General features: G+C 37.1%; 2 protein-coding genes across 2 annotated transcripts; both read right to left on the reverse strand.

Moving 5' to 3' along the window:
• Positions 1–6,494: 6,494 nt before the first annotated feature.
• LOC306653965 (tripartite motif-containing protein 44-like) lies at positions 6,495–42,219 on the reverse strand (the record flags this gene model as incomplete). Its single annotated transcript, XM_079127143.1, is given in 4 exon segments — positions 6,495–7,004; positions 7,007–7,294; positions 7,297–7,702; positions 42,058–42,219. Coding segments are annotated over 4 exon segments (1,320 nt in total). The 3' UTR covers positions 6,495–6,540.
• A 4,816-nt stretch (positions 42,220–47,035) lies between these two features.
• On the reverse strand, positions 47,036–48,068 carry LOC306663261 (tripartite motif-containing protein 44-like; the record flags this gene model as incomplete). The annotated part of the gene is made up of 1 exon (XM_079143696.1): positions 47,036–48,068. The coding sequence occupies one exon, from the start codon at positions 48,066–48,068 to the stop codon at positions 47,082–47,084; it is 987 nt and encodes a 328-aa protein (XP_078999822.1). The 3' UTR covers positions 47,036–47,081.
• Between the last annotated feature and the right edge of the window lie 24,021 nt (positions 48,069–72,089).

A 72,089-nucleotide genomic window follows, 5' to 3' on the forward strand; every position in this document is an offset into this window, starting at 1 on the left:
ATGGTAGGGCTTTCTGTTCTTCAAGCAGCTTCATTAAAAAAGAAATAAAAACTTTATATTTCCCTCTTTCTAGAAGAACAGATTATTATGTACTAAGAATATGAGGCATCATATAAATGCCTAATGTAAATTATTTTAATCATACCTCAGTCCTACAGAATCAGAATAATCTTCTATTTTACAGGGTAGAAAATTTTGACTAAAGAAAAGAAGAAAATAATGAACATAGATCCAGAATTTAATGGAGGCATTTATGACTTCATAGCTTATCCCCTTTCACTATAATATACTGCAGTTTTGAAATCTACCCACATTAGTCTGCTTTGTTTAATGATACAAAATAGCCAAGTATCCACTATTTGATTTACATTCCTCCTTTATATTGTTCACAGACCAACAGACAGATGGATACATACATCTATACACATGTTAAGAAAATAAATTTTAATAATATACTTGGGAAAATGCAAAATTATCTATTCATATAAAAAGTGTTTTTGGCAATGGTGTACACCTATGAAACTGTTTAGTTATTATTCAAATTTTTATAGAACTCCAATAAAATGAAAACCCCTTGCTTGAGGCATTGAAAGTCACATATTCAATCCTGTGTTTTTCAGTGCTGTAACCAAAATGCCCAAGAAAGACAACTAAGAAGAGGAAAAGTTTATTTTGGCTCACAGTTTCAGAGGTTTAGTTCATGGTCAGGCAGATCCTTTGCTCTGGGCCTGAATCGAGGCTGAACATCATGGCAAAAATGTGTGGTGGAAGAAAGTTTCTCAGCTCTTGGCTGCCAGGAAGCAGAAAGAATGTGGGGGAAGGGGCTGCAGGGCAGATGAACCCTTTCAGGGCATGCTCCCAGTGACCTGCCTCCTCTACATACATGCCTACAGTTTCTACCTAATCATTTTGCCTCTGAATACTCATGCATTAACACAGATTTGGTAGAACATTTTATATTCAAACCATAACATTCTGCTCCTGGTACCCCAAAGTTAATGCCTATTTCATAATGCAAAATGCATTTAATTCATCTCCAAGAATCCCACAGTCTTAATGGTTCTGGTCTTGACAAAAGTCCAAGTCTGAAGTCTTATCTAAGACTCAAGGTAAACTTTTGGCTGTGAGCACTGTAAAATCAAAATCAAATTACATAAATACAATGGCACAGAGTAAACAGTTCTGTTCCAAAAGGGAAGAATAAGGCAGAGAAAGAAGGGATGGAACCATAACGAGACCAAAACACAGCTTGGCAAACAAATGCTATAGCCCCACATCCAGCATCTGGGGCACATGGCAGTGGTATGTGCTCTCCAAAGGACTTGGGCAGTCCTGCATCTTTGGCCTTGTCTGTTGTAGCACACAGGGACTCTCAGTCTAGTTTTCTGCAGCCAGCAGCTTTGTTTGGCAGAGTTCACATTACTGGCATATCTTTGGTCCTGGGGTCTCATTCTGGTTTTGGCTTCACCTTCACAGCTTCATACATTACCCTCTCAGAGAGAGCCTACAAGGATTCTTACCGTGCTATACTTTTCCTGACCTCTCAGGCCTTCCTTTGAAATCTCATTAGAAGCCTCCATGACCCATAATTCCAGCATCCCGCATTCCAGCAGAACCAGCATCATATGGATGACACCAAGGTCTGAGCCAGCTCCAGCAGTAGCTGAGCCCTTTTGGACCATGACTTAGTGACCTCTGAGCACCTGGGCAGCTAAGCATAGTGAAACAAATCCTGGGGAAACAATTTTCTAGGCATGTGGGCAGGGTGCCCCTGAGGTCCCTTAAATGAGTTTTACTTCTACACCTTTAAGTCCTCAATAAGTGGGGTCTTGATGATTCATGAGATACCCTCATGGTATCTTTCAATTATGTCTGTGCAAAGTACTTACATTCTTTTTAGTAGTGGTAATCTCTTCAATAACCACAACCTACTCAGGTACAACATTATGTGTGCTCCTTCTATGGTCAAAGTTAGAGCTTTGGGGGCTCTTCAAAGCTCTTGAGCTTTTCCAATCTTTCCTGTCTGCCCTTTGCTTCCAATTCTCATAATCTGGCTAAAAGCTGCTGGCAACACCCATGCCACCATCTGAATGTTGTGTTGCCTTCAAATTTTCTCCACCAGATTAATTAATCCACCATCTTTAAATTCAGTCTCACACAAAATCTCAGGACCTGGACAAAAAGTAGACATGTTCTTTGCCACAATGTGATACGAATTTCCAGTATAGTCCCTATTCTTCTCTGAAACACTGTGAGCACTGTCTTTACTGTCTATATTCTTATAAGCATTCTGGTCTCAGCTCCCACCAGAATCACCCATTCAACTCTGTGTATAATATTAAAGGCTTCTCCATCCAGTATATCCAAAATTTTCCACACTTTTCCTGCAAACCAGTTCCGAAAACTTCTGTTTAGCATTTTCTAGAAGAAATATTTGAACTAATAAGCTGAAAAAGTTCCCTGCGTGTGGAGCAAGATTAAAAAATATTCACTAAGGAATATTATACTGTAAAGGGAGAACACTAATAATAATGAGAAAGATTTTAAAAAAGAAGATGGTAAATTCTGTTATGTGTATTTTACCATAATAAAAATTTTGAAAGAATTATCAGAAAAGAAAGATAGAAGAGAACTTGTGAATTTAATCTTCTGGTGATTCTATGGGACTTGAGAAAAGATCAGAAACAAGAGCAAAGGGCACCTGCTTTCAAGTGTGGGTAGTTTCTCCATATTGACTGCAACTTCTTGGTTGGATGCTGGTTGCAAGGTGGAAGGGAAGCTCTTGTCTAGTGGAGGAAAGCAAACATGGTGCTAGTAAATTAGAGGAAGGCCAGGTAGGGGTGTGTGTGTGTGTGTGTGTGTGTGTACGCGTGCGCGTGCGCGCACATGTGTGTGTACACTAAAGGGCTCTTCTTTTCCTATTTAGCTGTTTTTTTCTTTCCTGAGTATACTGCTTCTCATTTAGGCATCAATGTTATTGTTTTATTTTTTTGTGAATACTTTAAGGAGGCATATAAATTATGATCTATGAACTGAATATACTTGAATATCAGTGTAAAACTTTAATACTGAGGCATTACCAGGTTTACTTTCAGTGTGCAAAATAAATTAAGCTAAAGTAACTATAGAGGAAGTCAAACATTTACTCTCCTCAGTAACATATTGGGACCAAAAAGATGAATGAAAATGACGTTTATAAGACTTTTAAGATCTTAACAAAAATTGCTGATTATATTTTTATTTTTCATCCTTATTAAAATTGGGTCTTAAGGCTTATTTTGCTATCTCTATTTCAGTGGAAAGTTTACCTCAAGTTCAATAATTGGCTAAATACTTAATACTTTAACTGGGTACAGAGGTGCATGCCTGTAATCTCAGGCTTGGGAAGTTGAGGCAGGAGGATTGGGAGTTCAATGCCAGCCTCAGCAACAGCGAGGTGCTAAACAATTCAGTAAGACCCTGTCTCTAAATAAAATAGAAAACTATTAAACTAATAAAATAAAATAGGACTGGGGATGTGGCTCAGTGGTTGAGTGACCCTGAGTTCAATCCCTGGTATTCCCCCAAAGAAAAAAAACTTAATACTTTAAGACATCAAAGTAAAGATGTCAAAGTAAAGTTTATTGAGGAGGAATAGATTTCTTCTCTAATGATCTTTTTTTTTAATCTGAGTGGGAAGTATATTTCCAAGTTTGTTTCACTGAACTCTCTGCTCAGAGAGGTATGTGTAGGTATTTTCTTCTTAATGCAAAATCTTATCTCCTGATTATGGCCAAGGTCTAGTTTAAGATATGTAGTCAGCAGTCAACCAGTCATATGGAGATCAATAGGACTAAGGACGGTGTCTGTAATTAATGATGGGGGAGCATTAATAATATTACATTTATAAAACAGTGGTAGTAGAAGAATGAAGATACTAAAAATAAGAGCTTAGTTAAGTATGGCATTTTTTTTTTTTCCTCTATGGGGGACTGTAAAGGAATGTTAGCATTGGAACAGTGGGAAGAACAGAGGGGTTGGAATTAGAATATGTGATACTTTATTGCTGGGCACAGAGATGTTAGAGGATGGTGTTTACTCTCTTTTTACATCATTTTCTTAACTGTGCTATATTAAAACAATATAACTGCATGAGAAGTGCCTTTGTAAATGCCAGGTATCATTATTTATACTCCCAGAGAGAATCAGGTGACCAACTTCTGCCCTAAGAAAGGTGGGTTAGAAGCCCTGAATCACTAAACCCCCATCACTCAGCCATAGATGAACAACTGGGTTACTCAGGGAAAAAGACTCACCAAAACTTCCAAAGTGGAGACATTTTTCACTAAGGAAATGACCCATAGATAGTAAGCCATATTTCTTTGGGAGGCTGTCTTAGATAATGACTGAACAGATATTGATCACATGACTACTTCTTGTTCATTCACAGAAAAAAAAATAATAGGTGGTTTTGGACAATGGGCTCAGAAGGTTGGGAAATTGAAATTTGCAGAAACCCACACAGATTGATGTAGGCCAGAAATTGAGAAATATTGCAAAATGCCTACACAGTGGAGGAAGCACTCTATTCTCCCCCTCCCCTCTGGGCCTGGATCTCACCCCCCTGTCATACACTGATTTGATGCATAAAACTGTTAGGATTCTCAGCCTTCCTGATTTTGCCAACTCTATACTGATGTGCTGATTTAAAATGTCATCTAATCTAGGTATCTATATTTAATGATACCAGGAAAGTTTCTAATTTTAGATGCCTGAAGTTATCTTCTTTGTCCATATCGTCTCTTTTTCCCCTCTAAATTATAAACACCAAGAAGCTACAGAACATTTATACCATGTTAATTAGGATATTACCATTGCCTAAAACAGTGCCTGACATATTGTAGGTTTTAAAAAACCGAAGTGTTTCATGAGCAGATAAATGAAGAAGGAAGAAAAGGATTTAGTTACTGAATTTGAAATCTGGCTCCACCACTCCTTAAGAGACATTGGGCAAAGATTATTTTTAAAATAAAATCTCCCTAAGGCTCATATTATCTGAAATATGGGTAAAATAATTACTTTCTTTAGGATTGCTGGTAGAATTAGATGAATTTCTTCTTTTGCAAAGCACTTTAGCACAGGCCCAAACTTGATCCTTTCATTCCTTCCCCCCACCCCATGTCAAATTCTTTAAATGGTATAAAACGACTGCCATATTCAGCCTCACATTCTATTTCAAAAATCATCTGTTGTGGACACATGAAGCCATCTACATCCAGCCCACTGTCTACATTAAGGTGATTTTATTTTCAACCTCGGTGTTAACCTAACTTTAGTATCACAGAAATCCTTCCCAGGAAGATGAAGTTGCAAGTAACTATCGGTTATTTCAGAACCTCCTGAATTTATCTTAAAAACTGATTTGTTCTCATTAAGTAAATAGCCTCCATTCAGAATAATAGATCTTGTAGCTGTTGATGGTTTATTCTTCAAAGACTTTTCCAAATCCTGCCTTTACCATGTCCATTCATCTATATTATTATACTATAAACTTGGTTCAGCAGATCAAGTCACTGAAAGTAGTGGCATGCCTTAAACTAGATCCTACAGTCTTAAAGACAATGCTTTTCAAATCCCCTTTCTCCTGCAAGATACAACTAAGATTCTGTTGAGATACTAAGTGGCCTCCCTGGATGCAGTAAGCAATAAATTTGTCTTTGCTTGATTTAACAGGATATTTTTCTGGTTTCTTAAGATAACTTGCAGTTGATGATCTCTGCTGACAAATTATTATCCAGGTAAGTATAATGAATTGTTAGTTATTTCCTGAAGATGTCATGTTTCTTAAAAAAAAAATTTCAACTTTTAATCAGATTCCTTTGATCCTCATTTCTGCACCCAACCCCCATACTCAGATCATTTCCTTTCCACATCTTCATTTTTTTTCATTTCCACAGCACTGAATTCTGAATCTGAAGTCCTGGATAACCTCATATGCTAAAAATATCTGTCTCTTTCTAGCTTTTAATTCTTTCTCCAACTTCATTTTCAGGTCATCCATCCTAATTCATGGCACCACATTTTCACCAAGGTAGAACTGGACTATTAGTGACTGTGGACATGGGTCAATAGAGTCCTACTCTGTCCTCATTTCTTTAATGCTTCAGTGTGAACGAAGTAGGTTTTTGTTTGCAGACAGGCAAAAAATTCTAATTTCCTTTCGTGATCATTCTAGATCACTAATCAGGTGATACTGTTGACTTACACAGTATTACAGAGCTGGCTTTCCTGAGTAAGTTCAAAGCAGCCATTGAGGGGAAGGAGCCTTCTTAATTGCTCCTGGTTGATCAAAAGAGCCCTTTCCTTGACCTATTGCAACAACAGAATGAGAAATACATAGTAAGCATAAAACTGATCATTCCTTGGAGAGATATGTGCCTGCTGTGGATCTGGGGATATATCCAGTGGAAGTACATTTATTGTTGGGCAGTCTTCACAGAAATCAGAAGCCATTGTATATACACAAGGGAAGGGGTGGTTTTCCACTCTGATGGCAAGCCGTCATGTGTTCTCCTCACTGGCACCACTGGGTCCTTCCAAGGCACTCTCTGCCTTTGGCTCAGCTGACTCATTCGCGGTATTAAGTTCTTCCTTGGCCTGGGCCGTCTGAGTCGTCTGCCTGTCCACACGGGACTGAATGTCTGCCAGTATCTCAGGTAGATGAGCTGTGTCCATTACATTCACGATATCCACTAGATGAACAGCCTTCTGCTCCTCATCAGCAACCACTTTCTGAACTTTCTTAAATTCTTCTTGTAAAAACACCTTCATCTGGTCCCGAGTTACTTTAGGATCTGAACTCTTGACCTTTAACTTTTCCACCAACTCTATAAGGGCTTCCTTCGTTCTGCTGGAGTCTTTGCTTATTAGTTCTGCCAAGGCTTCGTCTGGAGTGTAGAGCTGGTAGTCCTGGTGAGCCCCAAGGACACAGATGAGCGGCCCATCTTTCTGGCAGTGGGTGCTCAATCAAGCCAGTGGTCCGCGCACGTCTTCCTCTCGGACACGCTCTCTGCTTTCATTTCTGCTTCTCGGTCAAATTCGCCTTCTGCCGCGGTTTCTCCTTCCGCCACGGACTCTCCTTCGTGGTCGTCTTCCTCCGTCTCGCTCTCTGGCTCTTCCTCAGTGTCCTCTTCACTCTCCTCCTCGCTCTCGTCCTCACTCTCTCGCTCCGTCTCGCTCTCCTCCTCCGACTCACTGTCCTCCGTCTGGCTTTCTGCCTCCCGCTGCGGCTCCACCGAGGCCCCGACCTCCTCCTTCCGGGCCCCTCCCCGCCGGCTCGCGAGGTCCGGGCCCGGGCGCCAGGGAGGCACTGGGCCAGGTGGTGACCGGGGAACTTGCGCCTGTGCGCCTCGGCGTGGCGGCCGCAGTAGCGGGAGCCGCATTCTCGGCACACTTCCGCGGCCCGCGCAGCCTCCTCGGGTGCGCACTCCTCACACTTGCGGTCGTGAGGCAGCACCCTGGAGGCCGCGCCCCACTCCGGGAGCCATGTGGGTTGCGGTGACGCGGCCGAGGGCCTCCGGGCCTGCTCACTCGCCGCCTCCCCTCGCCCCGGCGCCAGCGTCCGCGCCGCGGGAGTCGCCGCCCGGCTGGGCCGCTCGGCTTCCGGGAGCGGGGGCCCCAGCCGGGCCGCGAGCACAGGGCCTCCCCGCAGGCTCGGCCTACTCTAGCGGAGCTGTTCGCGTCTGACGTCGTGCTTTTTAACATTCTGAATTCTAAGCCTTTCCACAATAAATTCCCCCCCCCCCCCGGAGTATTATCTTTAACTTTTAAGACCCAGACTAAAATGTTGCTTCTTTCATGAAATCGTTATTGAAACACGTTAGCAACATAGATCACACATGCCTGTGTGTTTTGAGAACCTTTAGAAGAAACTTGCTGTAGAATCCTATTATTTTCTCATTTCTTAGTATGCATTTTCTTTCCAAAGAGTATACTCCCTGAGAGTAGGGACTGTGTCTTATCTATCTCTACCTTTAATATCTCAAACAGTGGAACAAAAAAAACAAATTAAAAACCTATTTTAGTTGATTAGTAATTATTTGCTGAATGATGAATGAAAACATTTGACTTAGCTATTTAGATGAAGATAAGGGATTTAAAAAATATGAAATTAAGAAACTTATATAGGAAGCCGGACGGGGTGGCGCACACCTTTAATCCCAGTGGCTTGGGAGGCTGAGGCAGGAGGATCTCCAGTTCGAAGTCAGCCTCAGCAACAGTGAGACATTAAGCAACTCAGTGAGACCCTGTCTCTAAATAAAATACAAAATAGGGCTGGGGATGTGGTTCAGTGGTTGAGTGCCACTGAGTTCTAGCCCTGGTACAAAAAAAAAAAAAAAAAAAAAAAGAAAAGAAAAGAAAAGAAAAGAAACTTCTATAGGAAAGCATAGGGAAATACATGAGGACATTGGAATGATCTAAGATATTTTTGGACAGTACCCTAAAAGCACAGGAAAGGAATGCAAAAATTGGTAAATGAGATTACATTAAAAGCTTCTGCACAGCAATGAAAACAATCAACAGAGTGAAGAAACAACCTACAGAATGGGAGAAAATATTTGGAAAGTATGCATCTGATAAGGGGTTGAGATACAGAATGTACTTGGAACTCCAAAAACTCAATAGTATGCATGTGCGCATGCACACACACAAACACACACAAACACACCTGATTTGAAAATGGGCAATAGGCTTAAGAAGGTGTTTATCACAGGAAAACATACAAATGGCTAAGAGGTCTATAAAAAATTGCTCAAAGACAAGAATCATTAGATTAATGCAAATCAGAGAACCACAATGAGATATTACCTCACCCCAGTAGGAATGGCTATTATCAAAAAGATAAAAGATAAAAAGTGCTGGTAAGAATGTGCACAGTGTTGCTGGGCATGTTAATTGGGGTAGCCATTATGTAAAACGGTATGGAGGTTCCTCAGAAAATTAAAAATAGAACTAATACATGATCCAAAAATCCTACTCTTGGAGATATATTCAAAGGAAATTGTCAGTATCTTGAAGAGACATGGACACTTCCATGTTCACTGTAGTGCTATTTTTAATAGCCAAGAGATAAAAACGATGGAAATGTTCATTATGGATGAATGGATAAAGGAAATATTGTACAGATACACAATGGAATACTATTCTGCCATAAAAAGATAAAGTCCTGTCATTTGTGAAAACATGGATGGAACTGGAAATAATCATGTTAAGTGAAATAAGCCAGATACAGAAAAGCAAGTACCACATGCTCTCAATTATATGTGGAGTCTAAAAATGTTGATCTCATACAGGTTGAAAGCAGAATGGGGGTGACCAGAGGCAGTGGAGGTGAGGGAAGAGGCATGGGCAAAGGTTGTCAACGGGTGCAAAGCTAGAGTTAGTTAGCAGCAAGAAGTTTGGGTGTGCTTTCGCCTAGCAGGTGACCATAGATAACAATGATGTACTGTACATTTCAAAAACATGAAGAAAGGATTTTAAAAATTTTCACCAAAAAGAAATGATAAATTTTTGAGACGGTAGATTTAATCTGATTTAAGCATTACATAATGTGTATATGTGTAGAAACATGAGATCATCACATAGTACCAGCTTAATATCTACAAGTTTTATGTTTTTATGTATTAATTAAAATGAATTTAATTGAAATGCTTTTTATTGTAGTACACACAATTGAACTCAGGGCTTTGTAGATGCTAGGCAAATACTGCACTACTAAGCCACATTCCCAGCCCTTATTTAAGGCATTTAAAAAACTTACTGCATTTTTAAAAAATAAAAGATTAAATAAACATTTGTCAAGAACACTTGGACTTGTTCTCATAATAACTTCCCTCTGCATCTTCTAATGTATTTCTCTTAGTTTCAGGGACTGCTGAGAAATGTTAATCTCTGAAGTACTAGCTCTCTAAGCCAGCAAAACAAGACCCTATTTGTGTGTCCAATCTCTTTTAAAAAGGTATTTTATTTCCTTTCCATTTAACAATTACTGATGATGATTATGAATGTGCAGCTGGTCTAGCCATTCTATCAGTGTTGCACACAGCTTTTTTTTTTTTTTTTAACCCCTTAAGGAAAATGTTACCTCCTCTGGCATCAGTCTGGATATAAATGTCACTTTCATGATGTGAAATAAAGGTGGGCATTTTAAACAGCCTAATCAGGGCTGGGATAAAGACTAAGTTTTACAGTGTTGTGAAATTTATAACACTGTGTTGGCTGATAAAATGATGCCTTACATAGTCATGTTTCTATTTAAGTATTATTTATCCCCTATGCACAGTATGTACTTTTTAAAAATAGCCACAATCAAACCAATACTTGAGCTATTGCAGGTAGATTTATATACTACAACAGTATAATTTCATTTTGTTCCATCTAAACTGAAATCTAAAAGTTCCATAAAAGTTTCAGAGCTTGTAACTAACAGCTTTTGATAGGGGCTAAGGTTAAGTTTTGCAGCAGTGAAGCATTTCCTAGGTGGTAGTGTGCTGAGACATCGGAGAAAGCATTGAGAAGAAAATTTAAGTACAATCTGGAGAGTACTAATGATAGACAGTAAGCCTGCATCAGTGTTCTACAAAGGAAAGTAAGCTGCTGTTGAAGAATGCAAAATGTATGTATTGTTAGTTTTGGATCATTTTGGATCACTTGCAGGTATAATTATTTAATAAACATGTTTAATATTCAGCAGTGGGTCTCAACTGTTTTCACCACTTTTTCTTAAATGAAAGAATAATTTTTATTATATTTATACTATAAGCCAGTTAGCCCTCTGAGTACTCTGTGTAACATTTTGCACATATCATCATCATCATAACAAGCATTATACCTTACTTACGTCAGGTTCCAGTGATCTTTATTTATGTGCAGCTCGTGTTAATCATATTTTTCAGGGATATTGGTAGTAATTACAATCGTTCATTATAAGAGTATTTTACTTTTTGACTTTAACATGCATGACCTGTGTGATTCTTAAACAACCCTATGAGTTAGTCATGTACCCATTTTATACAGACGATGGAGTCTCAACCAGAAGTAACTTTCCATAGGTCACACAGTAAGTGAATGGTAGAGCAGGAGCCAGAACCCAGAAGACCTGTCTCCCAGAAATAGTCTATAATACACAGATCCCTCTTAATACGTTTAAAAATAATTACAGAAGAGATGTTACAGATCCTTCAGACTGAATCTGATCAATGTTTGTTTTGAGGAAAATGAACAAATACAGCATTAATTTAAGTTGCATTGTCCATTTGAGGATGGTAATCATGAAAAGAAATTAAAAGAGAGAGTCTAAGATTGATTTTTCCTGTCTTTGCTGCAACCACTGAATCATCAAGAAGTTTGTAGAAAGATTTTTTCCAGAGACTATTTTAGCTTTCCTATGTTACAGTAATAAATACAACCTCAGTACTCAGGGCATTATTGATCATGTTGGGTTTGAACTCAGACCTTTTTCTCCATATGTTTCTATACTTTGCAAACAGAACACAGGGCAAATACATGACTGTGTGTGCCGTCTCACCAATTTATAACATGAATTGCTTATTTATTGGCATGTGCCAGACACTAGTTTTATATATAATTTTAAAATTCATGTTCATATCAATTACACAACCATTTTAGGGGTATGAAAACAGGCTCAGTGGAGTTAAGGAACTTGTACAAATTCACGCAGGTGTCAAGTGACTGAATCAGGATTAGAACCCGGTTCTGTTGGATTTCAAAGCTCCTTCTGCCTTTTGGTACTGCTGTTCTTTCAATCACATCTTGGAACCTTAGGAGTACAAAGGGTGTTATGGGGGCCTTCTAATGGAGAGCAAAGAGATGAAAGAGTGAGAGAACAGAGTTTGGTAGCAAAAGGGAGTATGGCATGTGGGAAATACATGAAGACAGCGATCGAGAAGATATGGTTTCTGGTCCTGGTCTGGTACTAAGTAGCAGGATTTAGAGATGTCGCATGACTATTCTATCATTTAATTTTCTTGTCAGTGAAATGTGGGAGATGGGTTTGAATGATAGTTTTTTACACAGGTTCGTAAGTTCCAGAGGTTCAAAGAGTGACCTAGTTTCTAGGAAGACACAAAATAAAGTGGAGCTCATCTCTATATAAAAGTCATGCATATATTAAAAAGGATTTTTACCCGAAGCTAAAACAGTTTTGTTGGAATGTGCTATGAATTTACTGAGTGCATTGTGAATTGTGTACGTAGCTATAGGGGAGAAAACACAGTCCTCATCTTTCACTGATGAATAACAGTGATGAGATGACTGTCTTAAGGGGCAAAAAGACTTCAAAATTAAAGAGTAATAAATACGTAACTCTAAATTGTGTTAAGTGGTAGTAGTAAAAGTTCAAGATGATCTGAGAAACCATAACTGATGATCTAATTCAGATTATTATGGAGATGGAAGGTTTCTCTAGGGAGTGACATTTAAATCAAACCCTGAGAAAGGACCCAGGAAATTAGCCAAGAATAGTGAGAGAATCCCAGGCAGGCAGGCAAATGTATGAAAAGCCTGGAGTTAGAGCCAGACCTATCAGAGAAAGGTCACGCACCAGACTCAGACTCAATGAATGTGCCCACCAAATTCATGGGGTCCCATCAGCCTCTGTCCTCACTTGGAGGTTCCTAAACTGGGCTGACTTACTCTCTCCTAGGGCCTCATCACAACACAGCAAATTTTATGAGGAAGTGTTCAAAATGTCCTCCGAAAAGTTACTCCCTTATATAGAAACTTTTCCAGTGCATGGAAACAGAAGGAACCATTCTCATAAAATTTTAGAAAATTAGTGAAACCCTGATAACTAAAACTAAGCAAAAAACAAACAAAACAATCATACTTTTGAGTAGAGATACAAAGTGACAAATGAAATCTAAGCAAGTAGATTCTTTTTCCTTAATTTTTAACTTTTTTATTTTCACAGACTGCATTTTGATTCATTGTACACAAATGGGGTACACCTTTCATTTCTATGGTTGTGCACGATGTAGATTCATACCATTCATGTAATCATACATGTACATAGGGTAATGATGTCTGTCTCATTCCACCATCTTTCATACTCCAGCTCCCTCCTCCTTCTCATTTCTTCTCCATAATCTAAAGTTCCTCCATTTTTCTCTTACCCCCCACACCCCACCCCCTTACGACTCTAAAATTTCATCTTACTTCACTTAGAATGGTTATTATCAAGAACACAGCAATAATTGATGTTGGCGTGGATGTGGGGGAAAAAGACACACTCATCATAGCTGGTAGAGTTGCAAATCGGTGCAGCCACTCTGGAAAGCAGTATGGAGATTCCTCAGAAAACTTGGAATGGATTCACTTTTGACCCAGTTATCTCACTCCTCGGTTTATACCCAAAGGACTTAAAATTAACATACTGCAGTAACACTGCCACGTTAATGTTTATAGCAGTTTAATTCACAATAGCTAGATTGAGGAACCAACCTAGATGCCCTTCAACAGATGCATGGATAAAGAAACTGTGGTATATACACAATGGAATATTATTCAGCCATAAAGAAGAATAATATTATGGCATTTGCAGATAAATGGATGGAATTGGAGATTATCATAATAAGTGACAAAAGCCAATCCTAAAAAAAACAAAGGCCAAATGTTTCCCTGATAAGTGGATGATGATACTTAAAGTAGAAGAATAATTACATGAAGAACAAGTGGAACTTACTTCTAATCTAAAAATAAGACTGTGAATTTTATTAACATAGTGTACTTACTGTAGCTCAAAGGGGAAAAGCCTGAAACGAGAGTCTGTGGCTGCAGCAATGTGTGCCAATAGCAGTAGAGAGGGTTGCCTTGGGAGGCAGGTGCATTTTTACCAGGAAGAACAAACTGAGGAAAACTGTTTCTTGAAGACCAAAACAGAATCTTGAGAAAAGAAGCTTTCAAGAGGACTGACTGGAGAGCCAAAGAGGCACCATTATCCTGTGACCACTGAAGCTCCAGGGGCTGAGGGAGCTTATAAGTACTTATAAACAAGAATTTCTTGTTTCTAGAGACGTAGGGAAGAGAGCCCCAGTGGGCAGATCTGCAGAGAACCACTAAGTTCTAAGATCAGTCTCATCCAGGAGTCTGCAGTGCTAGACTGAAATTGTGTCAAGCATCTATGACTGTGCTCTACTCCTTTTATTGCCTCAATCTTTTGCTCGATTTCTGGGTAAGAAACAGCAGTCAGCAATATGGGAAGAGAGGTAGAACAAAGAAGGGAGAACGGCCCCTGTCTGTTCCCTTTCCAAATGTAGGCTTCTAAATTAAATGTGAGCCATCACACTTTACTAGGCAGAGATTTTTCTTTTAACAAGTTTGAAAAAAAATCTAGCACTATATTAGAGTAGAATTATGTAATTCTCAAGGACACCTGCACTTATTAATACTGAAAAGTTAGAGGACTTTTTATTAGATAAAATAATCCCGTAAGTGATGGACCTACCTGAGATTTCAGTCAGGGATTAGGAGATGAGGCCCATGTAGTAAGTTAACAGGGCCTTGTAAGAGAGAATAAAATTGTTTCCAGCAACCAAATCCGCTTGTTCAGAAATAGAATCACTTTCTGGTGTTATTTTTCACTACAGACAATTTTCATTTCTCTCCCTGAATTTTAAACGTCACACCACCCACCTGGATAATATACAATATACAACCATTTACTTTAAAACAGGAAAATTTGTGCATATAAAATAGTGTTAACTTCTAAAACAGTTACCTTGGAAAAGTATATTTTATTCTAATGAAGCTGCTGTGCTCACAGCATTTCATTTTTTTAAAAAATTTAATTTGTAAAAATTGCATTTATGCTAATAATACTTTATTTTATTATACCTTATAAATGACCTTTTGATTCAAACTCCACATACATAATAGGCATTATTTTTCGTGTGTGTGTTCATGGCCATTAAATTTTTTAATTTATTTTTATGTAAACAAATGGGATACATGTTGTTTCTCTGTACGTGAAATAAAGGCATACCATTTGTGCAATCATAACTTTACATAGGGTAATAGTTTTTGATTCATTCTGTTATTTTTCCTCCCTCCAACCCTCCCACCCCTCTTTTCCCTTATACACTTCCTCCTTCCTCCATTCTTGCCCCCCCCCCAACCCCCATTATGTGTCATCATCCGCTTATCAGCGAGATCATTTGTCCTTTGGTTTTTTGAGATTGGCTTATCTCACTTAGAATTCTCCAATTTCACCCATTTGCCTGCCAATGCCATAATTTTATTATTCTTTATAGCTGAGTAATATTCCATTGTCTATATATACCACGGTTTCTTTATCCATTCATCAATTGAAGGACATCTAGGTTGGTTCCACAATCTGGTATTGTGAATTGAGCAGCTATGAACATTGATGTGGCTGTATCTCTGTAGTATGCTGATTTTAAGTCCTTTGGGTATAGGCCAAGGAGTGGGATAGCTGGGTCAAATGGTGGTTCCATTCCAAGCTTTCTGAGAAATCTCCATACTGCTTTCCCAGAATGGCTGTACTAATATGCAACTCCACCAGCAATGTATGAATGTACCTTTCCCCACATCCTCTCCAACACCTATTGTTGCTTGTGTTCTTAATAATCACCATTCTAATTGGGATGAGATGGAATCTTAGAATAGTTTTGATTTACATTTCTCTATTAATAGAGATGTTGAACATTTTTTCATATATTTGTTCATTGCTTGTTCACCTTCTTCTGTGAAGTGTCTGTTCATATCCTTAGCCCATTTGTTGATTGGATTATTTGTATTCTTGGTGTTGAGTTTTTGAGTTCTTTATAGATTCTGGAGATTAATGCTCTATCTGAAGTATGAGTGGCAAAGATTTTCTCCCACTCTGTAGGCTCTTTCTTCGCATTGCTGATAGTTTCCTTTGCTCAGAGAAAGCTTTTTAGTTTGAATCTATCCTAGTTGATTCTTGCTTTTATTTTTTGTGCTATGGGAGTCCTGTTAAGGAAGTCTGATCCTAAGCCAACCAGTTGAAGGTTTGGACCTACTCTTTCTTCTATAAGATGCAGTGTCTATGGTCTGATTCCGAGGTCCTTGATCCATTTTGAGTTGAGTTAAGTGCAGGGTGGGAGATAGGGTTTCAATTTCATTCTCTTGCATATGGTTTTTCAGTTTACCCAGCACCATTTGTTGAAGAGGCTATCTTTTCTCCATTGCATATTTTTGGCACCTTTGTCTAGTATGAGAAAATTGTATTTATTTGGGTTGTGTCCATGTCCTCTATTCTGTACCATTGATCTACCTGTCTATTTTGGTACCAATACCATGCCGTTTTGTTACTATTGCTTTGTAGTATAGTTAAAGATCTGGTATTGCGATACCAGATCTTTGCTCTTTCTGCTAAGGATTGCTTTAGCTATTCTGGGTTTCTTATTCTTCCAGATGAATTTCATAATTGCTTCCTCTATTTCTATGAGGTACATCATTGGGATTTTAATTGGAATTGCATTGAATCTGTATAGCACTTTAGGTAGTATGGCCATTTTGACAATATTAATTCTGCCTATCCAAGAACATGGGAGATCTTTCCATCTTCTAAGGTTTTCTTTAATTTCTTTCTTTAGTGTACTGTAGTTCTCATTGTAGAGGTCTTTCACCTCTTTTGTCAGATGGATTCCCAAGTATTTGTTTTTTTTGAGGCTATTGTGAATGGGGTAGTTTTTTCTAACTTCTCTTTCCTGAAGATTCATCACTTATGTATAAAAATGCATTGGATTTATGAGCATTGATCTTGTAACCTGCTACTTTACTTAATTCACTTATGAATTTCTGGTGGAATTTCCTGGTTCCTCTAAATATATAATCATGTCATCAGCAAATAGGGATAGTTTGAGTTCTTCTTTTCCTATTAGTATCCCTTTAATTTCTTTGGTCTTTCTAATTGCTCTGGCTAAGTCTCAAGAACGATGTTGAATAGAAGTGGTGAAAGAGGGCATCCCTGCCTTGTTCCAGTTTTTAGGGGGAATGCTTTCATTTTTTCACCATTTAGAATGATATTGGCCATGGGCTTAGCGTAGATGGCCTTTACAATGTTAAGGAATGTTCCCACTATCCCTATTTTTTCTAGTGTTTTGAGCATGAAGGGATGTGTATTTTATCAAATGCTTTTTCTACATCTATTGAAATAATCATGTGATTTTTGACTTTAATTCTGTTGATATGGTGAATGACATTTATTGATTTCTGGATGTTGAACAACCTTGCATCCCCTGGATAAAACCCAACTTGATCGTGGTGCACTTTTAATATATTTTTGTATGTGATTTGCTAAAAAGTTGTTGAGAATTTTTGCGTCGATGTTCATTAAGGATATTGGTCTGAAATTTTCTTTCCTTGATGAGTCTCTGTCTGGTTTAGGTATCAGGGGTGATATTGGCTTCATAGAATGAGTTTGGGAGGGTTCCCTCCTCTTCTATTTTCATGGAATACTTTGAGAAGTATTGGAATGAGCTCTTCTTTAAGATTCTGTAGAACTCTGCTGAGAGCCATCTGGTCCCGAATTTTCTTTGTTGGTAGGCTTTGATGACTTCTTCTATTTCGTTGCTTGAAATTGATCTATTTAAATTGTGTATGCCCTCCTGGTTCAGTTTAGTAATTCATATGTCTTTAAAAACCTGTTGATGTGTTCAAGATTTTCTGTTTTGTTGGAGTATAGATTTTCAAAATAGCTTCTAATTATGTTTTTGTATTTCACCTCGTGTCTGTTGTGATATTTCCTTGTTCATTCCAAATTTTAGTAGTTTGAGTTTTCTCTCTCCTTCTCTTTGTTATTGCGACTAAGGGTTTTAACAATTTTGTTTATTTTTCAAAGAACCAACTATTATGTTATCAATTTCTTCTTTGTTTCATTTCATTGATTTCGGCTCTGATTTTAACTATTTCCTGTCTTCTACTACTTTTGGTGTTGCTCTGTTCTTCTTCTCTAGAGCTTTGAGCTGTAGTGTTTAGTCATTTATTTGTCGATTTCTTCTTCTTTTATTGAATGCACTCCATGAAAAAATTTTCCATTTAAAAAATTTTCCTCTTCTGTTTTCCATTCATCATATAATAGTGTATTATTTAATCTCCAGGTGTTGAGTGTTTCTGTTTTTTATTCTGTCATTTATTTCTAATTTCAATCCCTCATGATCTGTAGAAATCAAGGTATTATCTCTATCTTCTTGTATTTGCTAACAGTAGCTTCGTGGCATAATATATGGTCTATTTCAGAGAAGGATTCATGTGCTGCTGAGAAGAAAGTGTATTCCCTCTTTGTTTGATGATATAGTCTATATATGTCCGTTAAGTCTAAATTATTGATTGTGTGTTTGAAATCTATGGTTTCTTTGTTCAATTTTTGTTTGGAGGATTTGTCCAGTGGTGAGAGAGGTGTGTTAAAATCGCCTAGTATTATTGTGTTGTGGTCTATTTGATTTCTGGAATGGAGAAGGATTTGTTTGACGTACATGGATGAGCCAATGTTTGGGTCATAGATATTTATGATTGTTATGTCTTGCTGATTTATGCTTCCCTTAAGCAGTATGAAATGTCCTTCTTTATTCCTTCTGACTAACTTTGACTTGAAGTTCACATTATCTGATATGAGGATGGATACTCGACTTTTTTGCTGCACCCATGTGCATGGTATGTTTTTTTCCCATTCTTTCACCTTTAGTCTGTGGGTAACTCTTTCTATGAGATGAATCTCTTGCAGGCAGCATATTGTTGGATCTTTCTTTTTAATCCAATCTGCGAGTCTATGTCTTTTGATTGATGAGTTCAGGCCATTAACATTCAGGGTTATTATTGAGTTATGATTTGTATTCCCAGTCATTTGGCTCATTTTTGTTTTTGACATGACTGAGTTTCTCCATTATTTGACTATTCCTTTAGGAGAGTTCCTCCCTTTGCTGATTTACATCGTTGTTTTTCATCTCTTCCTCATGGAATATTTTGCTGAGAATGTTCTGCAATGCCGGCTTTCTTTTTGTAAATTCTTTTAGCTTTCGTTTATCATGGAAGGATTTTATTTCATCATCAAATTTGAAGGTAAGTTTTGCTGGGTATAAGATTCTTGGTTGGCTTCTGTTTTCTTTCAGGGCTTGGTAAATGTTGTTCCAGGCCCTTCTGGCTTTTAGGGTCTGGATTGTAAAATCTGCTGATATCTTATTGGTTTCCCCCTGAATGTAATTTGATTCTCTTCTCTCATGGCCTTTAAAATTTTGTCTTTATTTGTATGTTAGGTATTTTCATAATAATATGCCTTGGTGTGGGTCTGTTGTAATTTTGTATATTTTTAGTCCTATAAGCCTCTTGTACTTGGTTTTCCATTTCATTCTTCAGATTTGGGAAATTTTCTGATATTATTTCATTGAATAGATTGTTCATTCCTTTGGTTTGTTTCTCTAAGCCTTCCTCAATCCCAATAATTCTTACGTTTGGCCTTTTCATGATATCCCATAATTCTTGTAGATTCTGTTCATGATTTCTTACCATCTTCTGTGTTTGGTCAACTTTGTTTTCAAGATTCAATATTTTGTCTTCAGTGTGTGAGTTTGTGTCTTCCAGGTGTTCTATCCTATTGGTTATGCTTTTAATGGAGTTTTTAATTTGGTTTATTGTTGCCTTCATTTCAAGGATTTCTGTTTTTTTTTTTTTTCAGTATCTCTAACTCTTTATCAAAATGATCTTTTGCTTCCCGTATTTGCTCTTTTAACTGTTGATTTTGCGATCATTCAATGCCTGCGTTTGCTCTTTCATCTCCTCCTTCAATGCCTGCATTTGCTCTTTCATCTCCTCATTTGCTTCCCTGATTGTTTTAATTATGTACATTCTGAACTCCCTTTCTGACATTTCTTCTGCCATGCTGTCATTGGGTTTTATTGATATAGTATCTAGGTTTGTTTGGGCATTTCTTCCCTTGTTTTCTCATATTGGTCAGGTATCAGTGGGATTCTGAGATATTACAGATTTCCTCTATTGGCTTATAGTGTCCCTGTAGATTTCCAGTATTACCTGCCAGCCTTCAGTAACCTGAAATCTTGGAGGAACTTGATAACTTCGTGCTCCCTAAGAAAGCTGCCCCTCTAGGGGTGGTAGCCTTCAGGTGGGGTATATTCCCTGGTAATGTGCAGCAGCACCTCCACTTGTTGACCAATGGTCTGCTGAAGAGGTCCTAGACTGTGGGCTTGGGCATGGCTTGTCTGGGCCTGTGTCCAACCTGGCCCCCTGGCCAGGGGAGCCTAGTTGTGTGCAAAAGTCTCTCATTGCCCGGCCCTGTTCCAAGCATCTGCCCACCATTGAGGCCCATCGTTGGGTCGGGGGTGGGGCTGGCTGTGTGTGGAAGGGAGAGCCTGGCTGCTCATGGAAGCTTCTCGCTGCCTGGCCCTGCTCGGAGAAGCTGCCTGCCACTCTGGTCCTGCTGCCCGGGCCGAGCCTTGCCCAGTGGGAGAGACTCACCCAGTGGCTATGAGTTGGTCCCGAGTCTCTCAATACCTCCTCTTCTTGAATCCTGAGTTCTAGAGTGACATGAGATACAGTCACCCTATAGTCCACCATCTTGGTTTTCTCCTTGACCTATTTCTTAGTTGACTCCCTTTGTTTACAAATGTTTATGATCATGGTTAGTACAGCTGTTGTTTTTCTATGAGTTACTTGATTGTTCATTTAAATCAATTCAAAGAAACCCTGTGCCCCTGCTACATTATTGGTTCACATTTCACTGTTTATTACTATCTACTACTTAACAAGTTCTTGCCAAAGTGATGTCTGTGTCTAATTTCAGGGAGCTATGTGACCAGAAAAGATGAATGGAAACACTTGGTGATTACTATAATGTCTTCCAAAGGAGCCACTTAACCAGTCTCATTCTGTGCTCCTCTTTTGGTCTAAGGTGCTTTCATACTCCCCATACCTGTTACATGGCTTCCTATCCTCAGCCTTGGATGAAGGCTATACAATGATGCACGTTGGGTCTGAAAGGGTCCAATGCAGCATCTTAACTTGTTTTTACCTTCTGTCATGCTTCCTTTCTTCCCACACCCCTGGAAGGATTTATTTATTGATTTAAAAATTGTTTTCCACAGGAACCGGAATCTCCCTGACTCTATGGACTGTATTCTTGCTTGAACACTGCCCTTCCTGTACTCTAATTTATGTCTGCATTAATCCTCCAAGATTTAGTCTCCAATATTTAAAAGAAAAATTTTAGGATTCAGAAAACTTTTTTTCTCTTAAGAAAACCTCACTTTTAAGAACAACACTCTCCATGTACCTGGAAGTCTAATTTAAAACCTAAAGCCTTTGTTCTAGGCAAGAACTCATTTTCCCTGAAGAAAATAAATGTTATTGTTTTAATGTGTGAGAAGTTACAGGACAATAAGATTTAGAGAAAATCAAGAAGACATCAGATAATATTTTTAATGTTATTTTTACTGTACCTGTCCCTCCTACAAGACTCATGAGGGAGAGCAGGAGTCAGAGTGTGGCTTGACATTGTTGAGCCAAAATGTTATTTTAATAAATGCAGGAATGGATGAACAAAACAGTGGGTTGCTATGATCATTACTTACATAAGCACATAAGTATTTTTGAAAAAAACAGAGAAGAAAACATTAAATTTGCAATATGATCTAAGGTCCTAAAGTTAGTTTCAAAGAATAAAAGACTGACAAAGTGCTCCAGTCAAGCAGGGGAATTCCATGAGGTGAAGAATAAAGAGATGTATGGAAGACCACCTGGGGCACTGGGAACAAGGTCAGGGGGAGAGACTCTTTTGAGAGACACACAATAAGAACCATTAAAATGTTCTGATCCAGCATTGGGGATTTGTCCTGGGTGTCTTGAGAGGAAGATTGTGGAACATAAAAAAAGTCAACTTGCCCAGTGGTGTTCACTGGAAGAGATGCCCTCTAACTGCAAGAAACCACTAAGCACAGCCATGCTGGGCTGGGGAATACTTTCTCAGTTTATGGTTCATAAGGAAGTGGGAGCAGAGCACAACAGCCATGGGTGGAGAGTGGTTGTGACCAAGACAGTAGCCATATTGTTGCCATAACCCTTTTGAGATTAAGGATTGGGTCTTAATAGTTTAGAATCGAGACCACTAGGTACTATATAGGAAATTCAGAGGGGACTGGAATTTCTCTGTGATGAATTCAGGGACCAGAGGTCATCAAGATTACGAGACACTTCAAATTGTCCATAAAGCTTGAGGGACTTCAGCAAGCAAAGATCTTAAATTAAGCTTAACTGCTATATCCTTACGAATCTCTCATACACTGAATGGTTCACATGAGCAAGTAGGTCTCCTTGTGAGATGGGAATTTTATTAAAAACTGTCTGTAGGGATGCCCTTAAAAACAGCACTATGACAGTTCTCTTGGATTTGGAATGTATTTCATAGAACTCATCTTTTAGTTACCAGAAGGTCGGCTAAAAATATCAAAACTTTAATGGCATGAACTTGGCACTGTCAATGACAGCATAATATTGATTTCATTTCATGTCCAAGATATTCATTTCTCTGCTTTGAAATCATGGGTGAAAACTCTCCAGGATTTGAAATTGGAAGTTTCTTTTTGTCTAAAGTATCATGGGTCTTAATACGTGTATAAAATCCAGCTGGTTCCAGTTTATATGAGTATATTGGTTCCCAAAACCTATGCTGGCATGTTTATTTCATTTTTGTCTCTGGAGAGTTAAGCTCCATTTATATTCATGTTAATTTTCTCCTTATGGAGTTATCATTAAATATAAGACAATTATATAAAATGAAGTTATGAAATGAGTAAATTTGATGACTTTCTAATCTATAATTTTGTCATCTGTTTAAAATAATAAATAGTACTGGAATATGTCTGAAAGGGTCTCAGAATGTTTTTGAAAGGTGATCAACTATGAGAAATAATATAGAGGTGAGTATAATTCAGTTGGAGTAGGGTTGCTAGATAAACAAATAAAAATACAGAATGCCATGTTAACTATGTACATATGTATATTTGACATGGATCCTGATCATTAGAGGTGTCCCTAACCATTTTTGTAAATCCACTTCCCGAGGCCAGGACTGGCCTAGAACCTGCTTTTAGTAAAAAAAGAAATGAAAAATTAAAAAATTCCATTGTTTGTTTCAAATTCTAACTTAACTGGGTATCCTGTATTTTATCTGGCAGCCCTAATTTAGTGTTTTACCATGATACTAAAAGCTCCATTGTAATTTTTCATCCTACATTATACTTGTCATTAGATTTTTTCATCCTAGAGAGACGCAAATTAAATTGGACAGGAAAATATCATTGAATTAAATCACCCTGGATTTTTTCTTCATTGGCATTTTCCTTTGAATAATGGTGAATTCTGCATTGCTTGGAGAAAGAAGATTTGTTGTCAAGTATTTTGGGGTGAGTTGATCAGGATTTCGTCAGTGGAACAATTTCAGAAGAAATTTACAGCACCTTCCAGAACCTTTCTTGTGCCAGCACATAGCCTACATACACCACAGAAGTCCAGAGCTTTGCATCCTCACTGTAGCCAAGGCTGTGAAATCCAGGGGATAGGAATAATTGTTCTCATGTCATCAGTAGGCTCCAGGGATCTAAGATCCCTCACATACTTCTGAGTAGATAAGTATAAATTACAAAGTTTCTTGGAATCTTAAAGAGCAAAGACATACTATTTAGGGATGAAGTTGCCCATGTTTGGTTTTATTATTTATAATGGCAAAACCATAATTTATTCAGTACTTAGTGATTCGACCCTTTAGATAAATCATCTAGAATTTATTTCCCTTATCTTCACAACATTCCCATCAGAGAGGTATTATGATCTCCATTTTATAAGTAATGTCTAATCTTTCATCCATGAGTCAGGACATTGTCAGGGGCACCCCGGTACTTTAAACAGGTTCTGCAGTTAAAGCTTATATTTTAACCACTACATTGTATTTCTGAAACTTTCATTTGTGTAGCTGATTTTCTTTGAAAGCATGAATAGTTAAATGCAAAGCCCTCACATATGGAGTACATAACAAATTTTAAAGTTTTTATTACAAGCATATGTGTATTATAGTTAAATATGACACAGTTACTTGGAGTTTCTCACTTTGGTATGTGTAGATATTCCTCTTAGAATTTCTTCCAATATTTGTGTGGTTTTATCTTCTAAAATTTAAATCTCTATTGTATTTGAAATTTATCTTTTGGTAAGTATCAAGAACGATCACATAGATCTCAAGTTACTCTAATATCACTTACTGAAAAGTCCACATCTTTCCATATATTTGAGATGTTGCCTTTAACATATTCTAAACTTTCATATAAAATTGGTTTTATTTTGGATTTAAATTTTTCTGCCTATCTATTCATATGGATATATCATGCTGTTGAATCATAAATTCTTCATATATTTTATTATGATTCTGTACAATATTTTATCCTTCAATGACTCTGTATATGACTTGACCACAGTCAAGTGAGTGAATGAGATGGGTTTTTCACACTGGCAGGAGTGTAAGGCCAGCAGAGTTTCCCTAGCTTCACAGGAAGCTTCCCTCTTATTATTGTGAAGGTCTCAAATAAAAGTGCTGTGACCTACCTTCTCTGTTTTCTTCCCATTTCCAATGGATATTTTCTTTCATTAGGTCCTCTTGTTTCTGTCCCACTCAGTTCACATTCCACTTCCAAGAGATTTATCTGGTGATTGGTTTTTGTCCCGAAAGGAAACTTTAACTGTTGTCCTTCAAGTTTTTATAGGGTACAAACTGACTTGCCACCATGTAGCTCTTGCTGTACCTTCTCACCCATAAATTGTAGCCAGGAAACTGGTTCCTAGTTCATGTACTGCCTTTTTTAAAAAATATTTTAAAATTTATTCTAATAAGTTGTACATGACAATAGAATACAGTTGTAGATTTTGGTAAATCATACATAAGTGGAGTGTAATTCATTTTTCTGATTGTACATATTATAGGATCACATTGGTCATACAGTCATACGTGTATATGAGGTAATAAGGTCTGTTTCACTTGACTTTTTTTCCTACCCCGATACCCCTTCCTCTCCCTTCACTCCCTTCTATAATCTAAAGTACCGCTATTCTACCCTAGTGCCTCCCTCTGCCTTATGGTGAATTAGCATCCACATATCAGAGAAAACATTGGGCCTTTGTTTTTGGGGTTGGCTTAGTTCACATAGCACGAGCAACAATAAATGTTGGGCTATTTGACCACACTGAGATGTGTATTAAAAATGTACTTTCTGCTCTGAGTTTGAGGTCGGGGCAAGGGGCTTGTTTTAGGAGTTCAACAGTCACAGACTGTGTGTAAATAGGCTGAGCATTCCCTCATAGGTAGAGTTTTCTCAAAACATTGTAGTCTTCCCTCTATCAGCTGCAGTCATGTCAATAAGTGAGTAACTGCAGCCAGCCAGAAATCTTCTCTAAGAGACCTAAAAGTCTATAGATAGACCAGTGCTGCTGCCAGTGTGGTTCAAGGACTGGTGGCAGTCAGTGAGCAGTGTTTTACTGCTTCAAGTCAAGTAGAGAAATTGAGAATAAAATTCAAAAACTGTTGTAGAACTCAGAAGGAATATTTTTATATGTTAAATTCATAATTAAAATGGTTTGTTCCTTTCACTTTTTATATCATTTTTCTAAAAATTGATTTTTACTCCATTTTCCAAAGTACCAGTCTCTGATGAAGAGGTGAGTTGGGGTCAAGTCATTTACCACAGAAGCACTCTTTAACACTGAAAATTCTAGACACTTACCTGAGGGCTTCTTAACCTCATTTCCCCCTATCTCTATGTTCTTATTCTGAGTATTTTTGAAATAATAGACTCAGGAGAAAATACAGTGCTTTCTAATCCAGTTTTTTCTGAGGTTCACTTCCAATGACTAAGAGAGAGCACTTAAATAAATTTTTAGAAAGACCCGCTTCAAGTTATTGCTTAAATTGCTTATGCTTTAGCTTGAGGTCCAAAGTAAGCTAAAATTACCATTTCCTCAAGGTCCCAAATTACAAAGTACAAAGAAGTCCAATCAATTTCAATTTCAGAACCCCTGGTGAAGGTCAACTCTTTTAACAAAACTTTTATGCAGTAGAAGGAGTGCAAAAAAAAAAAAAAAAAAAAGATTCACAAATTGGTGGATTTCATCATCAAAAGGCTAATGAAATGACCGGTTTGAGCCTGCAGAACTAGTCATCTGGGCGTACTAGGGTCCAGCTTCAAGATATACATCAATCCAAGCCCTAGGTATGGTTTGAGTTCATGTTTTGGTGGCCAGCAGTGATTTTTCTGACAGCAGCAGCCTAAGTAATATTGGGCTTAAAAAATATTGGGATGTAGGGTTCCACCTTTTACTTCCTGTTTCCCCAAAGAGGCCTGGTTACTACTATTCTATTTTTCCTTGCCTTCCCTTCTATTGATCTTTATTCCTCCAAGAAGACAAGTGCTTTGTTCCACCCATTTGGGAACATTTGTGAAAGACAGGGGCCAAGTGCCAAAAGCCTTATCTCTGAATTTAGGTTATAGGACAGATAAGTCAAAATACATATCACAAGCAAGGAGGATCTACCCAGGAATGCAAGTCTTATTTAATATTGGGCAAAAAAAAAATTCATCCTGCTCATTACATTGACATATTAAAGTAAAATAAAATATGATGCAAAATGCTATAATGCTGAAAAGCCCTTTAATCAGTTGATTCCTACTCATGATGAAATTTTCAGTAAATAAGAAAGAGAGTACTGTTCATTGTCTGAGAAAAGAAATTCCAAAATATAAAAGAAGCATCATGTTACCATGAAGCCTACTCCTTAATAACAACAGCAAGATAAGGATTCCATTTATATCCGCACTATTCAACACTGAATTAAATCTAAGAAAATATCTATAACACATTAATGGAGAAAATTATCAAACTTTTCTGCAATATTATAAAAGTAACCATAAATATACAGTGGTACTCTATATGCTTAGGTAAGGAAACCTTACATATTAAAGAGTCATGTGTTCTAAAATCACAATAATATTTTTACCCAAATTAGCATTTTAGGGGTTACAGATATAGCTCTATGATAGAGCACTTGCTTAGCATGTGCAAAGCCCCGGGTTTGATCCTCAGCACCATGGAGAAAAATAAATAAATAACAAGTGGCAATAAGATGCACACAATGAGAAAAAGACAAAAGATAGGGAAATCAGAACAAAAAGACAAAGAGCAGTGAGGAGGTAGAAGACTTGTAATATCCTGATCAAGAAATATAATTACTATAGTAACTAAAGTAGAGTAGTTTTGGTGCAAGAATAGAAACATACAACAGAGATCTCCAAATAGAACAGAGTGAAAATTTGAGAGAGATTAGTATTAATATAATTCAGTGGAGGAAAAGATGCAGATAGGTAGGGTAGATGTCATGCAGGGAAAAAAAATAAAATGGAATCATTATCAAATGTCCCTATGAAAATAAAAGGTGTAATAACTATATGCAGGAAGACAAACCTTTAAAATCATCACAAGGAAATTTAGGGGAGAGATCAAAGAACATCATAGGGATGCTGCTTAGTTTGACTTTCCATATTTCCCTACAAAATAGGTAAAACAATTAGAATAATAAAATATGCTACTAAAATCTACAAATTCAAACAAGATATTTCCATGAACCCCTGGATTTGGGGAATTAAGATCAAACCAACTAGAATAATCTCTCATAATATGTCAACAGTAAGAAAGGAAGCAGAGAATAGGTTAAAGGATTTCAGATTGCTGGAAGAGCTGCAGGACTCAGAAATTTCATAGCTCAAGGATATAAATCTGAGGTGTTCATTCTGAAAGCTCAGTGGTCTGTTCTTAAAATAGTACCCAGACAGTGCAAAGCCCAAGAAGTAGGGAAGACAGATACTGTGGAAAGCATGACCCTATGATTTCAGACTGAATAAGAAGAAAAATTTCTTCTTAATTTGAATAAGGAACTCTTAGAACTATTATACATTGGAATTTAAAATGTACAGTGGACTTTTTTTTTTTTTTTTAATCCAGTGCTGGGATTGAACCTAGGGCCTTGTGCTTGCAAGGTAAGCACTCTACCAATTGAGCTATCTCCCCAGTCCTTGCAGTGAACTTTTGTTGTATTTAATTCTTTCTTTTAAAATTGGAGATATTATTGTTAAAATTCTTTTCTTCTTTTATATTGCATGTTTTGCAGGTAAGTGTACACAACAATTTGTTTTTTAATTTGAAGTCACTAAATCATTCAGTGCCACAACAAAATGTAGTAGAAAGGAGTCCATGATCTGAAAACTGTACACATTTTTCAGGATTCAGTAGCGTGGTGAGATTTTGTTATTTTTCTCCCTTGGGAAGGACTCACATTATTCTTACATATGGTGTGATCTAAGTATTAGAAATTGTATTGGGTAGCTCAAACATCTTACTGTGGTAAATACTGCAATAAGCACTCTTAAAGCATGAGATGAAAATGTGAAGAGTAGAAAAACGTTAAGAATCTGAGACAGTTTTGTTGAGCAATTAATCACTATTTACCATCATTTACCCCTGGATTTTCTAATAAGAATAAAAATGCACATGTGTTAAGCTACATCTAGATACTTCATTTAATGCAATTTTTAATATTGTCTTTTTTTCTCTTCTGTATCTATTATGATGTTACCCATGAATTTAATTGTTGTTCATGTGTAGGTAATATCTGTTTTTGTTGTCATTTTTCTTCATTTTCAGGACAGTGTGCCCTAGTCTGGGTTTTGTTTTTATCCTACCTGATCCAGTTTGCTTTTACAACTTGAAAATTTATATCTACCACTAATTTGGGGACATTTCCAGTACTTTCTCTTGAATATAGGTTTTCCTTTTTTCCCCTCTCTCCTGAAACTCTACTGGATAAAAGTTGGAACTTTTTGATCTGTTATTTAGGTTTCTTAATTTTCCTGTTTTCTATTGTACTTTCTCTCTGTGATGCACTTCCAGTAATTACCTAGATTTAATTTCCAGTTCATTGCTATCTCTCCAACTGTGCCTAATCTGCTGCTGCAAGCATGCTTAGTTTAAAAATCTTTTAGATTTCTCTGTATCTAAGATGATCAGCTGCTATTTATTTTCCTTTTAGGAAATCTACCTACTCTTCTTCATGGTGCAGTGATTTTTTTCATGTGTTTGTAATTTTTTTATTGTAAGCTTATCATCAGTGACCATTTCTCTATTTTTCCCCCTCTCCTCTAGATTATAGAAATACTCAGAGATTTTGAGTATTTTGGAGGGGTTATCATCCAAAATAAATATTTATACGATTTTTTAGTTTTAGACTTCTATAAAATTATACTATAACCCTGCATGTAGTATAGCTCTGGAGTTCTGATTTCTCATGGGATACACTTTTAAGCTTTTATCCAAATTTCTGGGTGGAGCAGATTCTGGAATGCTTTATGATCTGCGGATAGAGATTTTCTTCACAGAGGTAAAATTCTTCCAGGTTTCTAGTTTTATAGAAATGACTCTGATCCTAACTCTTACCTTGAGTTAACCTAATACCAAGACTTGTGCTTCTATTTTGATATTAAAGTCTCATGTCTACACATAGTTTGGTATCACTTTTTAGATGTCAGATTATTATAATTTTTTATTTGTTCTAATATTTCAGGTTTTTATATTTCCTGTTTCTGGCTTGTGGCACTTCATTTTTTTCTTTGTGCATGACTACAAATTGTTTCTTCTGTTCTATTTATTCAGTATTTCCATGTGTTCGTAAAAGAGGAATTTCTGTGCTGACATTAATTTCCATCTTGCTAGACTTGTCTAAATGTTTTGTTAAACCAAAAAATTAATCAAGATGCCACTACCTGTAGATATAAGTCATCAGTTTTCTTATTTTGCATAAGTGGGAACATTTACAGAGATATGGAAATACATTAGAGTGGATAAAAATGGGCACAATAGTATCAGAAATCCTTGGATCATTTTTCCATCTGTATCTTGGGCAAATTATGCTACCTACAACTGACTTAACTCATAGTAAAGCTATAATGTTTACCTTACAGAATTCTTGAGATAATTATAGTGTCTGGAACAAAGAAAGTGAATTATACTTATTTCAGAATATTATTGAGATTTTTTTTAGGTCAGCATTTATGATAATAATCTACCTTCCGGTCATATCTTTTTGCAACTTTTTGTCCCAAGGATTTTGGTTTTTTTTTGCTCCATCTAAAATAATCTGTGTTCTCTGCACAAATCACATTGGCTTTATGTACATGAAAAATTCTGGCCTTCTTCATTGCATTGGAACCTTCAGATTGAACCAGATTGAAGAAAACTCAAAAACTCGCTCATTTATCTTACTAAGACATGGTACAATAACTGCCATATCTTGATGCCTGATTAGCAGAATTACTTTAGCTTCCCCTGATGTGTTTCTGAACACCAGACTCATTTTCTCTTCACTTCATTGAGTATTCTCCCTCAAAACTCTTAAATAATTAAAAATTGTAATTTTCTAAATTCGAGAATAAACATTTTATATAAAAAATAATTTAATCTTCAGAGTTTATGAAATAAACTTAATGGCTTTTTCTTTTTCAGCTACAACCAGGAACTGTGGATGAGAACAGTAAAAATCCTCAGTGCAAATGAAAGGGAGTCCTCAGTGACATTAATAGAATCAAATCTCTGGAAACATCACTTTAAGCAAGATTAATTCAAAATGTAACACAAATTCATTAAAAAGTTTATTCATATATTTCAAATAAACACAAGATTTAGTGTTCCTGTGGGATTCCATCTTTCAAGGTTGGTTGTTTTATATGACTAGACCTTTGCTGATTAAGGATATTTGGTTGCAAAGACCAGAAAACTACTTAAGCCAGGTTAAATAAACATACAAGCCACCAAATGCAAGTAGGATTTGTGCTTTGTACTTTTCTCGGTGAAGCAGATTAGATGCATACTAATTTTATTCACATTTTCTAAGAACCAAAGTTTCATCACACTGACTTTCTCTGTTGTTTTTATATACTATTTATTTATTTATTTTGGGGTACTGGGGATTGAACCCAGGGCATTACACATCCTAGGCAAGTGCTGTAGCATTGAGCTCTTTACTATTTCCTTCTGTTTAATTTGGATTTAGTTTTTACACTTTTACTGGCATTTTAGGGGTTACTATACATCATTTAGTTGAGACCTTCCTAATTTTTAATATAAGATTCTAATGCTATAAACTATCCCCAAATATAATTTTAGTCACATCCCATGAACTGTCATTACTGAGTTTTTATTATTATTCATTTTAAAATATTTTCTGGTCTCATTTGTGAATTATTCTCTGGTATGTGAATTATTTTGAAGAATGCAGTTTAATTTCTAACTATTTGTGCATTTCCAGATATTTTTCTGTTACTAACTTTTATTTTAATTTGATTATGATCAGAGAGCATCTTTGTACGATTCAAATTCTTTTAAAATTTGTTGAGGTTTGTTTTATTTTCTAATATGATCTGTGATGGCAAATATCCAGTGTGGACTTAAATATAACATGTTTTCTTTTACATTTGAGTGACTAAGTTCTATAAATGGCAATTAGGTCAGGCTGATTTTTAGAGTTGTTCAGATGTTTCATATCCTTGCAGATTTTTTCATCTTCCTGTGTTATCAGTATTTAGAGAAGAGTGCTGATGTAGCCAATAATAAATGCACACTTGTGTATTTATCCTTTTATTCTGTATGTTTTGCATCATTAATTTTAACACTTTCCATCTAGGAGCATAAACATTTAGGATTATTATGTCTTCTAGGTCACTTGGACCTTTGTCACTATGTGGTGCTTCTCTTCATTCATCTCTAGTAGTATTCTTTTGAATTGTGCACTATCAGATGATAATCTAATAACCCTAGCTTTCTTTTGATTAGTGTGTGCCTGCTACTTCTTTTAACATATTTTACTTGTAGCCTACTGATGAGTTCATATTTGAAAATGAGTATTTTTGTAGACAGTGTGGTATTTTTGTGCTTAGATCAGGTACTCAATCTGTAAGTATTTTCATGGTTTTATCAATACCTACTCTATTGTTAATTTTCAATTTCTTTGTTGTTCTATTTTTCCCTTTTGTTTTGGACTGTATTTTCATTGAGCATTTTTATGATTACATTTCATCTCTATTACTGTTATATTACTTCTACTTCCCATTTTAATTTATTTTAATAGCTGTTCTTGGGTTTGTCATGGGTTTAATATTACTACCTTCAAATGGTATTATTCCATTTTACATGTTGTGTAAAAGCTTATAATGATCACAATATCTCTGATCCATCATTTGTACAATTGTTGTCATATATTTTAATTTTACTTATGTTCTAAATCCACAGTGCATTATTTTTACTTTCACAACGGTTATGGTCTGGATATGAAACTCCTGTGTTAATGTGGCAAGTAAAATGATAAGATTATGAGAGCTATAATTTAGCCAGTGGATTAATTCATTTGATGGATTAATCCATCTAATGGATTAATAATTTGAAAGAACTACTGTACTGGCTGGTGACTCTAGGCAGGTGGGGTGTGGCTGGAGGAAGTAGGTCACTGTGGGCAAGCCTTTGGGGATTGTCTAATCCCCCTGGCTCTTCCTTCTCTCTCTCTTTTCCTGGCTACCAAGAGCAGAGCAGTTTTCCTCCACCATGCTTTTCTACCACAATGCTTTGCCTGGGGCCTTGTTGTTTTCGTTGGGTACTTTAGTCAGTCATGGCAATGAAAACCTGACTAACACTACAGTCAATGATATTTTAGTGAGATTAAAAATAAAATAATTAAATGCATTTTATGTTTATATTTATTTATTTTTTTTGGTACTTCCAGGCTTCTTTGTGCTATGATATTCCTGTATCTTGAAGAATTTCCTTTCACTTTCTTATACTTCATCTGTTCTTAATGAAGAGGTTTTGGTTGCCATTGTAGAAAGCCTTCATTTCTTCCTCACTTTTGAATGATATTTCCATTATGTATAAAGTTGACAGATTTCTCTTTGAACACTTTAAAAATGTCACTCTATTTTCTTCTGGCATGCAAATTTTCCAGCAGCAAGTTTGCTAAGTGTATTTTTCTTTTTGATTGGCCCATAATAATATTACACATTTGTAGAGTATAATATGATATTTCTATACATTTATACATCATGTAATTAGCCTAGACAAGTGTATGGCTTTCTAAATCCTCTATTTACATAGGCTGTCCTGTAATTTTGACTTAACAGAATTTCTCCTGATTTTTCTCCCGGCTCTTGGGTTGTCTGTTGTATGTCTCCACTGTTACCTTTTGCCCCATACATCTTTGCATTGTTAGTTTGACTTTCACAATTTTCAGACAATGCCTGTTGCTTTTCTGGTCTGAGTTCTGAGGCAAAATAGATGAGCTCCTTGGATCTGTCACTCAGGTAGCTTCCAGATAAGTTGTAACAGACAGACCTATTCAATAATATGCAAACAAGGTCTCCTTTGCTCCCTCCAGACCCAGGAAACGGGCTGTCACAACTCTAGATCTGCCACCAGCCTAGGAAGGGGATGGGGTAAAGACAAGTAAAACACTCTAGAGTTCTACTGTTTTGAGATGTCTTTTTCCTCAGTGGGCATTTGTTCTGCAGCAAATCCGGAACTGTCTTCTGGAGTTCTGGCAAAGTTGGTTCTGACAATTCAGCTGGCCTCTTGATGTTTTGAGTAGGGGAATGAGAGCACAGGGTTGCCTACTCTGCCATTTCATTGATATCACTCTTCATTTCTTTGCAGTATCAATCCCAAATCAACCTATCCGAGGAAAGATACCCTACTGAACAGTTCCTCACAATTCTCAGAAACCCTCATTAGAATATAAGAGAATGAGAAGAAAAGGTGTTCCAGGTCTGAGGATCGGCAGTGGCATGCACAATGATACATGTTCATGAACTGCTAGGTAACAATGAAAAGAACAGTTAGGCTGAAGTTTGTGTACTGTAGTATTGAAGAAAAATATCATATTTGGAATGCTTTTTTGAAAGAAGTATCATTATGGAGTAAAGCTTGCTAAGCTGTGTTTTAGGACTGAGAATCTGGAAATATTGTACAGGATAGATGACAGGATAGAGTACAGGCAAATCACACAGAATTGTAATATTCCATGCTATGTAATATTTTGTGCAAGAGTCATGGTGATAAACAAAAGAAAGAAATCAAGGCTTCAGAAGCTTACCAAGTAGGAATATCAGATGCCTGCAGCATGGACTATGAAACTGAGGTATGAAACTTTAAAGAAGATGAAGGAAAGTAAATGACTCTCTCTTTGAAGTAAATTGTTTATTTAACCCAAATACACATGAATACCTAGTTCCAGGAACGTTTGCTGTCATCATTCTACTTGTATTTCATGACTTGAGATAATAAAATAAGGGTCTTACCCAAATAAATTTTTCCCTGACAAATCCTATTGAATAAGAGATTAGAAGATATAAAAAGTTAAGTCACTACAAATGGAAATGCGGGCTGTATTGTTAAGACTTTGACTCATTTGTTGGCAGTTTCTCAAAAGGAAAGACAGAATTAGAGAAATATGAAGGTTTACTTATGTTTTCTTCCCTTTGTACTATTTAGTTCACCCTTCGTCTGATTCCAGAGAGGCAGCATTATGGTAAGATTAATCATGTTTTTAGCAAAAACCTTTCTTTGGCTTACTTAGCTCTGAAAAAAATCATATTTTTGTATTAAGCTTTTGATCTCAGATCAGTTAAACCCATGAAGTATGAGCTGGAAGTACAGGAAACACATCCAGGAGAAATTCTGTTGGGATTACTAAACTTTCCATCCTGGACATAGAGCAGATAAAAATGTTTCTCTAATTTAATATGTGCGTAAGGGAAGTGAGGCATCTGCTGATGAGAGATGCTAGCCATTTCCATTTTAGTGTCCCTTTAGGGTGTTTGGATGTACTTCAATTCTGCATCCTATCACATTTGAGAGTACACAGCTACCTCAAAGATGGAGTGCTCATTCTGATCCTGTACAAGGATGATGCTCTGGTTTAATAAAATCTGGATGCAGAATACATCAGTAGCATAATGACAGTGAACTTGGTCTGTCCTTTACTTACTGAGAGAAGGAGTATGTTGTATCTATTTAGCACACACTAAATCCTGAGCACTTTAATGTGTGCATTTGCACATGCCTCTCTTATTTTAATCTTGTAACAGTATTATTGTTATTGTTTTTACAAGATGAAGAAATATTCCTCATATCACATCAGGCCTGGAATTTGAATCCAGGTCTACATTTTTCTGAAACTTTATCTATTAACAAAAAGTGATAGAACCTGATATTTGGGAGCATGGTCTTTAACAGTGACCTGTGGTGAATTTTGAGAAGGAGTACTTTTTGCTTGAGGGATAAAGAAGCATGGACAGAACATTTCAGCTCAGAATGACAATCAAAGTTACTGTGGTAAGTTCCCCAGGTCCTGTGGGAAGTAAGAGGAGTTGAGAAAATTTCCCAACTGATCTCACATTTCAACACATGTCAGGAAACAGTACCTGACAAAATGTGGATTAGAAATAAATAAAAACAAAACTGAAAAACAAAACTTGACTTATTTACCCATTTTTTGAGTTATTTTGTAAAAAATGCCTGCAGTTTATAACAACAACAGAAATGAAAGGAAAATAAGAAGTCTCCTCTATATAATCTTGCCCTCCAAATAAACAATTGGCATTAAAAAAAAAAAAAAAACAGGAAAAAGAAATAAGTACTAGTGGTGATGGTAGAGTGGGAGTTCCATTAATGAAATCCTATGAAGGCTACTCTGATATTGCTTCATTTTAAAACCAATCCCTGATCTTTTTTTAAGTTCAGGTACGCTTATTAATACATTTATATTTGATATATATATTTCCCTTCTTTCTTTCCTTTCTCCCTTTTCTGTCTTCCCTTCTTTCTTTTGAGAAGTCGTGTCATTATCAGAGCCAAAGCCAAATTGGAGAGGATAACTACTCACAGATCTAAAAAACCAAAAACAAAACAAAACGAAGAAACTGCTGGGATCCTATTGATAAGCACTGTCAGAAGTAGAATCAAAATCAAAATCCTGTTCAAGAGGGAAGCAAGCTTGAACTGAGAAAGATGACCGTAAGAGTCAATCTGAAAAGCGGGATGAAGATGAAAACAGTAGAGTTAGAATCTAGGTAGGGCATCAACGGTAGACAGTGTCCGTGGATAAGGCATGGAAAGTTGAAGTCCTGGGAATGAGAAAGTGCTGAAGTTTTAATTTTTAAGTGGCATTTGATGTTCCGTGTAGATATTCAAAGGTCTCTTAGAGGACTTTTGGTGTTGCCTCAAATAGCATATTTATGAAAATATTTCTCATGGGTAGATTCTACCTATGATATCTTGGAACTTCTGTTATTGCTGTTTTAACCCTGAAAAATATTTGAGCTAAAAATAAATAAAAATATCTTGATGATTATATTTTTCCTGGGAAGGAATATATGCATGAATCAGAAAGTGTGATGTCATAATTTTAGACCTAATCTTAGAAATACCATGATGTCTTATTTCTATTACTTTGAAAAATGAAGCAAAAAGAGAGATGGTTCATTTTCAGCTCTTAGCTGAGGGGTATATTGTGGTTTGGATACAAGGTGTTCCTCAAAAGCTTGTGTGTTAATATAAGAGATAAGATGATTAGATTATGAGAACTGTACCCTAATCAGTAGATTAATCCATTTGATGAATTAACAATTTGAATGGACTAACTGGGTGGGCTCTCTAGGCAGGTGGGTCATGGCTGAGGAAGTGGGTCACTGGGGTTGTGTCTTTGGGTTTATATCCTGTGCTCCCCCTCCCTCTCTCTCTAGTTTTTGTTTGAGCTGAGCTTTCCTCTACCATCTTCTTCTATCCCAGAGTAGAGGAGTCAGCCAACCGTGGACTGAACTTCTGAATCTGTAAGCCAGAATAAATTTTTTTCCTCTAAGTTGTTCTTCTCAGGTATTTTGGTTACCTGAGAGGTTGTCAGATACAGGGTTATAGTTAAAGAAATGTATAGCATTGACATATCACTTCCTTAGTCATGGACCATCCTATCTTCAGAATATAAGATGGGAAAATGAGGTGGAGCTTATTGCAACTGGCCTCTTTGATCCATCAATAACTTCTGTTCCATTCAAGTAGAGGAAGTAACCTTGAATAAAAAGAAGCATATGATAGCTCCAAATATCAATGTATGCAGGCAAAAAGAGTTACCAACTTTTGCATGAACAGATATAATTTTCGTATCTCTATCCTAGTGGAAGAGTAAAATCAAAATGATGGTTTACTGTGCTGAGGAAGAGGCTGACTCATGGGTAAAAGCTGTGATTCATTCCTGAGTTATAGCTCTTCTTTTGAGGCTGAAAGATGAGCCAGTCTAATTCATCACTAATTTATGCAGCAGTCACATTTACAACTATAATAATAGGGGGATTAGAAAGGGGAGTACCTTCAGAAAATATCAGATGATTTGAATTGAAAACAATTCTCATCATGTATCTGAAGGGAAAGTGAGAAATAGCCACAGAGGCTAAATATAAAAATGTATATACAATTTTAGATCACCAGTCCAGAAATGATGATTCATGGCTATGCAAACCCACATAATGTAAACAGATGCATAGATTATTATATGTGAAGTACCTAGTTTATTTTACAAACTGCAAAAGTTTACAATATGTCTTTTTTTTTTTTTTTCCCCAGCACCAAGGCTTTAGTTTTTGTTTGACATGTAAATAAAAGAAATAGAATTCCAAAAAGAATTCCTTCTTTAAAAGTAAGATCTGGAAACGTAGTGCATATACATGATGGAATATTACTCAGCCAAAAGAACAAAAATAAGACATTTGCTAGTAGGCAAATGGATGGAACTGGAGGCTATCTTGCTAAGTGAAATGTCAATCCCTCCAAAACCAAAGACCAAATGTTCTCTCTGGTGCACAAATGCTGACTCACAATAGATGGTGGTGAGGGTGGAGGTTCACTGAATTGGACAGAGGAAATGGGTAGAAGGGAGTAGGGATGGGAATGGGGAAGATAGGAGAACAAATTGGACATAACTTTCCTATGTTCATATATGAATACACGACCAGTGTAACTCCACATCATGTACCACCACAAGAATAGGAAATTATACTCAATGTATGTATGATATGTCAAAATATATTCTACTGTCATGTATGACTAAAAAGAACAACAACATCAAAAGTAAGCTCTGGGAACCATTCGTAGCTACTCTTCATCTCCATTGTAGTGGGAAGGGTGTAGAAAGTCCCAGTTCTAGGGTGTTCAGCCCCAGCACTGGGCCCAGCTGTAAAAGTAAAGTGAGCCTATGCTGCTTCAAGCCTTCATCTAGGATGCTTCAGTGAGAGATTTTGATGGGTTATCATTTTTCTCCTTTCTTAAGATTATTTATAATTTTTCACTTAGTCTATAAACCAGTATTTACATGTTATCTGTCACAAATGTTCTACCATATTCCAAAAAAACATTAAAGGGAACTGTGGAAAATATGTGTGCTGTGTGGGCACATAAAAAGTCATCTACACAACCTTTTAAAAGTTGAGTTGCCTGTTTCCCTCTCTTAGGGAATTGTAAAACCCTCTTGCATTCTTCCGTTTTACTGAGCCCATTGCCATTCTTTGGACCAGCTTTACAAGAAACTCTGGTTTGTATTTCACACAATGCTGAGTATTTGTAGAAACAGGAAAGAGTAACTTGCTACCTTCTTATCTTTGCTGTTAAGAAAATACAAAGATATAACCGTTGAGATAGTTGTCAAAAGCAAATACCTTTGACACTTAGGACAGCATAACATTTGGAAAAGTGACTCTTTAAAATGCCAGTTTTCCTGTCTGTAAAACAAAAACGAAACAATAGCATCTACATCTTAACATTCCTGTGAGGATTAAATGAAATCAAGTTCATGAAGCACTCTGCATATTGTCTCATTTAATTCTCAAATCATTCTATGAAGTGAAACTTTATTATTTCTCACTCTACAGATGTGTTAATTAAAATTCCTATGTTCATGCTGCAAGGTTATTGGCAAGATAATCAAACACAGCCCTGTCTGGTGATAGAGCCTTTATTTTCACCGCATGGTACTCCTGCCTAGGTGCTCACTAGTTTCTAATGAGGAAGGATTTGAGTCGCTTTCAGAACTCTGCTGTATAATCCATCCTTGTAAATGTGATGTAAGTAAATTGGCTGAGCCAAATGGTGTCTACTTTTCATACTAAAGATTTAATCATTTCAAATCCAACTTTTGGATTTTTGTTTTAAAATCACAAATGTAGAAATCTCAAGTGTTGCTTTGGTTTGATAGTTAACGGGCAAATCCCAAAGGACAGCTGCCATGGAATTTTGGGGGCTTAGAGTAGAAAGACCAAGTCAGCAGCTAATGGAAAGTGGATTTCCCTCTGGGTGTTCCGTAAATACATGCATGTTCACAAATGATAATCCAGATACTGCCTATTTGAAATTGCTAACAGAGTTATAATGGGTTGCCTTTCCTCAAGCGTGGGAAATACTGAATTGCAGCATGGCATACTTGAAAAATAATGTAAGAAAACTCATTTAATTTGAGATAAGGGTCAAGTTCATAATAAAAATAGTTGTTGAGTTTGTCACCCAAACTCACAAAAAGATTCACTCCACTTTTCTAGCAGGAAGGATGTGGAGGCAACATAAAGATGAATACAATTCAGGCCCCATTTCAAAGGGATTCTCTACAAGAGAGAGCCAGCAACTTGCCTTTAAAAAGGTTGTGTAGATGACCTCCCTCCCTTTTTGTTTTGTGCACACAGCACACATATTTCCCACAAGTTCCCTTTATTATGTTTTGGAATAGGGTTGAGCATTTGTGACAGATACATGTAAATTCTGGTTTATATACTAAACACATGTGTGTAGTTAGGAAAGATTACAAGAAGGACACGCTTCCCCATCTTTTTCATGTCAGAACACCAACACTGAGAAAGCCATAAAGAGGCTGCTGCAGCTTCCCGTACCCTGTGTGGCTGCTCAGGGGATCAGGGTCTCTGGACATGTGAACCATTCTCGGCTGCTTAGGGTGCAGCATCTCATAGGATGGGGAGCTCAGCCACAGGAAACTGATGAGGGAACACTAGAACAAAGTGAAAGAACACAGACCCCAGTCTAGCAGCAAAGAATTCACAGTTCCTTCCAGAAACCATTGTAGAGCATCTTCTATGAGCAAGGCACTACAATAGGTGTTATCAGCAAATGACAGACCTATGTTAGACCACAAATACATTTTTACCATGGGGAGGAAAGTGCTTAACCTCTCTGGCTTGTGACACATAGCAGCAGACCTTTTTAAGAAAGGACTACTATTTGTATTTAAGAAAGGACTACTATATATTTATGTGCCAAATATTTTCCACTCTCATTAAATTTTGTACACTTTACAGTCATTTTATGGTAGGGCTTTCTGTTCTTCAAGCAGCTTCATTAAAAAAGAAATAAAAACTTTATATTTCCCTCTTTCTAGAAGAACAGATTATTATGTACTAAGAATATGAGGCATCATATAAATGCCTAATGTAAATTATTTTAATCATACCTCAGTCCTACAGAATCAGAATAATCTTCTATTTTACAGGGTAGAAAATTTTGACTAAAGAAAAGAAGAAAATAATGAACATAGATCCAGAATTTAATGGAGGCATTTATGACTTCATAGCTTATCCCCTTTCACTATAATATACTGCAGTTTTGAAATCTACCCACATTAGTCTGCTTTGTTTAATGATACAAAATAGCCAAGTATCCACTATTTGATTTACATTCCTCCTTTATATTGTTCACAGACCAACAGACAGATGGATACATACATCTATACACATGTTAAGAAAATAAATTTTAATAATATACTTGGGAAAATGCAAAATTATCTATTCATATAAAAAGTGTTTTTGGCAATGGTGTACACCTATGAAACTGTTTAGTTATTATTCAAATTTTTATAGAACTCCAATAAAATGAAAACCCCTTGCTTGAGGCATTGAAAGTCACATATTCAATCCTGTGTTTTTCAGTGCTGTAACCAAAATGCCCAAGAAAGACAACTAAGAAGAGGAAAAGTTTATTTTGGCTCACAGTTTCAGAGGTTTAGTTCATGGTCAGGCAGATCCTTTGCTCTGGGCCTGAATCGAGGCTGAACATCATGGCAAAAATGTGTGGTGGAAGAAAGTTTCTCAGCTCTTGGCTGCCAGGAAGCAGAAAGAATGTGGGGGAAGGGGCTGCAGGGCAGATGAACCCTTTCAGGGCATGCTCCCAGTGACCTGCCTCCTCTACATACATGCCTACAGTTTCTACCTAATCATTTTGCCTCTGAATACTCATGCATTAACACAGATTTGGTAGAACATTTTATATTCAAACCATAACATTCTGCTCCTGGTACCCCAAAGTTAATGCCTATTTCATAATGCAAAATGCATTTAATTCATCTCCAAGAATCCCACAGTCTTAATGGTTCTGGTCTTGACAAAAGTCCAAGTCTGAAGTCTTATCTAAGACTCAAGGTAAACTTTTTGGCTGTGAGCACTGTAAAATCAAAATCAAATTACATAAATACAATGGCACAGAGTAAACAGTTCTGTTCCAAAAGGGAAGAATAAGGCAGAGAAAGAAGGGATGGAACCATAACGAGACCAAAACACAGCTTGGCAAACAAATGCTATAGCCCCACATCCAGCATCTGGGGCACATGGCAGTGGTATGTGCTCTCCAAAGGACTTGGGCAGTCCTGCATCTTTGGCCTTGTCTGTTGTAGCACACAGGGACTCTCAGTCTAGTTTTCTGCAGCCAGCAGCTTTGTTTGGCAGAGTTCACATTACTGGCATATCTTTGGTCCTGGGGTCTCATTCTGGTTTTGGCTTCACCTTCACAGCTTCATACATTACCCTCTCAGAGAGAGCCTACAAGGATTCTTACCGTGCTATACTTTTCCTGACCTCTCAGGCCTTCCTTTGAAATCTCATTAGAAGCCTCCATGACCCATAATTCCAGCATCCCGCATTCCAGCAGAACCAGCATCATATGGATGACACCAAGGTCTGAGCCAGCTCCAGCAGTAGCTGAGCCCTTTTGGACCATGACTTAGTGACCTCTGAGCACCTGGGCAGCTAAGCATAGTGAAACAAATCCTGGGGAAACAATTTTCTAGGCATGTGGGCAGGGTGCCCCTGAGGTCCCTTAAATGAGTTTTACTTCTACACCTTTAAGTCCTCAATAAGTGGGGTCTTGATGATTCATGAGATACCCTCATGGTATCTTTCAATTATGTCTGTGCAAAGTACTTACATTCTTTTTAGTAGTGGTAATCTCTTCAATAACCACAACCTACTCAGGTACAACATTATGTGTGCTCCTTCTATGGTCAAAGTTAGAGCTTTTGGGGGCTCTTCAAAGCTCTTGAGCTTTTCCAATCTTTCCTGTCTGCCCTTTGCTTCCAATTCTCATAATCTGGCTAAAAGCTGCTGGCAACACCCATGCCACCATCTGAATGTTGTGTTGCCTTCAAATTTTCTCCACCAGATTAATTAATCCACCATCTTTAAATTCAGTCTCACACAAAATCTCAGGACCTGGACAAAAAGTAGACATGTTCTTTGCCACAATGTGATACGAATTTCCAGTATAGTCCCTATTCTTCTCTGAAACACTGTGAGCACTGTCTTTACTGTCTATATTCTTATAAGCATTCTGGTCTCAGCTCCCACCAGAATCACCCATTCAACTCTGTGTATAATATTAAAGGCTTCTCCATCCAGTATATCCAAAATTTTCCACACTTTTCCTGCAAACCAGTTCCGAAAACTTCTGTTTAGCATTTTCTAGAAGAAATATTTGAACTAATAAGCTGAAAAAGTTCCCTGCGTGTGGAGCAAGATTAAAAAATATTCACTAAGGAATATTATACTGTAAAGGGAGAACACTAATAATAATGAGAAAGATTTTAAAAAAGAAGATGGTAAATTCTGTTATGTGTATTTTACCATAATAAAAATTTTGAAAGAATTATCAGAAAAGAAAGATAGAAGAGAACTTGTGAATTTAATCTTCTGGTGATTCTATGGGACTTGAGAAAAGATCAGAAACAAGAGCAAAGGGCACCTGCTTTCAAGTGTGGGTAGTTTCTCCATATTGACTGCAACTTCTTGGTTGGATGCTGGTTGCAAGGTGGAAGGGAAGCTCTTGTCTAGTGGAGGAAAGCAAACATGGTGCTAGTAAATTAGAGGAAGGCCAGGTAGGGGTGTGTGTGTGTGTGTGTGTGTGTGTACGCGTGCGCGTGCGCGCACATGTGTGTGTACACTAAAGGGCTCTTCTTTTCCTATTTAGCTGTTTTTTTCTTTCCTGAGTATACTGCTTCTCATTTAGGCATCAATGTTATTGTTTTATTTTTTTGTGAATACTTTAAGGAGGCATATAAATTATGATCTATGAACTGAATATACTTGAATATCAGTGTAAAACTTTAATACTGAGGCATTACCAGGTTTACTTTCAGTGTGCAAAATAAATTAAGCTAAAGTAACTATAGAGGAAGTCAAACATTTACTCTCCTCAGTAACATATTGGGACCAAAAAGATGAATGAAAATGACGTTTATAAGACTTTTAAGATCTTAACAAAAATTGCTGATTATATTTTTATTTTTCATCCTTATTAAAATTGGGTCTTAAGGCTTATTTTGCTATCTCTATTTCAGTGGAAAGTTTACCTCAAGTTCAATAATTGGCTAAATACTTAATACTTTAACTGGGTACAGAGGTGCATGCCTGTAATCTCAGGCTTGGGAAGTTGAGGCAGGAGGATTGGGAGTTCAATGCCAGCCTCAGCAACAGCGAGGTGCTAAACAATTCAGTAAGACCCTGTCTCTAAATAAAATAGAAAACTATTAAACTAATAAAATAAAATAGGACTGGGGATGTGGCTCAGTGGTTGAGTGACCCTGAGTTCAATCCCTGGTATTCCCCCAAAGAAAAAAAACTTAATACTTTAAGACATCAAAGTAAAGATGTCAAAGTAAAGTTTATTGAGGAGGAATAGATTTCTTCTCTAATGATCTTTTTTTTTAATCTGAGTGGGAAGTATATTTCCAAGTTTGTTTCACTGAACTCTCTGCTCAGAGAGGTATGTGTAGGTATTTTCTTCTTAATGCAAAATCTTATCTCCTGATTATGGCCAAGGTCTAGTTTAAGATATGTAGTCAGCAGTCAACCAGTCATATGGAGATCAATAGGACTAAGGACGGTGTCTGTAATTAATGATGGGGGAGCATTAATAATATTACATTTATAAAACAGTGGTAGTAGAAGAATGAAGATACTAAAAATAAGAGCTTAGTTAAGTATGGCATTTTTTTTTTTTTCCTCTATGGGGGACTGTAAAGGAATGTTAGCATTGGAACAGTGGGAAGAACAGAGGGGTTGGAATTAGAATATGTGATACTTTATTGCTGGGCACAGAGATGTTAGAGGATGGTGTTTACTCTCTTTTTACATCATTTTCTTAACTGTGCTATATTAAAACAATATAACTGCATGAGAAGTGCCTTTGTAAATGCCAGGTATCATTATTTATACTCCCAGAGAGAATCAGGTGACCAACTTCTGCCCTAAGAAAGGTGGGTTAGAAGCCCTGAATCACTAAACCCCCATCACTCAGCCATAGATGAACAACTGGGTTACTCAGGGAAAAAGACTCACCAAAACTTCCAAAGTGGAGACATTTTTCACTAAGGAAATGACCCATAGATAGTAAGCCATATTTCTTTGGGAGGCTGTCTTAGATAATGACTGAACAGATATTGATCACATGACTACTTCTTGTTCATTCACAGAAAAAAAATAATAGGTGGTTTTGGACAATGGGCTCAGAAGGTTGGGAAATTTGAAATTTGCAGAACCCACACAGATTGATGTAGGCCAGAAATTGAGAAATATTGCAAAATGCCTACACAGTGGAGGAAGCACTCTATTCTCCCCTCCCCTCTGGGCCTGGATCTCACCCCCCTGTCATACACTGATTTGATGCATAAAACTGTTAGGATTCTCAGCCTTCCTGATTTTGCCAACTCTATACTGATGTGCTGATTTAAAATGTCATCTAATCTAGGTATCTATATTTAATGATACCAGGAAAGTTTCTAATTTTAGATGCCTGAAGTTATCTTCTTTTGTCCATATCGTCTCTTTTTCCCCTCTAAATTATAAACACCAAGAAGCTACAGAACATTTATACCATGTTAATTAGGATATTACCATTGCCTAAAACAGTGCCTGACATATTGTAGGTTTTAAAAAACCGAAGTGTTCATGAGCAGATAAATGAAGAAGGAAGAAAAGGATTTAGTTACTGAATTTGAAATCTGGCTCCACCACTCCTTAAGAGACATTGGGCAAAGATTATTTTTAAAATAAAATCTCCCTAAGGCTCATATTATCTGAAATATGGGTAAAATAATTACTTTCTTTAGGATTGCTGGTAGAATTAGATGAATTTCTTCTTTTGCAAAGCACTTTAGCACAGGCCCAAACTTGATCCTTTCATTCCTTCCCCCCACCCCATGTCAAATTCTTTAAAATGGTATAAAACGACTGCCAATATTCAGCCTCACATTCTATTTCAAAAATCATCTGTTGTGGACACATGAAGCCATCTACATCCAGCCCACTGTCTACATTAAGGTGATTTTATTTTCAACCTCGGTGTTAACCTAACTTTAGTATCACAGAAATCCTTCCCAGGAAGATGAAGTTGCAAGTAACTATCGGTTATTTCAGAACCTCCTGAATTTATCTTAAAAACTGATTTGTTCTCATTAAGTAAATAGCCTCCATTCAGAATAATAGATCTTGTAGCTGTTGATGGTTTATTCTTCAAAGACTTTTCCAAATCCTGCCTTTACCATGTCCATTCATCTTATATTATTATACTATAAACTTGGTTCAGCAGATCAAGTCACTGAAAGTAGTGGCATGCCTTAAACTAGATCCTACAGTCTTAAAGACAATGCTTTTCAAATCCCCTTTCTCCTGCAAGATACAACTAAGATTCTGTTGAGATACTAAGTGGCCTCCCTGGATGCAGTAAGCAATAAATTTGTCTTTGCTTGATTTAACAGGATATTTTTCTGGTTTCTTAAGATAACTTGCAGTTGATGATCTCTGCTGACAAATTATTATCCAGGTAAGTATAATGAATTGTTAGTTATTTCCTGAAGATGTCATGTTTCTTAAAAAAAAAATTTCAACTTTTAATCAGATTCCTTTGATCCTCATTTCTGCACCCAACCCCCATACTCAGATCATTTCCTTTCCACATCTTCATTTTTTTTCATTTCCACAGCACTGAATTCTGAATCTGAAGTCCTGGATAACCTCATATGCTAAAAATATCTGTCTCTTTCTAGCTTTTAATTCTTTCTCCAACTTCATTTTCAGGTCATCCATCCTAATTCATGGCACCACATTTTCACCAAGGTAGAACTGGACTATTAGTGACTGTGGACATGGGTCAATAGAGTCCTACTCTGTCCTCATTTCTTTAATGCTTCAGTGTGAACGAAGTAGGTTTTTTGTTTGCAGACAGGCAAAAAATTCTAATTTCCTTTCGTGATCATTCTAGATCACTAATCAGGTGATACTGTTGACTTACACAGTATTACAGAGCTGGCTTTCCTGAGTAAGTTCAAAGCAGCCATTGAGGGGAAGGAGCCTTCTTAATTGCTCCTGGTTGATCAAAAGAGCCCTTTCCTTGACCTATTGCAACAACAGAATGAGAAATACATAGTAAGCATAAAACTGATCATTCCTTGGAGAGATATGTGCCTGCTGTGGATCTGGGGATATATCCAGTGGAAGTACATTTATTGTTGGGCAGTCTTCACAGAAATCAGAAGCCATTGTATATACACAAGGGAAGGGGTGGTTTTCCACTCTGATGGCAAGCCGTCATGTGTTCTCCTCACTGGCACCACTGGGTCCTTCCAAGGCACTCTCTGCCTTTGGCTCAGCTGACTCATTCGCGGTATTAAGTTCTTCCTTGGCCTGGGCCGTCTGAGTCGTCTGCCTGTCCACACGGGACTGAATGTCTGCCAGTATCTCAGGTAGATGAGCTGTGTCCATTACATTCACGATATCCACTAGATGAACAGCCTTCTGCTCCTCATCAGCAACCACTTTCTGAACTTTCTTAAATTCTTCTTGTAAAAACACCTTCATCTGGTCCCGAGTTACTTTAGGATCTGAACTCTTGACCTTTAACTTTTCCACCAACTCTATAAGGGCTTCCTTCGTTCTGCTGGAGTCTTTGCTTATTAGTTCTGCCAAGGCTTCGTCTGGAGTGTAGAGCTGGTAGTCCTGGTGAGCCCCAAGGACACAGATGAGCGGCCCATCTTTCTGGCAGTGGGTGCTCAAATCAAGCCAGTGGTCCGCGCACGTCTTCCTCTCGGACACGCTCTCTGCTTTCATTTCTGCTTCTCGGTCAAATTCGCCTTCTGCCGCGGTTTCTCCTTCCGCCACGGACTCTCCTTCGTGGTCGTCTTCCTCCGTCTCGCTCTCTGGCTCTTCCTCAGTGTCCTCTTCACTCTCCTCCTCGCTCTCGTCCTCACTCTCTCGCTCCGTCTCGCTCTCCTCCTCCGACTCACTGTCCTCCGTCTGGCTTTCTGCCTCCCGCTGCGGCTCCACCGAGGCCCCGACCTCCTCCTTCCGGGGCCCCTCCCCGCCGGCTCGCGAGGTCCGGGCCCGGGCGCCAGGGAGGCACTGGGCCAGGTGGTGACCGGGGAACTTGCGCCTGTGCGCCTCGGCGTGGCGGCCGCAGTAGCGGGAGCCGCATTCTCGGCACACTTCCGCGGCCCGCGCAGCCTCCTCGGGTGCGCACTCCTCACACTTGCGGTCGTGAGGCAGCACCCTGGAGGCCGCGCCCACTCCGGGAGCCATGTGGGTTGCGGTGACGCGGCCGAGGCCTCCGGGCCTGCTCACTCGCCGCCTCCCCTCGCCCCGGCGCCAGCGTCCGCGCCGCGGGAGTCGCCGCCCGGCTGGGCCGCTCGGCTTCCGGGAGCGGGGCCCCAGCCGGGCCGCGAGCACAGGGCCTCCCCGCAGGCTCGGCCTACTCTAGCGGAGCTGTTCGCGTCTGACGTCGTGCTTTTTAACATTCTGAATTCTAAGCCTTTCCACAATAAATTCCCCCCCCCCCCCCGGAGTATTATCTTTAACTTTTAAGACCCAGACTAAATGTTGCTTCTTTCATGAAATCGTTATTGAAACACGTTAGCAACATAGATCACACATGCCTGTGTGTTTTGAGAACCTTTAGAAGAAACTTGCTGTAGAATCCTATTATTTTCTCATTTCTTAGTAATGCATTTTTCTTTTCCAAAGAGTATACTCCCTGAGAGTAGGGACTGTGTCTTATCTATCTCTACCTTTAATATCTCAAACAGTGGAAAAAAAAACAAATTAAAAACCTATTTTAGTTGATTAGTAATTATTTGCTGAATGATGAATGAAAAACATTTGACTTAGCTATTTAGATGAAGATAAGGGATTTAAAAAATATGAAATTAAGAAACTTATATAGGAAGCCGGACGGGGTGGCGCACACCTTTAATCCCAGTGGCTTGGGAGGCTGAGGCAGGAGGATCTCCAGTTCGAAGTCAGCCTCAGCAACAGTGAGACATTAAGCAACTCAGTGAGACCCTGTCTCTAAATAAAATACAAAATAGGGCTGGGGATGTGGTTCAGTGGTTGAGTGCCACTGAGTTCTAGCCCTGGTACAAAAAAAAAAAAAAAAAAAAAAGAAAAGAAAAGAAAAGAAAAGAAACTTCTATAGGAAAGCATAGGGAAATACATGAGGACATTGGAATGATCTAAGATATTTTTGGACAGTACCCTAAAAGCACAGGAAAGGAATGCAAAAATTGGTAAATGAGATTACATTAAAAAGCTTCTGCACAGCAATGAAAACAATCAACAGAGTGAAGAAACAACCTACAGAATGGGAGAAAATATTTGGAAAGTATGCATCTGATAAGGGGTTGAGATACAGAATGTACTTGGAACTCCAAAAACTCAATAGTATGCATGTGCGCATGCACACACACAAACACACACAAACACACCTGATTTGAAAATGGGCAATAGGCTTAAGAAGGTGTTTATCACAGGAAAACATACAAATGGCTAAGAGGTCTATAAAAAATTGCTCAAAGACAAGAATCATTAGATTAATGCAAATCAGAGAACCACAATGAGATATTACCTCACCCCAGTAGGAATGGCTATTATCAAAAAGATAAAAGATAAAAAGTGCTGGTAAGAATGTGCACAGTGTTGCTGGGCATGTTAATTGGGGTAGCCATTATGTAAAACGGTATGGAGGTTCCTCAGAAAATTAAAAATAGAACTAATACATGATCCAAAAATCCTACTCTTGGAGATATATTCAAAGGAAATTGTCAGTATCTTGAAGAGACATGGACACTTCCATGTTCACTGTAGTGCTATTTTTAATAGCCAAGAGATAAAAACGATGGAAATGTTCATTATGGATGAATGGATAAAGGAAATATTGTACAGATACACAATGGAATACTATTCTGCCATAAAAAGATAAAGTCCTGTCATTTGTGAAAACATGGATGGAACTGGAAATAATCATGTTAAGTGAAATAAGCCAGATACAGAAAAGCAAGTACCACATGCTCTCAATTATATGTGGAGTCTAAAAATGTTGATCTCATACAGGTTGAAAGCAGAATGGGGGTGACCAGAGGCAGTGGAGGTGAGGGAAGAGGCATGGGCAAAGGTTGTCAACGGGTGCAAAGCTAGAGTTAGTTAGCAGCAAGAAGTTTGGGTGTGCTTTCGCCTAGCAGGTGACCATAGATAACAATGATGTACTGTACATTTCAAAAACATGAAGAAAGGATTTTAAAAATTTTCACCAAAAAGAAATGATAAATTTTTGAGACGGTAGATTTAATCTGATTTAAGCATTACATAATGTGTATATGTGTAGAAACATGAGATCATCACATAGTACCAGCTTAATATCTACAAGTTTTATGTTTTTATGTATTAATTAAAATGAATTTAATTGAAATGCTTTTTATTGTAGTACACACAATTGAACTCAGGGCTTTGTAGATGCTAGGCAAATACTGCACTACTAAGCCACATTCCCAGCCCTTATTTAAGGCATTTAAAAAACTTACTGCATTTTTTAAAAAATAAAAGATTAAATAAACATTTGTCAAGAACACTTGGACTTGTTCTCATAATAACTTCCTCTGCATCTTCTAATGTATTTCTCTTAGTTTCAGGGACTGCTGAGAAATGTTAATCTCTGAAGTACTAGCTCTCTAAGCCAGCAAAACAAGACCCTATTTGTGTGTCCAATCTCTTTTAAAAAGGTAATTTTTATTTCCTTTCCATTTAACAATTACTGATGATGATTATGAATGTGCAGCTGGTCTAGCCATTCTATCAGTGTTGCACACAGCTTTTTTTTTTTTTTTTAACCCCTTAAGGAAAATGTTACCTCCTCTGGCATCAGTCTGGATATAAATGTCACTTTCATGATGTGAAATAAAGGTGGGCATTTTAAACAGCCTAATCAGGGCTGGGATAAAGACTAAGTTTTACAGTGTTGTGAAATTTATAACACTGTGTTGGCTGATAAAAATGATGCCTTACATAGTCATGTTTCTATTTAAGTATTATTTATCCCCTATGCACAGTATGTACTTTTTAAAAATAGCCACAATCAAACCAATACTTGAGCTATTGCAGGTAGATTTATATACTACAACAGTATAATTTCATTTTGTTCCATCTAAACTGAAATCTAAAAGTTCCATAAAAGTTTCAGAGCTTGTAACTAACAGCTTTTGATAGGGGCTAAGTTAAGTTTTGCAGCAGTGAAGCATTTCCTAGGTGGTAGTGTGCTGAGACATCGGAGAAAGCATTGAGAAGAAAATTTAAGTACAATCTGGAGAGTACTAATGATAGACAGTAAGCCTGCATCAGTGTTCTACAAAGGAAAGTAAGCTGCTGTTGAAGAATGCAAAATGTATGTATTGTTAGTTTTGGATCATTTTGGATCACTTGCAGGTATAATTATTTAATAAACATGTTTAATATTCAGCAGTGGGTCTCAACTGTTTTCACCACTTTTTCTTAAATGAAAGAATAATTTTTATTATATTTATACTATAAGCCAGTTAGCCCTCTGAGTACTCTGTGTAACATTTTGCACATATCATCATCATCATAACAAGCATTATACCTTACTTACGTCAGGTTCCAGTGATCTTTATTTATGTGCAGCTCGTGTTAATCATATTTTTCAGGGATATTGGTAGTAATTACAATCGTTCATTATAAGAGTATTTTACTTTTTGACTTTAACATGCATGACCTGTGTGATTCTTAAACAACCCTATGAGTTAGTCATGTACCCATTTTATACAGACGATGGAGTCTCAACCAGAAGTAACTTTCCATAGGTCACACAGTAAGTGAATGGTAGAGCAGGAGCCAGAACCCAGAAGACCTGTCTCCCAGAAATAGTCTATAATACACAGATCCCTCTTAATACGTTTAAAAATAATTACAGAAGAGATGTTACAGATCCTTCAGACTGAATCTGATCAATGTTTGTTTTGAGGAAAATGAACAAATACAGCATTAATTTAAGTTGCATTGTCCATTTGAGGATGGTAATCATGAAAAGAAATTAAAAGAGAGAGTCTAAGATTGATTTTTCCTGTCTTTGCTGCAACCACTGAATCATCAAGAAGTTTGTAGAAAGATTTTTTCCAGAGACTATTTTAGCTTTCCTATGTTACAGTAATAAATACAACCTCAGTACTCAGGGCATTATTGATCATGTTGGGTTTGAACTCAGACCTTTTTCTCCAGATGTTTCTATACTTTGCAAACAGAACACAGGGCAAATACATGACTGTGTGTGCCGTCTCACCAATTTATAACATGAATTGCTTATTTATTGGCATGTGCCAGACACTAGTTTTATATATAATTTTAAAATTCATGTTCATATCAATTACACAACCATTTTAGGGGTATGAAAACAGGCTCAGTGGAGTTAAGGAACTTGTACAAATTCACGCAGGTGTCAAGTGACTGAATCAGGATTAGAACCCGGTTCTGTTGGATTTCAAAGCTCCTTCTGCCTTTTGGTACTGCTGTTCTTTCATCACATCTTGGAACCTTAGGAGTACAAAGGGTGTTATGGGGGCCTTCTAATGGAGAGCAAAGAGATGAAAGAGTGAGAGAACAGAGTTTGGTAGCAAAAGGGAGTATGGCATGTGGGAAATACATGAAGACAGCGATCGAGAAGATATGGTTTCTGGTCCTGGTCTGGTACTAAGTAGCAGGATTTAGAGATGTCGCATGACTATTCTATCATTTAATTTTCTTGTCAGTGAAATGTGGGAGATGGGTTTGAATGATAGTTTTTTACACAGGTTCGTAAGTTCCAGAGGTTCAAAGAGTGACCTAGTTTCTAGGAAGACACAAAATAAAGTGGAGCTCATCTCTATATAAAAGTCATGCATATATTAAAAAGGATTTTTACCCGAAGCTAAAACAGTTTTGTTGGAATGTGCTATGAATTTACTGAGTGCATTGTGAATTGTGTACGTAGCTATAGGGGAGAAAACACAGTCCTCATCTTTCACTGATGAATAACAGTGATGAGATGACTGTCTTAAGGGGGCAAAAAAGACTTCAAAAATTAAAGAGTAATAAATACGTAACTCTAAATTGTGTTAAGTGGTAGTAGTAAAAGTTCAAGATGATCTGAGAAACCATAACTGATGATCTAATTCAGATTATTATGGAGATGGAAGGTTTCTCTAGGGAGTGACATTTAAATCAAACCCTGAGAAAGGACCCAGGAAATTAGCCAAGAATAGTGAGAGAATATCCCAGGCAGGCAGGCAAATGTATGAAAAGCCTGGAGTTAGAGCCAGACCTATCAGAGAAAGGTCACGCACCAGACTCAGACTCAATGAATGTGCCCACCAAATTCATGGGGTCCCATCAGCCTCTGTCCTCACTTGGAGGTTCCTAAACTGGCTGACTTACTCTCTCCTAGGGCCTCATCACAACACAGCAAATTTTATGAGGAAGTGTTCAAAATGTCCTCCGAAAAGTTACTCCCTTTATATAGAAACTTTTCCAGTGCATGGAAACAGAAGGAACCATTCTCATAAAATTTTAGAAAATTAGTGAAACCCTGATAACTAAAACTAAGCAAAAAACAAACAAAACAATCATACTTTTGAGTAGAGATACAAAGTGACAAAATGAAATCTAAGCAAGTAGATTCTTTTCCTTAATTTTTAACTTTTTTATTTTCACAGACTGCATTTTGATTCATTGTACACAAATGGGGTACACCTTTTCATTTCTATGGTTGTGCACGATGTAGATTCATACCATTCATGTAATCATACATGTACATAGGGTAATGATGTCTGTCTCATTCCACCATCTTTCATACTCCAGCTCCCTCCTCCTTCTCATTTCCTTCTCCATAATCTAAAGTTCCTCCATTTTTCTCTTACCCCCCACACCCCACCCCCTTACGACTCTAAAATTTCATCTTACTTCACTTAGAATGGTTATTATCAAGAACACAGCAATAATTGATGTTGGCGTGGATGTGGGGGAAAAAGACACACTCATCATAGCTGGTAGAGTTGCAAATCGGTGCAGCCACTCTGGAAAGCAGTATGGAGATTCCTCAGAAAACTTGGAATGGATTCACTTTTTGACCCAGTTATCTCACTCCTCGGTTTATACCCAAAGGACTTAAAATTAACATACTGCAGTAACACTGCCACGTTAATGTTTATAGCAGTTTAATTCACAATAGCTAGATTGAGGAACCAACCTAGATGCCCTTCAACAGATGCATGGATAAAGAAACTGTGGTATTATACACAATGGAATATTATTCAGCCATAAAGAAGAATAATATTATGGCATTTGCAGATAAATGGATGGAATTGGAGATTATCATAATAAGTGACAAAAGCCAATCCTAAAAAAACAAAGGCCAAATGTTTTCCCTGATAAGTGGATGATGATACTTAAAGTAGAAGAATAATTACATGAAGAACAAGTGGAACTTACTTCTAATCTAAAAATAAGACTGTGAATTTTATTAACATAGTGTACTTACTGTAGCTCAAAGGGGAAAAGCCTGAAACGAGAGTCTGTGGCTGCAGCAATGTGTGCCAATAGCAGTAGAGAGGGTTGCCTTGGGAGGCAGGTGCATTTTTACCAGGAAGAACAAACTGAGAAAACTGTTTCTTGAAGACCAAAACAGAATCTTGAGAAAAGAAGCTTTCAAGAGGACTGACTGGAGAGCCAAAGAGGCACCATTATCCTGTGACCACTGAAGCTCCAGGGGCTGAGGGAGCTTATAAGTACTTATAAACAAGAATTTCTTGTTTCTAGAGACGTAGGGAAGAGAGCCCCAGTGGGCAGATCTGCAGAGAACCACTAAGTTCTAAGATCAGTCTCATCCAGGAGTCTGCAGTGCTAGACTGAAATTGTGTCAAGCATCTATGACTGTGCTCTACTCCTTTTATTGCCTCAATCTTTTGCTCGATTTCTGGGTAAGAAACAGCAGTCAGCAATATGGGAAGAGAGGTAGAACAAAGAAGGGAGAACGGCCCCTGTCTGTTCCCTTTCCAAATGTAGGCTTTCTAAATTAAATGTGAGCCATCACACTTTACTAGGCAGAGATTTTTCTTTTAACAAGTTTGAAAAAAAATCTAGCACTATATTAGAGTAGAATTATGTAATTCTCAAGGACACCTGCACTTATTAATACTGAAAAGTTAGAGGACTTTTTATTAGATAAAAATAATCCCGTAAGTGATGGGACCTACCTGAGATTTCAGTCAGGGATTAGGAAGATGAGGCCCATGTAGTAAGTTTAACAGGGCCTTGTAAGAGAGAATAAAATTGTTTCCAGGCAACCAAATCCAGCTTGTTCAGAAATAGATCACTTTCTGGTGTTATTTTTCACTACAGACAATTTTCATTTCTCTCCCTGAATTTTAAACGTCACACCACCCACCTGGATAATATACAATATACAACCATTTACTTTAAAACAGGAAAATTTGTGCATATAAAATAGTGTTAACTTCTAAACAGTTACCTTGGAAAAGTATATTTTTATTCTAATGAAGCTGCTGTGCTCACAGCATTTCATTTTTTTAAAAAAATTTAATTTGTAAAAATTGCATTTATGCTAATAATACTTTATTTTATTATACCTTATAAATGACCTTTTGATTCAAACTCCACATACATAATAGGCATTATTTTTCGTGTGTGTGTTCATGGCCATTAAATTTTTTAATTTATTTTTATTGTAAACAAATGGGATACATGTTGTTTCTCTGTACGTGAAATAAAGGCATACCATTTGTGCAATCATAACTTTACATAGGGTAATAGTTTTTGATTCATTCTGTTATTTTTTCCTCCCTCCAACCCTCCCACCCCTCTTTTCCCTTATACACTTCCTCCTTCCTCCATTCTTGCCCCCCCCCCAACCCCCATTATGTGTCATCATCCGCTTATCAGCGAGATCATTTGTCCTTTGGTTTTTTGAGATTGGCTTATCTCACTTAGAATTCTCCAATTTCACCCATTTGCCTGCCAATGCCATAATTTTATTATTCTTTATAGCTGAGTAATATTCCATTGTCTATATATACCACGGTTTCTTTATCCATTCATCAATTGAAGGACATCTAGGTTGGTTCCACAATCTGGTATTGTGAATTGAGCAGCTATGAACATTGATGTGGCTGTATCTCTGTAGTATGCTGATTTTAAGTCCTTTGGGTATAGGCCAAGGAGTGGGATAGCTGGGTCAAATGGTGGTTCCATTCCAAGCTTTCTGAGAAATCTCCATACTGCTTTCCCAGAATGGCTGTACTAATATGCAACTCCACCAGCAATGTATGAATGTACCTTTTCCCCACATCCTCTCCAACACCTATTGTTGCTTGTGTTCTTAATAATCACCATTCTAATTGGGATGAGATGGAATCTTAGAATAGTTTTGATTTACATTTCTCTTATTAATAGAGATGTTGAACATTTTTTCATATATTTGTTCATTGCTTGTTCACCTTCTTCTGTGAAGTGTCTGTTCATATCCTTAGCCCATTTGTTGATTGGATTATTTGTATTCTTGGTGTTGAGTTTTTTGAGTTCTTTATAGATTCTGGAGATTAATGCTCTATCTGAAGTATGAGTGGCAAAGATTTTCTCCCACTCTGTAGGCTCTTTCTTCGCATTGCTGATAGTTTCCTTTGGTGAGAGAAAGCTTTTTAGTTTGAATCTATCCCAGTGGTTGATTCTTGCTTCTATTTCTTGTGCTATGGGAGTCCTGTTAAGGAAGTCTGATACTAAGCCAACCAGTTGAAGGTTTGGACCTACTTTTTCTTCTATAAGATGCAGGGTCTCTGGTCTGATTCCCAGGTCCTTGATCCATTTTGAGTTGAGTTTAGTGCAGGGTGAGAGATAGGGTTTAATTTCATTCTGTTGCATATGGTTTTTCAGTTTACCCAGCACCATTTGTTGAAGAGGCTATCTTTTCTCCATTGCATATTTTTGGCCCCTTTGTCTAGTATGAGAAAATTGTATTTATTTGGGTTTGTGTCCATGTCCTCTATTCTGTACCATTGATCTACCTGTCTATTTTGGTACCAATACCATGCCGTTTTTGTTACTATTGCTTTGTAGTATAGTTAAAGATCTGGTATTGCGATACCAGATCTTTGCTCTTTCTGCTAAGGATTGCTTTAGCTATTCTGGGTTTCTTATTCTTCCAGATGAATTTCATAATTGCTTCCTCTATTTCTATGAGGTACATCATTGGGATTTTAATTGGAATTGCATTGAATCTGTATAGCACTTTAGGTAGTATGGCCATTTTGACAATATTAATTCTGCCTATCCAAGAACATGGGAGATCTTTCCATCTTCTAAGGTTTTCTTTAATTTCTTTCTTTAGTGTACTGTAGTTCTCATTGTAGAGGTCTTTCACCTCTTTTGTCAGATGGATTCCCAAGTATTTTGTTTTTTTTGAGGCTATTGTGAATGGGGTAGTTTTTCTAACTTCTCTTTCTGAAGATTCATCACTTATGTATAAAAATGCATTGGATTTATGAGCATTGATCTTGTAACCTGCTACTTTACTTAATTCACTTATGAATTTCTGGTGGAATTTCCTGGTTCCTCTAAATATATAATCATGTCATCAGCAAATAGGGATAGTTTGAGTTCTTCTTTTCCTATTAGTATCCCTTTAATTTCTTTGGTCTTTCTAATTGCTCTGGCTAGAGTCTCAAGAACGATGTTGAATAGAAGTGGTGAAAGAGGGCATCCCTGCCTTGTTCCAGTTTTTAGGGGGAATGCTTTCATTTTTTCACCATTTAGAATGATATTGGCCATGGGCTTAGCGTAGATGGCCTTTACAATGTTAAGGAATGTTCCCACTATCCCTATTTTTTCTAGTGTTTTGAGCATGAAGGGATGTGTATTTTATCAAATGCTTTTTCTACATCTATTGAAATAATCATGTGATTTTTGACTTTAATTCTGTTGATATGGTGAATGACATTTATTGATTTCTGGATGTTGAACAACCTTGCATCCCTGGGATAAAACCCACTTGATCGTGGTGCACTTTTTAATATATTTTTGTATGTGATTTGCTAAAAAGTTGTTGAGAATTTTTGCGTCGATGTTCATTAAGGATATTGGTCTGAAATTTTCTTTCCTTGATGAGTCTCTGTCTGGTTTAGGTATCAGGGTGATATTGGCTTCATAGAATGAGTTTGGGAGGGTTCCCTCCTCTTCTATTTCATGGAATACTTTGAGAAGTATTGGAATGAGCTCTTCTTTAAAGATTCTGTAGAACTCTGCTGAGAGCCCATCTGGTCCCGAATTTTCTTTGTTGGTAGGCTTTTGATGACTTCTTCTATTTCGTTGCTTGAAATTGATCTATTTAAATTGTGTATGCCCTCCTGGTTCAGTTTAGTAATTCATATGTCTTTAAAAACCTGTTGATGTGTTCAAGATTTTCTGTTTTGTTGGAGTATAGATTTTCAAAATAGCTTCTAATTATGTTTTGTATTTCACTCGTGTCTGTTGTGATATTTCCTTGTTCATTCCAAATTTTAGTAGTTTGAGTTTTTCTCTCTCCTTCTCTTTGTTATTGCGACTAAGGGTTTAACAATTTTGTTTATTTTTTCAAAGAACCAACTATTTATTTTATCAATTTCTTCTTTGTTTCAATTTCATTGATTTCGGCTCTGATTTTAACTATTTCCTGTCTTCTACTACTTTTGGTGTTGCTCTGTTCTTCTTTCTCTAGAGCTTTGAGCTGTAGTGTTAAGTCATTTATTTGTCGATTTCTTCTTCTTTTATTGAATGCACTCCATGAAAAAATTTTCCTTTAAAAAATTTTCCTCTTCTGTTTTCCATTCATCATATAATAGTGTATTATTTAATCTCCAGGTGTTGGAGTAGTTTCTGTTTTTTATTCTGTCATTTATTTCTAATTTCAATCCCTCATGATCTGGTAGAATACAAGGTATTATCTCTATCTTCTTGTATTTGCTAACAGTAGCTTCGTGGCATAATATATGGTCTATTTCAGAGAAGGATTCATGTGCTGCTGAGAAGAAAGTGTATTCCCTCTTTGTTTGATGATATAGTCTATATATGTCCGTTAAGTCTAAATTATTGATTGTGTGTTTGAAATCTATGGTTTCTTTGTTCAATTTTTGTTTGGAGGATTTGTCCAGTGGTGAGAGAGGTGTGTTAAAATCGCCTAGTATTATTGTGTTGTGGTCTATTTGATTTCTGGAATGGAGAAGGATTTGTTTGACGTACATGGATGAGCCAATGTTTGGGTCATAGATATTTATGATTGTTATGTCTTGCTGATTTATGCTTCCCTTAAGCAGTATGAAATGTCCTTCTTTATTCCTTCTGACTAACTTTGACTTGAAGTTCACATTATCTGATATGAGGATGGATACTCGACTTTTTTGCTGCACCCATGTGCATGGTATGTTTTTTTCCCATTCTTTCACCTTTAGTCTGTGGGTAACTCTTTCTATGAGATGAATCTCTTGCAGGCAGCATATTGTTGGATCTTTCTTTTTAATCCAATCTGCGAGTCTATGTCTTTTGATTGATGAGTTCAGGCCATTAACATTCAGGGTTATTATTGAGTTATGATTTGTATTCCCAGTCATTTGGCTCATTTTTGTTTTTTGACATGACTGAGTTTCTCCATTATTTGACTATTCCTTTAGGAGAGTTCCTCCCTTTGCTGATTTACATCGTTGTTTTTCATCTCTTCCTCATGGAATATTTTGCTGAGAATGTTCTGCAATGCCGGCTTTCTTTTTGTAAATTCTTTTAGCTTTCGTTTATCATGGAAGGATTTTATTTCATCATCAAATTTGAAGGTAAGTTTTGCTGGGTATAAGATTCTTGGTTGGCTTCTGTTTTCTTTCAGGGCTTGGTAAATGTTGTTCCAGGCCCTTCTGGCTTTTAGGGTCTGGATTGTAAAATCTGCTGATATTCTTATTGGTTTCCCCCTGAATGTAATTTGATTCTCTTCTCTCATGGCCTTTAAAATTTTGTCTTTATTTTGTATGTTAGGTATTTTCATAATAATATGCCTTGGTGTGGGTCTGTTGTAATTTTGTATATTTTTAGTCCTATAAGCCTCTTGTACTTGGTTTTCCATTTCATTCTTCAGATTTGGGAAATTTTCTGATATTATTTCATTGAATAGATTGTTCATTCCTTTGGTTTGTTTCTCTAAGCCTTCCTCAATCCCAATAATTCTTACGTTTGGCCTTTTCATGATATCCCATAATTCTTGTAGATTCTGTTCATGATTTCTTACCATCTTCTGTGTTTGGTCAACTTTGTTTTCAAGATTCAATATTTTGTCTTCAGTGTGTGAGTTTGTGTCTTCCAGGTGTTCTATCCTATTGGTTATGCTTTTAATGGAGTTTTTAATTTGGTTTATTGTTGCCTTCATTTCAAGGATTTCTGTTTTTTTTTTTTTTCAGTATCTCTAACTCTTTATCAAAATGATCTTTTGCTTCCCGTATTTGCTCTTTTAACTGTTGATTTTGCGATCATTCAATGCCTGCGTTTGCTCTTTCATCTCCTCCTTCAATGCCTGCATTTGCTCTTTCATCTCCTCATTTGCTTCCCTGATTGTTTTAATTATGTACATTCTGAACTCCCTTTCTGACATTTCTTCTGCCATGCTGTCATTGGGTTTTATTGATATAGTATCTAGGTTTGTTTGGGCATTTTCTTCCCTTGTTTTCTCATATTGGTCAGGTATCAGTGGGATTCTGAGATATTACAGATTTCCTCTATTGGCTTATAGTGTCCCTGTAGATTTCCAGTATATTACCTGCCAGCCTTCAGTAACCTGAAATCTTGGAGGAACTTGATAACTTCGTGCTCCCTAAGAAAGCTGCCCCTCTAGGGGTGGTAGCCTTCAGGTGGGGTATATTCCCTGGTAATGTGCAGCAGCACCTCCACTTGTTGACCAATGGTCTGCTGAAGAGGTCCTAGACTGTGGGCTTGGGCATGGCTTGTCTGGGCCTGTGTCCAACCTGGCCCCCTGGCCAGGGGAGCCTAGTTGTGTGCAAAAGTCTCTCATTGCCCGGCCCTGTTCCAAGCATCTGCCCACCATTGAGGCCCATCGTTGGGTCGGGGGTGGGGCTGGCTGTGTGTGGAAGGGAGAGCCTGGCTGCTCATGGAAGCTTCTCGCTGCCTGGCCCTGCTCGGAGAAGCTGCCTGCCACTCTGGTCCTGCTGCCCGGGCCGAGCCTTGCCCAGTGGGAGAGACTCACCCAGTGGCTATGAGTTGGTCCCGAGTCTCTCAATACCTCCTCTTCTTGAATCCTGAGTTCTAGAGTGACATGAGATACAGTCACCCTATAGTCCACCATCTTGGTTTTTCTCCTTGACCTATTTCTTAGTTGACTCCCTTTGTTTACAAATGTTTATGATCATGGTTAGTACAGCTGTTGTTTTTCTATGAGTTACTTGATTGTTCATTTAAATCAATTCAAAGAAACCCTGTGCCCCTGCTACATTATTGGTTCACATTTCACTGTTTATTACTATCTACTACTTAACAAGTTCTTGCCAAAGTGATGTCTGTGTCTAATTTCAGGGAGCTATGTGACCAGAAAAGATGAATGGAAACACTTGGTGATTACTATAATGTCTTCCAAAGGAGCCACTTAACCAGTCTCATTCTGTGCTCCTCTTTTGGTCTAAGGTGCTTTCATACTCCCCATACCTGTTACATGGCTTCCTATCCTCAGCCTTGGATGAAGGCTATACAATGATGCACGTTGGGTCTGAAAGGGTCCAATGCAGCATCTTAACTTGTTTTTACCTTCTGTCATGCTTCCTTTCTTCCCACACCCCTGGAAGGATTTATTTATTGATTTAAAAATTGTTTTCCACAGGAACCGGAATCTCCCTGACTCTATGGACTGTATTCTTGCTTGAACACTGCCCTTCCTGTACTCTAATTTATGTCTGCATTAATCCTCCAAGATTTAGTCTCCAATATTTAAAAGAAAAATTTTAGGATTCAGAAAACTTCTTTTTCTCTTAAGAAAACCTCACTTTTAAGAACAACACTCTCCATGTACCTGGAAGTCTAATTTAAAACCTAAAGCCTTTGTTCTAGGCAAGAACTCATTTTCCCTGAAGAAAATAAATGTTATTGTTTTAATGTGTGAGAAGTTACAGGACAATAAGATTTAGAGAAAATCAAGAAGACATCAGATAATATTTTTAATGTTATTTTTACTGTACCTGTCCCTCCTACAAGACTCATGAGGGAGAGCAGGAGTCAGAGTGTGGCTTGACATTGTTGAGCCAAAATGTTATTTTAATAAATGCAGGAATGGATGAACAAAACAGTGGGTTGCTATGATCATTACTTACATAAGCACATAAGTATTTTTGAAAAAAACAGAGAAGAAAACATTAAATTTGCAATATGATCTAAGGTCCTAAAGTTAGTTTCAAGGAATAAAAGACTGACAAAGTGCTCCAGTCAAGCAGGGGAATTCCATGAGGTGAAGAATAGAACTGAGATGTATGGAAGACCACCTGGGGCACTGGGAACAAGGTCAGTGGGGAGAGACTCTTTTGAGAGACACACAATAAGAACCATTAAAATGTTCTGATCCAGCATTGGGGATTTGTCCTGGGTGTCTTGAGAGGAAGATTGTGGAACATAAAAAAAGTCAACTTGCCCAGTGGTGTTCACTGGAAGAGATGCCCTCTAACTGCAAGAAACCACTAAGCACAGCCATGCTGGGCTGGGGAATACTTTCTCAGTTTATGGTTCATAAGGAAGTGGGAGCAGAGCACAACAGCCATGGGTGGAGAGTGGTTGTGACCAAGACAGTAGCCATATTGTTGCCATAACCCTTTTGAGATTAAGGATTGGGTCTTAATAGTTTAGAATCGAGACCACTAGGTACTATATAGGAAATTCAGAGGGGACTGGAATTTCTCTGTGATGAATTCAGGGACCAGAGGTCATCAAGATTACGAGACACTTCAAATTGTCCATAAAGCTTGAGGGACTTCAGCAAGCAAAGATCTTAAATTAAGCTTAACTGCTATATCCTTACGAATCTCTCATACACTGAATGGTTCACATGAGCAAGTAGGTCTCCTTGTGAGATGGGAATTTTATTAAAAACTGTCTGTAGGGATGCCCTTAAAAACAGCACTATGACAGTTCTCTTGGATTTGGAATGTATTTCATAGAACTCATCTTTTAGTTACCAGAAGGTCGGCTAAAAATATCAAAACTTTAATGGCATGAACTTGGCACTGTCAATGACAGCATAATATTGATTTCATTTCATGTCCAAGATATTCATTTCTCTGCTTTGAAATCATGGGTGAAAACTCTCCAGGATTTGAAATTGGAAGTTTCTTTTTGTCTAAAGTATCATGGGTCTTAATACGTGTATAAAATCCAGCTGGTTCCAGTTTATATGAGTATATTGGTTCCCAAAACCTATGCTGGCATGTTTATTTCATTTTTGTCTCTGGAGAGTTAAGCTCCATTTATATTCATGTTAATTTTCTCCTTATGGAGTTATCATTAATATATAAGACAATTATATAAAATGAAGTTATGAAATGAGTAAATTTGATGACTTTCTAATCTATAATTTTTGTCATCTGTTTAAAATAATAAATAGTACTGGAATATGTCTGAAAGGGTCTCAGAATGTTTTTGAAAGGTGATCAACTATGAGAAATAATATAGAGGTGAGTATAATTCAGTTGGAGTAGGGTTGCTAGATTAAACAAATAAAAATACAGAATGCCATGTTAACTATGTACATATGTATATTTGACATGGATCCTGATCATTAGAGGTGTCCCTAACCATTTTTGTAAATCCACTTCCCGAGGCCAGGACTGGCCTAGAACCTGCTTTTAGTAAAAAAAGAAATGAAAAATTAAAAAATTCCATTGTTTGTTTCAAATTCTAACTTAACTGGGTATCCTGTATTTTATCTGGCAGCCCTAATTTAGTGTTTTACCATGATACTAAAAGCTCCATTGTAATTTTTCATCCTACATTATACTTGTCATTAGATTTTTTCATCCTAGAGAGACGCAAATTAAATTGGACAGGAAAATATCATTGAATTAAATCACCCTGGATTTTTTTCTTCATTGGCATTTTCCTTTGAATAATGGTGAATTCTGCATTGCTTGGAGAAAGAAGATTTGTTGTCAAGTATTTTGGGGTGAGTTGATCAGGATTTCGTCAGTGGAACAATTTCAGAAGAAATTTACAGCACCTTCCAGAACCTTTCTTGTGCCAGCACATAGCCTACATACACCACAGAAGTCCAGAGCTTTGCATCCTCACTGTAGCCAAGGCTGTGAAATCCAGGGGATAGGAATAATTGTTCTCATGTCATCAGTAGGCTCCAGGGATCTAAGATCCCTCACATACTTCTGAGTAGATAAGTATAAATTACAAAGTTTCTTGGAATCTTAAAGAGCAAAGACATACTATTTAGGGATGAAGTTGCCCATGTTTGGTTTTATTATTTATAATGGCAAAACCATAATTTATTCAGTACTTAGTGATTCGACCCTTTAGATAAATCATCTAGAATTTATTTCCCTTATCTTCACAACATTCCCATCAGAGAGGTATTATGATCTCCATTTTATAAGTAATGTCTAATCTTTCATCCATGAGTCAGGACATTGTCAGGGGCACCCCGGTACTTTAAACAGGTTCTGCAGTTAAAGCTTATATTTTAACCACTACATTGTATTTCTTGAAACTTTCATTTGTGTAGCTGATTTTCTTTGAAAGCATGAAATAGTTAAATGCAAAGCCCTCACAATACATCCCTTTACCTTCACACCAAGATATCACTCCTTCCCCCAATGCCAGATATTATCAAAGGTTTTCTCACTTAGAACTCAGACCAGATGCCTTCCTTCGGGAACTAAGAAAAATGGAACCAAGTAAATATTTTTCTGCCTGTAATGAATGTCATTTGATGGGCCCAGCAATGTATCACTCCTGATAACCAGCTTGCTGTAATTTAACATTTTCCACTGCAAGGCCAGATTCCATAAGGAGTGTCCAGCAGGCCTAGCTAGCTCACTTTTTTTATCAGTGGTGTTGTAGACAGTTGGATCTTAATCATATTCCATGAAAAATGTTATCATATTATATAAAAATCACAGATCTATGATCAGGAGTTTGATGTGAAAGGGAGATAATGAAAGCACAGTGGGAAGATGGCACCGGGGAGTCAATGGAATATTTCCAGGTTCCAACGGCTCCTGAGATAGCTTATGTAATAGTGTCCCTTCTGGGAAACTAAGGCAGTATTGCACATAATTTCTTTCAGTGTCATCAGCAGAAGAGTTTAGGTTGAAAAATTGATATGTGAGGGAATTCATTTGTTCATTCAGCCCAGTAATTATCTGCTATAAAGTACTTGTTTTCTTTTGGGGGGATACTGTTGTTCTTTAACAATCAAGAATATAAATGTGAGGGGAAAAGTAAAATAAAAATATGTTTTGTGCTATTTCTATATTGTTGACATTTTGCCCACTGTGGTCATTATTTTACCAAGAAGGAGGTCAGTAATGTTAATTTTTTGCAGAACATCTTTCATGGTGTGATTTTGAGTTTTCTTTAAATGTTACCCTGGTGGTTGAAAGACTTAATGTGCTTGTTCATAAACTTTGGCCACAATTGTCTTAAGTGGTATAACTTGTGATATCTATGAAGTACTTTATTGATATCATGATTTTATGGTCCTTTAAGGAAGCTTATTAGGCAAATCAGTGCTAGTTTTCACTGTTTTGAAAATATAAGGCTACTTCTATTAATAAACTCTCAAAGCAGAGTCCAGTATTTGTTAAAAGCAGTACATACCATGCCATGGTGAAACAGCATAGAACTATAAGTTAGAGATGGTCTTTGAAGTTGAAAGGCTTCTGTTATCTGCTTATATGACCTGGGGATGTAACCTTACTAAGCTTCTATTTCCTTTTCTGCAAAATGAGGGAACTGGGTTAGAAATCTCAACTATCTCACTCAGATGTAGCATCTGATGATTCTTGTAAAAGGATAGCCATTCATTTAATTCCATCCCACCAAAACTGAGCTCATGCCAAGTGCCAGTCACCAAAACATCGAGCTTTGGCAGGAAAGCCCAGGCAGCAGCAGGTGGTTGTTAAGACTGACTGAGGAAATGGCTGAGGCCTCTAGCCAACTGTTTGCACTGTTGTTTGGCAGATGTTCTAGGTCATTTCTAAAGTGCTAATTATCATAAGTGAATTTATAATATCCCTAAATAAAATATTTTGAAAACTTCACAGGAGGATTTGGACTTAATAGAAGGCACCAAGATGCCTGAATTCCTGCCTTGAATGAACATGGTAGTTCAATCAATATTGAATTAATGAATGACAGTCCTGGCTATCACTGGGATAATGGTTTCTCCTTTGGTTATGTTTCCAAAGATAGAATCATTGTCTTCATCTTTTTCAATATCATTTATAGGAATTTGAGAAATAATGTAATATATTTGTATGCTCTTTTATAGTTTGCATTTCATTTCATTTGCATTGTCTTAATTGTTCCTTACTACATAAAATGTGATGCTGTCAAGGCAACTATTATACTTTTTCATTTTTTCAGGAGAAAAACCAAAGTAACTGCCCATGACTCTGCAGAATCAGTGAAGAAAGTATTCAAGCACAGTGAATCATCCTTACCCACTACATGATTGTGCCTCCATCACCCATGTTCCATCTCCCAGTGAAGCTCTTGGCCAATAGGAGTGGGAGGTGAGTGTCAGTTTGCCCTACTCTGGTTATCTTGGAGTGATCCAGAAACTATAAATGAAATCGTATTTCCTTCTGGTCATTTACTGCTTGGAATTACAGTGGGAAAGTGGTCATTGTATTACTTTACATTTGGTGACTTTTACCGTGTTAGCTAAAGTAGAAAGTGCTATTACAAGACCAAAATAATGTTTGATGTGATCATATAAGTTGGGCCTCACTCTCACCCATATCTGAAGCTTATCTTCACATTTGCTTTGACCACACTTTTGTGCCATTAAGTTGGGACATCTGATAAGGATTCAGCTGCTAGTTTAAGATTTTCCTTCTTCTGACCATTTTTGGTGAGAGTTGCCCACTTAAAGGGCAGTTACACTGGAAATTCCCAGCTCAAGTGCCACCAGACCGGGCATTTAGTGTATGTGGGGAAAGCAGGCGAGGCAGTTAGGTTGAACAGTGCCATCTCATATTCTAAAGGGACAACTGTTACTCAAATTCTGCCAATTGTAATTCAGTAAGACATGTCTGATTATCTTGGCTTTTTCAGTTCAACAGAAGCTGGCAGTCCAAATTTTTATGTGAAATCTGCTATTTAGTTGTTAAGACTGTGCAAATTCAGTTTGTTAAATATTGTGCACATTAGCATGGAGCAAGCAAAGAACAAAACAAAATGAAAAATATCCACGTGGGCAGCGTGCAGGCCATGATTTACTATCTCACATTCAAATAGAAAAGTAACTGGCTCTCTCCCAATCTACCTTCTAACAGCCAGTGTTCTAACTAAAACAATTCTATCTGAAACTTCACCAGTTTGCCCTTGCATAATTCCAAGCTTCTTTACATGGTGTATGAGGCCTCTTTAATCTGGTCTTGCTTCTTTCTTTCTGGAGTTTTCTGTACCACTCTCTCAATTGTTGACTGGTCATCTGTTCACTTTGCCTGGAACAGTGTAGGTTTATGAATGCTGAATTAGAGCCCTACCCAGTATGGTACTTGTTTAGTTTTTTAAAAAAATTTATCAAAGCATTATTATTAACAGTTGCATAAAAATGAGCTGTGATGGGTTTGTTGCACTTTGTACTTCCAACTTTTGCCATGTTTTATTTAGTAATTATGAATTGCATGTACATCAGAGCGTTCTTTCTATAATATGTGATAAATCTGAAAGATAACCAGTGATGATCACTTTCCATTGTCCAAATCTCTTTAGTTACAATTACAATTATTACTCTCCTTTCAAAGACAGGATGAAGAGTATTAGTTAATAACAAATGGCTAGGAATAGATTACACCTTTGGGACCCTGGATAAAAAGGGAGAGAGATTTAATGTTGCTAGCACTTGTTATATTGACTCAGATACTAATTAAACTCAAAAATTTACATTAAGAATAATTATTCTGTTATATTTGTAATATACAGTTAAATAAATGTGTATTTTTACTTTAATATACATAGACATGTTATTTCTAATTTTTGAAAGAATTTTATATTTGAAGTAGTTACTGAATAATAATCATTTTTAAGGTATCATTTAGGGGACAGGTGTGGTGGTGCATGTCTGTAATCCCAGTAACTTGGGAGGCTGAGGCAGGAGAATTGAAAGTTCAAGATTAGCCTCAGCAACTTACCAAGGCCCTAAACAACTTAGTGAAACCCTGTCTCAAAATAAAAAATAAAAAAGGACTGGGGCTTAGCTTGTGGTGCAAAGCACCCCTGGGTTCAATCCCCAGTACCAAAAAAAAAAAAAAAAATGTATAATTTAGGAACATTTTGTTTTGATATTTTTATTTATTTTTCCATATTTTTATTGGTGAATTATAGTTGTACATAACGATTGGAACTTTTCGTTACATATTCGTGCATGCACACAATATAACAATATATTTTGGCCAATATCATTGCCCAGTATTTCTCCTTTCCCTCACCTCTTCCTTCCCCTGGTCCTTTTCCTTCACTCAGCTGGTTTTCTTTCTATTTTCATGAGATCCTCTCCTCACCTTTCTTTTCCTTTTACCTCTCTAGCTTCCACATAGGAGAATAAACACACAACCTTGACCTTGTGAGTTTGGTTTATTTCACTTAATATAATAATGATGTTTAAGTTACATCCATTTTCCTGAATAAACTCCATCAACATTTTAAATTACATAATTTGTATTAGCTTTCCTTTTCACTTTCAAGAATGTCTGATTTTAGAAGATAAACTATTGGTCCCCTTTCTCAATTTCCTCTTCAATCCTTTTATGCAAAACGGTTTATAATCCGCTCAACACACATCTGTTCCCTTAATCCTTTGTTCATGAAAATTACTGTATATGGCATAACACCATTCCCATTTCTACACAATCCTTGCTTTCTCCCTCAAAATTTAACTCACAGTCATCATGTAAAAATTAGTATGGATAAATCGTGCATGTGCTGAAGAATGAATTTTACCAATGTGAAGTGGGATTATCTAGTCAACTAAATTTATGTTTTAGAATTAAGTTATAACAAACTTTTAGATTAAAAAGATCAGGAACATGTTCTTCAGAAAGCTTGTATTATACTTTTCTGTATAGGTGACCATATCCCCACTACATTTCAATTTATGAATTAATACTACACCTCACTTATATTAGCATTCCTGGAGACAAACATACTGCTGGAATGTGCTTAATAACCACCTATGAACACAAAAGAAGGAATGTATGAATGGATGGATGAATATAGATAAAAAGAAAAATATGATTTAACTTCTTCTTCATTCCTCCTCAATCTTTTGACTTTTTTCTCCAAAAATAGAAACTAAGGGAAATGGATTTTATCCTGGCTTCATATGAGGAGAATTTTTCAACACCCACACATTCCTATTTCTTGTATCTCTGAGAGAAATGGGTACTATTCTTATAACAGAGCTACTTAGAACAATATAATGCCATGTTTATCCTTCCTGTCCCCTAAGAATACAGTTCAACTTCTTGGCAGTTATTGACCAAAGCTATGTTTTCCTGCTTTCATTTGGTACTAGAAAGTAGAATGGAATTTGTGGTTAGCATTATATGCTACTGTTTAGCAATGGGGAACACAAAAGTTTTCTCTCTGACATCATGTCTCAAGAGAAGAAAATTCAGAGCTTGGGTTTTACATTAAAAGTATGTGAAAAACATGGAAGGGAGAAGAATTGTTGTGTTTTGGCTTCAACACGTGACAGGGTTGGCCCTGGTGTGATTCTGAAGGAAATAAAAGCATTCATCAGGGACAGTGAAATGCAGCTGCTTATTATGCCTCAGAGACATTTTCATAACACAAGTTGCCAGGATCTTACAGTCATTTGCTCATGAAGCTCAGAAAATATGAGTAACAGATCATCAAATTAAAAATTTTTGATGGGAGAAAATTTTACCAGCTACTCTTTCAACAGAGTGTTAATATCTAGAATATATAAAGAAATAAAAAATCTTGCCATCAACCTCCATAATTATCCAATCAATAAACGGGAAAATGAATCAAATGGACATTTCTTAAAAGAAACAAATGGCCAACAAATAGATGGAAAAAATGTCCAACATCCTTTTAGTACTTTTTAGTACTTTTTTTTTTTTTTTTTTGGTGGTGCTAGGGATTGAACCTAGGGCCTTACACATGGGAGGCAAGCACTCCACCAACTGAGCTATATACCCAGCTCTATTCAACATCCTTAATAATCAAAGACTGTAAATCAAAACTACACTGAAATTTCATTTCACTCCAGTTATGTTGGCAAACATCAAGAATACAAATAATAATAAATGTTGGCAAGAATGTGGGGAAAAGGAACATTTTTGTTGTGGTTGCAAATCAGTACAATCATTGTGGAAATCAATATGGATGTCCCTCAAAAGACTAGGAATGGAACCACCATATGAACTAGTATCTGTCTTCAGTATTTTTCCTAAGGAATCAAAGTCAGCATACTATAGTGATGCACGCATACCCATGTTTAAGCAGCACAATCCACAATAGCCAAGTTATGGAATCAGCCTAGATACTTGTCAATGGATGATTGGATAAAAAAAATGTGTTCCATTTACCCAATGAAGTTTTTATTCGGTCATAAAGAAAAATGAAATTGCATCATTTGCAGGAAAATGGTGGAACTGGAGAACATCATGGTAAGTAAAACATGCCACACTCAGAAGGTTACAGATTATATGTTTCTTTTACATGTGGAATCTAGAGAGAGCAAAAAAGGGGGAATGAATGTATGGGATTTCATAAAAAAAAATAGAAAAGATATCACTAGCGTAGAGAGGATAGGAATCAGGGGAAGGATAGATGAGAGGAAAAGGGGAGGGCAATGAAACTGACCACATTATGCTGATGTGTATTTATAAATATGTCACAATGAATTCAAATAATTTGAAAATTATATTGCACTAACTAAAAAAAAAAAGAAGAAGAAGATAAAGAAAAAGAAGATTAGTCCTTTGGAACTTGAATATAAATGGTGATGTTGTGGGGCCTACCAGAGCTTTTAAGCAGTGCCAGAGGGAAAACTCCCCCACCGGAAAGTGCTTTGATTACATCTCACAAGTCACTTTGGTTCAGATACTTGTGGTACATTTACTAAGCACTTCCTATCTGCCAGGCATGGGCAGACAGAATCTTGAATATAAATGAATTGCTGCCAGTTCGCCGACCCTGGTCAGAAGCAGTTGCCTCTTCTGAAATGGATGTCATTAACTCAAACTACAAACACCAAAACATGCACAGCAAAGACAGATTATCAAAGTGGCATTTATTTCTTATTTTACTTCCTAGGAAGGAAAGAAATATTAGAAAACTTTTGTTTTCATCTTTGAAATTTTAAAAGGCCTTCTCATAACAGACACAGTAGAGATGATGTTGTTCAAGATGATGTTGTTCCTCTCTAGGGGAAGTGATTATAAAATATTTTGATATAATTTGTATACTGTAAGTATTAGAGCCACATGTATTTATTCATTTATTTATTTGATGACCATGTTTTGAGTACTTACTATGTGCCAGACACTACTTGAGACCCTATATATGTAGATATGACAAAACACCAAGGTTCTGAAATTGTACCTGAAATCAACGTACACAGGTTGAATAACATACTATGTATTTCTTTATAAAGATTTTGTTTTGTTCAACTTAAATGAACATGGAAAATTAAATTTTGTAAGCAAAGCCTAAAACTACTAATATTTCTAAAATTAGAAATTTTATCACAACCATTGATTAGCATGGAAATCAAATGCTAGTTCATAAATCCCTGCTGGGAGGGAAGATGCAAGGAATTAGTTAGAAAGCAGCTGTCTACTCTTCTATTCTGAAGTTTCTGCACAGTTCAGTTTAAAGTGAGGAGTTTCTGCATGATGAATTTTTCTCTTTTACATATATCATTGTTCTCAGATATTCTGTCTGATTTAATTAGTCTGGAGTGAGATCTAGACATTAGAATTAAAAAAAAAATGTTTTCCA

Source organism: Sciurus vulgaris (assembly GCF_902686455.1).
Source record: "Sciurus vulgaris genome assembly, chromosome: 1".
Lineage (NCBI taxonomy): Eukaryota > Metazoa > Chordata > Mammalia > Rodentia > Sciuridae > Sciurus > Sciurus vulgaris.